The sequence below is a fragment of the Impatiens glandulifera genome, chromosome 7, assembly GCF_907164915.1.
Source record: "Impatiens glandulifera chromosome 7, dImpGla2.1, whole genome shotgun sequence".
NCBI lineage: Eukaryota > Viridiplantae > Streptophyta > Magnoliopsida > Ericales > Balsaminaceae > Impatiens > Impatiens glandulifera.
Window position 1 is genome coordinate 37694924 of NC_061868.1, and position 72089 is coordinate 37767012.

A 72089-nucleotide genomic window follows, 5' to 3' on the forward strand; every position below is an offset into this window, starting at 1 on the left:
TTGGGTTGGAGTGTTATTCACGGCAGAATTTTCACTAACGATAAATGTATAAAACAAACATGATTATTGTGAGTCGTTGTCGTATGTGTTATAAAAAGGTGGAGACAACTTCTCATCTACTTTTACATTGTCACGTTGTTGCAAGTATATGGAGTCTTTTGTGGAATTTGAATACAATGGGTTATGCCGAAAATTGTTAGTGACTATTGGGAGGCATTGATTAGGGCGACTAAAAATGCGAGACTTAGAAGAGGTGTATTTATCCCTATAAATTTCTAGTGGATTATCTAGTTAGAAAAACATCGGAAAACTTTTAACAACGAAAGTAGGCCGTTAAAGATTATTCACAATGTCATTAATTATCATGATGATGTCGGAAATTAAATCTGGAAAACATGTGGATTCGTGTGGAGGTCTTATTGCTCTTTTTAAAAAATTTCGAATCAATTAATTATTCTAATGTAATTAATTTGTACCTAAAAAAAATAATTTTAAAATCTTTTATTTTTTATCATTTAAAAAATTATAATTTATATTTACACTATGAAAATATGTATTTTATTAGTTGGGGACATCTCATCCTAATAATTTGATTGAGAGAATGTACCCGAATTTATTATAAAAGATTCATATGAATTAATTAAGAAAATCAAGAAAATTAACATAAAATTAAAAACACATACTACTTACTATATATGATTAGACAAGAGAGAAAATTCCGTGAGGATATTAATTATGGGGGAAATTGGACGAAATGACCCTACAAATAAGGGAAATTGCCTCCGTGGTCACCAGATAATTGAAATTGATCTGATGACCACTTATTTTTTTTTTGACGAATTTACCCTTTTCGCGTAACGCGAAGGGACTTCGCGTTTCGCGAAGTGAGACGCTGTGAAAAGTCCAGAATACCCTTAATATATAATAAAATTCGGCCATCTTTTTTTCATTTCTTTTCTTCTTCTTCTCTCTCTTCTCCCCTCTTCTCCTCCTTCTCTCTATAGGAGGCGGCTTCTGCGGCGACGATGAGCACCACGACGAGCACCACGACGAGCACGAGCATCCCACTTGGTACGTTTATTCTCTTCAAGTTTCATATCTTCATGTTTTTGTTGTTCGTTTATCATCTTCACATCTGCATTTTCGAATCACTGTTTTTGTTTTTGAATCTGCATCTGCACCACGATGAGACTTAGCGTTTCGCTAAGCCTTAGCGTTTCGCTAAGCCTTAGCGTTTCGCTAAGCCTTAGCGTTTCGCTAAGACCTTCTCGTTTCTTTCTTAATCATCAATCACATCTATTTACCCCGATCTGCAGTTTTAGCTAAATTTTATGCTGACTTTTATGGCCAAAAGCAGAGTCTGGATTGAAATATTGTTTATTCAATTAATGTGTCAGTTGAAACCTGAGGAAGGTCCAGATTATGAAATAAATGTGGTTCCTTTAATTGTTTCTTCAACTAATACCTTACCAGTTTTTTTTCTTATGCTTTAGATGATGTCTTACTTTCCTCTTTAGAGAGATGGAAAGCTTCAAGTGGTATGTTTTATAGGGAAATCTTGTGCTTTCTTGCATGATTGAATTGTATCTTTGTTCAGATTGTTATATGTACTAAACCATTTTGAGATCTTATATGTCACTCTCTTTGTTTTCTATGGGGTCTTATATCTAGAGTGCTCTTCAAGCCTCGATAAATGGCAAATAATGAGGTGGAATCGAACGCACTTCGTGGAGTAGAATGGGAAGTTGTTTCACCTACAACATCGGCTGCTGCTGCTGCTGCTGCTCCTAGTACACATGCTAAAGACACAAATGCATTTTGGTCATTATTGGACAGCAATGGCAGAAGGAAATGTGGCAGGTTTTATCATTAAGATGGTGAAGGGACATCAATATTGCTAGTAATTTAAAGGGTGGAACTAACTATTGCACTTGTTAATATAAATTGTAGTAATTGGTTGTGAATTGTGATACAATTACTTTGATCATATGCAATGTTTCAAGTTAAAAGTTTTTTCTTTGCATACTTTCATTACAATCATAATGATGTTTTAAACCAAACTTTATTCATAGTGTTCCTAATGATGTTTTAAACCAAACTTTTAAATATATGTTATATTACTAAACAAAACTTTCAATTTTCTTGTTGCTATTTTACTAGCATCTTGTCTTGGTGTAGCATTCTGGATTGGAATTCAGTATTTTTTTCAGATTAACAAATAACAACTCTAGATATAGTCGATGTAATCTTTGTGTTTAGCATTGTTTTTATGAAAAAATCTTTTTAAAAAGAAGCATATTTGGACACCGTTGGACACAAAATTACAGAGGTTATATAACTACCTATATAAGTATATATAATGAGAACATGTTCTAAGAGTTACATCAGCCTAGTAGTAGTATTCTCATTCGTGGTTAGGAATGATCTTTATTGAGAGGTTTCAAGTTGATGGTGTGGGCAAGGCCTCTCCGGTTCTCCTCTAGTCCACATGATTATGAGATCTCCTCGTTTTCTTTCCAATGTGAACAAAGTGCCTGCATAGACAACAACAACCCATGAATTATGAGGTATCAAATGAAGTAAAAAAGGAAAAACTATAATTTAGATCTTGATAAGAGAAAATAATTGGTAATTTTCCAATAAGATCTTGATTATGAAAGTACAAATAAGCTGAATGAGTATAACCAAATGAAGTAACCAAAACTACACTATCTGGATCATAACCAAAGGAAGAAAAATCACTTTTAATTTTATGTTTGGTAATTTTCCAACAAGATTGTGAATTTGTGAGTATGATGATAGAGATAGTGACAAATACCTAATCCATATGCAATCATTGCCCATAAGAAATATCCTGCTCTGAGATTCTTCTTTGATAACCAGTCAAACCTCTTCATATGCGCGCCTTAGCGTTACGCTAAGTGCTTAACGAAACGTTAAGTGCTTTGCGTAACGCTAAGTGCTTAACGAATCGCTAAGTGCTTAGCGAGACGGGAGACGCGAATCTTCCCTGAAACGGAACTCTAATGAGCTGCAAATATCATCATGAACAATAATGAACCAAAATATCAACCAATATGAAGAATAATGAACCAAATATCAACAAATACCAACAAATATCAACCAAATATAAACAAATATTAACCAATATGAATAGATTAAACGATTTAGGGTTAGAGTTTGGGTTTGAAACATGGATGTGTATGATGAAAATCGATTCAGGTTAGGTTAAGTTTACTTATCTTTCATTTGATGTTGTTTTCCGTAGGCGCCCTCGCCGTCGCTTCGCCGCCACTGTCGAAGTTTCGCCGCCGCCGCCGACGAACAAGAACAGAGAGAGAAGAGAGAGGAGAGAGAGGAGAGAGAGAAGAGAGAGAAACAAAATGAAGAAAATGAAAAAATTTTAGTATATATATTCACACTGTTTCACTTCGCGTTTCGCGAAGTCCCTTCGCGTTACGCGAAAAGGGTAATTTCGTCTAAAAAAAATAAAGTGGTCACCAGATCAAATTTATTATTGGGTGACCACGGAGGCAAATAACCCAATTTTTAGGGTCATTTCGTCCAATTTCCCAATTATGGGCTGTTATACATTAATTATTTAAAACAAATGAAAGGCATCCCACTTTTATTCCATTTTTTTATGCCTTTGTATTGATGCATATTATTTTTCCATATAGACCTTGTTGTAAACCATGAAGGCATCAAGCCTAACAAATGACGACTTTGTGGGCATAGTCTTAATGAATTACTTTTTTATTTTAGAAAGTAACTAAAATTATTTTTTTTTTAAAAAAAAAGAAGAGTAATTGTAATCCGTTTTAGAAGATTTGGTGATGTTGATGCAGAAAGTTTCAAGAATGTGATTTGTTGGGGAATTAAATTTTGTTAGGTAATTGATATTTCTTTTCTTGAACTTTATATAAATTTTTAAATTGCTCTTTAAAATAGATAATGTCTTATTTTATTTTATGCACTATATATAAAATACATTTTTCATTAATTTTAAAAATTAACTAAGTTAGGTTAATATAAATTTTATTTTCTTTAAATTTAAATATTTTATTTTTAACTTTTTAATTTATTTGTGTTGAAATTTTTTTAATAATAATATATTTTTTCAAAAATATTAAATTTTGTTTGATAAACAATAATTTTAATTATTATTTTTATTTAACAATAATAACTTAATCTTTTATATAAAAAATATACAACTACAATAACATTATAAGTTGAGATATTTTAAATAGTTGATACATATTTTTTATTTTAATAATTAATATTATTATTTTAAAATAATAATTATATTATTTTAAAAAATCTATATTATTAAATAAATAAGATGTTAAAAAAAATATATTCAATAAAAATATTTAAAAATTAAAAAAAGTTAAAACTAAAATAATAAAAATATTTAAATTACTGTATATTTAACTAAGTAATCAAACTTTTAAAGTAAAATCGATATAAGAGTATGGAATATACAATATATTTAAACATTAATCCGAGAATTCGTGCAAGTTTGAAATACTCCTAACATTTTGTGTGTAGAAACTCGTTTTAATTGCTAGTGGAATGAAATTGACGTTCTTAAATAATGGATTCGAGTTAGTCAATGTTCAAATAAAAAATGGGATGTCATAGTTAGATTGGTTAAGTTATGCTTCTCTAGTCCTGTCAAGAGGAGTGGATGAAAATATGGAACCCTTTGACTCCACAAAGGGTTATTTCTTGGAGTTCCATGATTATGGAGATTAAACTCAAGCAAAAAGGGATTTTCATGGCTAGTTAGTGCTGGTTTTACCAATGTAATTAATGATGACACCCCACGTTCTACTCCACATGTCATGTAATGAAGAAGATCTACGAAATCATAATTGAAAAGTTGAAAATATGTATATCATGCATCTTTCCTTAGAACTCGAGAATTCTCTTTGTGGGTTGGAAGGTAAAGGAGAGTAAGGAGGTTTAGAAATTACACAATAAAATTAATATAAAATAGGTAGGGGCATAAAGAGATGAATACTTTTTCGTGTCATATTTTGCGTTGACAAAATATTGAAAATTTTCAAAGGTTGGTTATTAATACTTTAATTGCGAAAAATGCGCGCTCTTTTGACATCATATGAGAAAAGTTGTGAGACTCTAAGTTTTAATCAAAAATCTCATTCTTGAATGGAGTGTCGATCGTGCGTTGAGGAATTTTAATCAATGATAAATGTATGAAAATTGGTGTATTATGGCTTGTCGTTGCATAATGTGCTACAAAGAGACGGACTCGGTGCCTCACTTGCTCTTATTTTGTGATGGAGTTGTTGCAATTTGGAGCTTAATATGGAAAATGACGGGTATTCAGTGGGTTATGCCGGAGTCTATCGTTAACTGTTGGGAAGTGTGAATAGAGACGGTGAGTTTAATTAGTCTGAACCATTGAGCCACTATCCTCGCTTATCTTTAGGTGGACCATTTGACTTGAAATGAAACGTAAGACGTCAGTGAACATTGTTGTCTAATGCGTCTAATCTATAATCCTCTTATTATAAGAATCAGAAGGTTTCATTAGGTAAACTGGTTGAAAATGTCGAAAAAATCATTATCTTCTCAAGTACCTTTGGGCTATTTAAAATTTATTATATTTTTATTTATTCTTTGTCATTGTGAACATCTTTGTGTTCAACTGATTTATAATGATTTTTTTTCATTCTTTATAATGTTTTTGTCGTTAGATTTAAACCACTCAAATTTATATCATTTTACATAAATTATTTACAAAAATGTTAATATAAAATAATAGAGATATTATAAAATAATAAATAAATTAATTAACGAGATTAGATTAGACTATATTTATTTCCATATTTATTTTTAGAAGAAAAAAATAATATGATTAGATTAGTTTTTCCTATTTCCTATTTTAACCTTTTACTATTATTATTAGGTATGTCCCTTTCTTCTTTTTCATTTGTTTTAAGAAAATGAGATGCAAACGAAATCTCAATTTAGTCAAAAAAAAAAAAAAAAAAAAAAAAAAAATTGTGATAGAATGTATTGGAGTACAAACAGAATGGATTCCATATAAACAAATTTGATTTTTTTTCTTACAATTTAATTTATTGCATGAATTACAATATTTATATTATGAGATTGAGAAGATGATGATAGATTATGGAAATAATTTTTATATTAAGAATATAAAATAATATATGTGAATAGATTATGAAAATAATTTTATATTAGGCATGTCAAATAATATCGTTATTATATTATTAGTTTCCTTATTAATCTTTTATAATATATATATATTGGATATTTCCCTGATGTAAAGATTAAGAAGATTAAATAAGATTTTCCTATTCTTTCAAATGGTTCAACTATTACCTGTATATACAGCATATTTATCTCATAATATTCACTTGATCTGCAAAAAATGAGTAATAGAGCCTCACACTATAATAATTTGTGTCCCTCCATCTAAGATGTCTTGAGTATGTGATTTATCAGCTTACCATCGACACAATCCTAGAATGTGACAAGTTCCCAATGGAAGAGAGCTCACTTCCATTGAGAACTCTCGTCTCTCGCATCTACAAACATTCTATGATCAAACGTTTTCACAACATTAACTTCCTTATATATGAGAATAGTTTCCAATTCGATAAATTCTCAATCTAGACTAGACCTAACTAATTATTCACCCTAAATCTCAACTATGAGTCATCCACAACCTGAAATTTGGATTGGGAACAAAATTTCTTCTGAAGCACAAATATATTGTCCCATATATCGAATATTTTGATTAATAATTGATAGTACAAAGATGGATAAATGAATAAGAACTATTTGATTGAGTAGTTAAAAATAAATATTAAACTGATATGTTTTATTGAATGAATTTATTAGTTATATTGGATGATTAGTCTACTTATTTATATTACTAGCTGTTGAGCTAAATAAAAATAAATAAATTGAAAAGATAACTATTTGCTAAATAATTCATTCTTTATCTTTTCTTTTACACCTTTCGACTGAAATGGCGAGGCACAGGCATGTGGTTAGGCAAATCTATAAGATTTTTGAATGATTTAGTGAGAATGTCAGCTAGTTAATATTCGGTTTGTTTGAATTTATTGAATGAGCAGTTGTTTATGGAAAAGAGAAGTACAAACAAAATAAAAATCGACAATAATATTGTCACATTATAGGACTCATGGAAAGGAAAGAGAACTCCAATTTCAAAATTCAGCAAAGGTTGAAAGTTCTATATACAAGAGCACCTCCATAATGGAGCAATCAACAACTATAGGTTGCTTTTTAGAATTCCAAGAGACAAGATTATTACCTAAAACAATTGCGGTAAAATCATTTGTTGAAGGATAATCATAAGGACATCCAGCTAAAATGTTAAATCAACGTTTGGGTGGGGCGGATCTATATTAGACTACCAGAAAAAAAAAATATATAAATTTTCTTTTTAGATAGAAATGTGGCTTAACACCTTAATTTCTAATATTTTTCAATTTATTTTATTATTTGATTCTCTAATTTTCAAAATAATGATAAAATTTACATTTATTCACTTGTTTTATAAATAATTTTTGTTTTATTTTCTTAAATTTTAGCTCAGTGAGAAACTGGAGAAGGAATAACTCGTCATTGGGCAAAATAGCTATAGTTTTTTTTAATTAAAAATGATCTCAAGACTTGTTGAAAATTTCCTCTATCCTTTAATTTTGGGCACCCTTGTATAAATTTTGAATAATTCATTTTAGTTGTCTTCCCTTCGTTAGTTGAGATTATAAGTTTTATGTTTTAGTTATTTGTTAGGATTTGTATCTCCTAAATTCGATATACTTGAAACAATCTGTAAAAACACAAGAAAGAAGAACACAAGAAGATACAGATTCACAGTGGTTCACTTAAATTGAGCTACGTCCACTTCATTCGCCACCAGATTTCACTACGAAGAAAAAGAAAGAATAAAGAGTTTTTTCCTCACACTTTATCTATTTAGAATTATGTCTTAACCATATAAACCCCTTTTAATAATCACATATGTAAACATTCAGATAATAAACATAAATAACTATTTGTCAGGTTAAACCTAAAACCAAATACAAACTCAATAAACTCTAATTAATAATTATATAGTTTATTATAAGCGTAGGCTCCATAACTCAACATTATTGTCGGTATAATAGATTGAAGCATTTTCTCGAAAATTTACTTTTGTAACCCAATTTTATGTCTGGTTAGAGATATTTCACTGAAATAACCTACATATTAATAACTCAAAAGTAGGAAATACCTTTTTTCAACCTCCTTTCTGAAAAAGGAGGAGATTTATGTAATTTTAAAAGACATGAGTTGTGAATAATTGGATTGTGTAGTCTTGTATTTTGATTTGTATTTAGAAAATGATTCATCCATCCAAATATTGTAAAATTTGTTGGAATAAAAGACTGCAACTACGTAATGTTTTTGTCTTCCTTTGTCCTTTTGTAAACACTAACCCCATATACAGTCTGCTTCTCGTGTCTTCCTCACCTATAAAGAGACCCCCCTTCTCTTTTACCCTTCTTCTCTACATCTGCATGTGATCTCTCTATTATCTCTTCTCTCTCAATTCTCCCCATCACCAAATGGCGCCGCCTAATTCCCATTCAACAATATCATCACCCATCCAACCCAACCACCATCCGACCGACAATATTGGAACCTGCTTCATCCATGCAAACCCAATATCCCCTTTACCAAAAACAACCAATCTCAATTTAGATCATCCAATTCTAAAAGCATCACTTCGCCCAATCACCCTAAAGGTACCATCTTTACTTTACTATTTCTCTAATTCAAACATTTTCAAAACTAATTTACAATTTCTCGACAGTTTCAAGATGTGGCCTACACAATTAACCTCTCTGCTTCACCGAAATCCACCAAAACCGTACTCAACGGGGTCACCGGAATGGTCAAACCAGGCGAACTCATGGCTATGCTTGGCCCATCCGGCAGCGGCAAAACAACACTCCTCACTGCCCTTTCCGGTCGTTACCTCGCCGGGAAAATCTCCGGTACTATTACATACAACGAACGCCCTTTCACCGGATCAATGAAACGAAAGATCGGATTCGTTTCGCAGGACGATGTTCTCTATCCCCATCTTACAGTTCTAGAAACATTAACATATTCCGCCTTACTCCGCCTTCCTGGGAAATTAACAAATAATGAGAAAATGGAGCAAGTTGATTTTGTGATCAATGAACTTGGTTTGGGTCGGTGTAGAAACGGCGTCGTTGGGGGTCCACTTTTGCGTGGGATTTCGGGTGGGGAGAGAAAGAGGGTTAGTATTGGTCAGGAAATGTTGATTAACCCGAGTTTGTTGTTTTTGGATGAACCCACTTCGGGTTTGGATTCAACTACTGCGGGTCGGATTGTGGCGACTTTGAAAGGGTTGGCTAGAGGTGGACGAACGGTGGTGATGACGGTTCATCAGCCGTCTGGAAGGATTTATAGGACGTTGGATAAAGTGGTGGTTTTATCGGAGGGTTCGCCGATCTATACTGGCCCGGCTAGGGGAGTGGTGGATTATTTTCGGTCAATCGGGTATTGTCCCGGGTTTGAATTTATAAACCCGGCTGAGTTCTTGCTTGATCTTGCTAATGGTAAGTAAGGATTTCATAATCCCAAATTCCCTTGAACCCTTTGTCTAATTTGTTTTGTTTTCCTTTAAAATGTTTTAAGAATAAAAAAAAAATTGTTTACATATTTTATTAAAAAAGTATAAAAAAAATATTTTTTTTCTTTTTTTAAAGAAGACAATAATTTGGTTAAAAAAAATATTTTTGTTTTATAAAATAAATAATTATTTCTTTTTGAGAATTATTTGAGTTAAATTATTTATATTTAATATTTGATTGTTATAGCAAGTAAATATTTAATTAATAATTAATTTAAATTATTTGATTGAATGAAATAATATAAGACAAATTTAAATAACTTTTTATGTGATAGAGATATAAATTTTTTTTTTGTTTTAATAATTAGACCTTATTTGATTTTTATATTTGGATTTGATATATATTTTCTTATGTGAATCACATTATTTAAATTAATAAAAAAAATCTTTTATATTTTTTTTATCATTAATTTATTTTTGCCAAATAATCAAAACTTTTAACTTATTATCTAATAATACTATTTTTATAATGATCTTATAGCCGCCATAAACTTAAATTCAACTTCAAGTTAAAGTTAAGTTGTTTAATCTCTTAAGACCCACTCTTTTATTTGTTATATATAAAAAAAAAAAAACATTCTAAATAATTTATACATATCATTAATATAAGTTGTTAACATATAAACATGATAATAGTAACTTAAGGGGAAAAAAAGCTAGTCAAAAGTTATATTAATATGGGTTTTTTTATTTATTTGGCTTTGTCTATTATTAGGTATAGTCCCTGATGTGAGACAAGAAGAATATGAGCATGAAGAAATTGATATATTAGAAAATCAACATGATCACCATCATCAAGACCACACCAACTCAGTCAAACAATTTCTACTTTCCTCATACAAGAAATCCATCTACCCTTCTTTAAAGGAAGAAATCCGCCGCAGCTCCCTTCTCCCCTCCACCAGACCACCACCAACAAGAACCGGATCAAACGAAGAAGACAATCAATTTTCCACAAGTTGGTGGACACAATTCAAAGTTCTATCAAAAAGGGGATTAAAGGAAAGAAAACACGAATCATACTCGGGTCTAAGAATCTTCCAAGTCATGTCGGTCTCCATCCTCTCCGGCCTCCTATGGTGGCACTCAGACACATCTCATATACAAGATCAAGTAGGACTCCTCTTCTTCTTCTCCATCTTTTGGGGTTTCTTTCCTCTTTTCAATGCCATCTTTGCATTCCCATCTGAACGTCCCATTCTCTCCAAAGAACGAGCCTCTCGCATGTATTACCTTTCCTCCTATTACTTTGCTCGAACCGTAGGTGACCTCCCCATGGAGCTCATCCTCCCAACCATATTCGTCGCAGTGACGTATTGGATGGGAGGTCTCAAACCTTCCTTATCCGCATTCATCATGACTCTCCTAGTAGTCCTCTTCAATGTCCTAGTCTCACAGGTATTATTCTATGTCCATATTATAGTGATAATAAAAGAATTAAACCATTTTATTGTGTACCATTTAATAATATTGAATATAAGACAATTATTTATATGTGGATATATATGATAATAACAGGGACTAGGTTTGGCATTGGGAGCGGTTCTAATGGACATGAAACCGGCTTCGACATTGGCTTCGGTGACCATGTTAGTGTTCTTATTAGCGGGCGGTTATTACATTCAAAGGATTCCTAAGTTTATGAGCTGGTTGAAGTTTGTATCATTTAGCCATTATTGTTATAAGTTGCTGGTTGGAGTGCAATACTCTGGAAATGAAGTTTATGAATGTGCTGGACCAGATGGATTGATGAAATGGTGTAGGGTTTGGGATTTTCCAGCTATTAAATATTTGGGGATTGAAAATATGATGTGGGATGTGGCTGCTTTGGCTGTTATGCTCTTTGGATATAGGCTTTTGGCTTATTTGGCACTAAGGTTTGGACCAACTCATTAGAGGGCACTTATATATTGATTATTAACATTTAAGGTGTTGATTAATGTTGGATTAATTAGAAAAATAACATGGTTGGTTGGAGTTTAGTTATATTATATTATTAAATTAATATTTAAGTTGTGTTCAAAGTTTGATTTTTTTTTAATATATATGTTATTAATGTTTTCTTTGTGTAAAATAATTAATATATCATGTTTTGATTTTGATTTGGTTATTTTTATTCATTTATTGATACTATATTTATTTATTCTAATAATTGATAAGAAATATAACTATTTTAAATGGGATGTAAGTTAAAAACGTTAATATTATATTTATTTTTAATAACACAACGATTCAAAACTAATGCGCAAAATTACTATGATTAGACACTAAAACAGGTCGTCGAGAATTTCAAATTATAAAATATTTTGTTCTTAAAATATCAAATGTCACGGGTTTGATTCTCACTTAGAACACTTTAAGTTGAAGTGTCCGATGGAAAGAATCGACTTAAAAGACAATAAAAGGTCACGAATTCGATTCAATCGAAAACCTTTTGAATAAAAACGGAGTACCACGAATTGTGGGATGGTCAGGCTAATTTTTTAATAAATAAAATATTTTAAGTTAGAGTATATTTCATAGATATAATAATAAAAACATAAAAAAATATAGTACTTATCAAATACATAAAGTATTAAAATACACTAGCTTAACAAAAAAAAAATCCATTACAAAATCCACATTATCTTTAACAAATATGAAAAGTACTTATAAATATTTTATTTTAATTGAGAAACAACTTTTAATATTGTTATGTATTAAATTTGTATTTAAAAATCAACTTAGCAATTTTGTAGTATTTCCAAACAAGAACAAGGGCTTGTTTGATCTAGGAAGCTTGTTTGATGAAAATTAAAATTTGAGTTAGTTGATTAAAAATATATTTAATATTAATATTTTAAAATCTTATAAAAATAAATATAATTTAATCAATGATAAGATCACAATTTATTTGAATTAGATCTACATAAAAAAAAAGCCCCAAATGTTCATAAAAAATTTGGTATAAGATTAAGTAGTTTTGATGTGATGGAAATATGAATATATGCATTTGGAATAAGCTCCTAAATAATAGAGGTATATATGTCAGTAAACAATTGGTGTATAGAGAAAGGGCATCATTCAATGGGGCTTCAATTTTGAGTTTTATTCGATCCCTCCATGCTTGGAAAATTGTCTTTATTTTGATGCTTTCTTCTATATTATTTATTCCTCATCCCAACTATGCCCTATAAATCAAGCCCATATGCTATTTCAAGTTCATTGAATTGTATTGAAGTCTACCTAACACAAGTTCTAAACACTCAAGTAAAGGACTTTTACTTGCAAAACAGAGATCTAAGATGGCTTCTTTGAAGGCTGAGAAACCCCTTGCCTCTGCCACAGTCAAAAAAGAGCCTTCCAAAGCTCCTACTCCCAAGAAGGTCGAGCCGAAGTCTCTAGAGCCCAAAAAGAAGGTAAATCCGCTTCATTCCAAAACACGTTTTGTGTCAAATTTATCATCATCCCTTAACTTATCCGACATTAGTCTGAACTTATCAAACAATCAATGACTTTGTTACGCAGGCACCGAGTACTAGGTCAGCAGCCGCAAAGAAGAAATGAGAGAATTGATTAATTTGATGTAAAAGTGGTTTTTATCTGAGCCATGATACTTGTTATGTGGCCTATCTATCCAATATGTAAACAACCCTTCTAGGGTTAGTGCATTTCAATAAAAGTATGTATCCAAACTTGACATCTAATCAGATTGTCATTATCTATATACAATTACTACAAGACTACCAAAAAAGCTATTCAAGCTTTAAAATGGGCTGATAGTACGAGCGAGATTCAACATAAATTCAGGCACGAGGCGTTTCCTCGGTGGCATTGTCGAGTCCTTCACAAGGGCTTCCTCGTCCCCATTATGGATGAAGGCAACCAAATCCCTCACCATTTCGTTGTCCCCGCCCCTCATTGGATCCTAACAATTACATAAAGATTAAAAATTGATATAAAAAATGACTTGAAATATATGATCCATGCATGCTTGTACCTGAACAAAAACATCAGTGTGTGTCTTTCCTTCGTACATAACTGCTTCGGCTTTCACTCCCAAACTTTGAAGAGTCTCCGCAAAAGACTTACTGCCATACAAAAGTTTCATACCATATTAACTTTCAAATTGTTACCATCCATTGCTACTTTTTATTTTTAATAGAAGATATGAAGGAAAGGCAAACCTGGAATCACATGGAATCGAGTAATCTTCTGTTCCGTGGAAAAGGACGGTAGGTGGAAGGAGGGATGCTGCATTTCTATTAGCCGGATCTTGCAACAATACTTCAGGAGAGAAGCGTCGTAATGATTTTTCCCCTTCCATCATTCTGTACAACGCGTTTAAAGATCTTAAAAGAAAATGCAAACTAGTTTATACAAAGGTGATGTCTATAGACATAAGATGAATAGGAAATTTGCCTCAAAAAGACTGAACGGTATAGCCCTCGCGTATGAAAGTGGTCGAGGAGGTTAAACAGATTGTACCTGTTGATCATAATTCGAGAAACCAGTTAGAACAATAGTACAGTCTTAAGAACATAACATCTCAAACTCCAATAAATTACCCTCCAGATAAACCAAAATAAGCCTTTATTCGAGACACGCTCCAAGATGTGTTATCTCCATTTGCTTCTTTTATTGCCTGTTCTACAAGAGCACAAGCAGCAATGTGTGCACCAGCAGACTGTCCCATTAAATAAATCCTATCAGTAGAATGTAGCACCAAAGAAATCAGTAAAAAAAAACAAATTAAAAATATGAAACCGCATATAGTTCTTCCTTTTTTATTTCAAAAAATGAAATGGGGTGGAAGACATTAGAGTTAGACCATAGCATGTGCACTGACCTGTTGGGATCGCCTCCATACTCAGCAATATGGTTAAACACAAACGAGATACCTTGAGAAGCATCATTCACCATATCACCTATGGTGACCTTAGGGAAATTTCTGCATTAAGAGAGTAAAGTAAATTTTAGCATCTCAAATCGAGCTGTTTTGGATGTTTTTCTTATGGATACATATAGGGGATGTTTAGTTATTCAATTTTGTCAAGCTAACAGATTATTTCAAAATAACCTTGTTTGATGTAGGTTACAAAAGAAAAAATAAGTTCAGTTGAGGTTAGTTGGGTACCTATATAAGGAACAGAAGGTCCTTTGCTAACATCATCAGTTCTATTTTCATGATCGTAGCCATAAAGAAGAGATTATAATTTTGAAATAAAGAAATTCTGTGTACTCTATTTAATTTAATTTTGAAATAAAGAAGTTTTTCATAAAGCTATACAAATGAATTTGATGCATATTCCAAATACTGTTTGATTGCATAATCTAGTTCTAGCTATAAAGCAAGGTCAATCTAAAGAGAATCATTTTACCTGTAATCTATACATGCCACTATGATATCCCTTTCACATAGTTGTTGCCCTAAGAGAGAACCCCATGCTTTATAGCTGCACTTAGGAAAGACCTTTTAGAGTAGAAAAATGCATACAATTGATCTTATCCACAAAATGTTAGAAATTTCGACATAGTTTGTATAAAAAATATGGATTTACCGCTTACCCGATAATCCAAGCTCCTCCGGTTATAAATGCAACAACTGGTTTGGGGCCATCAGGATTTTTTGGTAAATAAAGATCAAGCCTGCATAAGAAATTCTTAGTAACTGGTTTAATCATTGAGATTATAACTGTTTACACCAAGTTATGAACTACCATACTTATTTCTGGGTTGATTGCCATAGACTATATCTCTACGGACCTGTCTTGAGGAATAATAATAATATGCAACTGCAAAACCAGAAAGATTATGTCACATGCTAATATGAAAAGAAAAGAAAAACTACAAAATGGCCTTTGAAGCATCTAGAAGCAAGAAAATTCTTCAATATGTAGTTTTGTGCTACAAATATTGAATAAATTAGAGTTCAATCGATATCTAAAGGACACGAACCTCGTATGAAGCCAGGGAAAATTAAGAAACTATAAAAAGTAATGGCAACAAGCCTTGTGATGAATTTGTAGCCCAACCTGAAAAATAAGGATGGTTAGAATGCAAATAGAAATTTTCAAATTTGTCTCTAATTTACTAAATTTAGATTGTAAACATAATCTCATATATTTCTAGATTTAGAATTTTTGTATCCATTCCAAATGGGGTCTGTTTAATGGGTACTTCTTGGCTGTCAGTATTGTTATGATCAAATTAGAGGTTATAATGAGATCCTTTTGTAAATAACTTAATCTCTATAAGAACAAACAATACCTAGATTTTTCTGTAAGGATTTATATCCATGGCATCTCAATTCAAGCTTGTGTTTAAGTTTTCATTGCCTATGAAGGCAATACTCATCTTATAGCTTCACCAAGAAACAACCTAGGCTCCTTTTAGTTACAGTTGTTTCAGAAGCATAAACTAACCAAAGACCAAATACATGAAGGAACTTAGACAAATTTGGTGTTTCCTCAAACTGAACAAACATAACACCACCCTTTTTCCTCTTACCAATAATACGTAGTTATAACCAAATTGCAATGTCAAGTTTCTATTCAGAAATAGTCATCATATCGAGCCTATTTGGAAACTGGTATATTATCACAGTCTCTAACACAATCAAGATTCCATGGAAAATCGTCAATGGAATAAGATTGTATTTTGGATCATGAACAGAATCTTAGTGTATTTTTAGCTTCATTTGGTCACACCATTATAAAATGTGATAAAAAAAAACAGGTCAATCATCATTCTCTACCAAATTCAAGTAGCATATCAGTTTAAACAATGTTTACACAATTTACAATCTTCTGATCAACAATCAATCCACACAGCATTATCACTATTTTCCTTTCAGAAACTTAAAAATGGGAAAATTGTTAAATTAACAAAGAGTGGAGAAAAAAGTATACCCAATATAGCGACAGAGCTTTAATCTCATTAAGTACGTTTCAGATAGAGCATGTCCAATGCGATCTTCAGAAGAACGGGCTTCAAAATCATCGGAGAGAGAAGAACTGCTGGCGGTCCTCCGTCGCCGTTTCTGATAGAACTTTGGAGCAGCAGCCGCTGTTCCATTAGTGCTGGTAGAATCGGCAGAAGTGGACAACAGGGGTTTGACTTGATCTACTTTCTCATCCTCTGATTGCTGAGAAATTAGAAGACAGGTAGAAGCTAACTCATTCTCAGATCTCAATGGAACAGTTCCAGCCGCCTCCGAGGTTACAATTGACGGCAAGGATTTCAACGACGGATTGGATATAGGTAGAATAGGACGCTGCATTTTGATAGAGAAAGAGAAACCCGTGGAAAATTGAAGGTTTCTGGGTCTGTAAGTAAAGCAGTCGAGTAACCAATCGTTTCTATATTCTGAAAAGATTGAATTTTTCTGGGTTTTGAGCTGCGGATGAAGATGAAGTCAAGATGGGTGAAAGAATACGATCGAACCCTGAAGCATCTCGTGTGAGACGTGGCGGAAGATGATTGGAACAATTTCCTTTCTTTTGGGGGATTGAAATCTTAACCCAGTTACCACAGTAGTATATACTTTTTACTTGTTTTTATCTGTCAATCCAAAAAAACATAATGATACTATTTTTACTAAGTAAAAATTAATGAAACATAACTCTTTTCTTTTGTCAAACAAAATTATATATATATATATATAATAATGTTTAATTTGAATTTGTCGAATCAAAAATTATAGTTAATTTGGATATATATATATATGAAATTAAATGTAGTCTGCTTTCATTTGTTTAAAATATAACTTTATCCTGTCAAGGCGGAAGCTGCGGGTTCGAGCCTCATCAGTTCCGACCTGAAAGATTTGCACTTGAGTCGGATCGTGGGTTGACCCGCCCATAAACTTGAAACGGTTAAAAATAAAATTAAAAATGATATATGTATGTTTCAAACTTGAAACTTAACCAAACAAGTAAAACCATTTAACCAACTACACTAATAAGACTTTATATTTTAAATTCTACACAAATTTGATAAACGTGCGACATTCATAACAATATAATATATATAATAATGCTTAATTTGAATTTGTCGGGTCGAGAGTTGTAGTTAATTTAGATATACATGTTAGAGTAAATAAATATTTGTGTCGGATAGTAAATTGATTCGCTAATAAACTTGAAACGGTTAAAAATAAAATAAAAAAGTTATATTTATATAATATATTGAGAAAAATTAGGATATAATAATAATGTTATATGTATATCATAATTATTTTTATTTAATATTAAGATAAGAGATATAATTATTTTTATTATATTTTTTTATGAGTATAAAAAAATTATATAATATATAAGTATTCAAAATATAACTTACAAAATATATATATATACATACACAAAATTATTGAATTATTTCAACAATCATAAGTGGTCTAACGGTTAAAATGTTAAAATTTTATACTTAAAACTAGGGTTTAAATCTCTCTAAAAGTAATTATTATATGTGGGTGTGTGTACACACTTTAGATTTGTCGGGGTCGGGAACTGTGCTTAATTTGGATATATATGTGAAAGTAAATGGATCGTGGGTTGAACCGCACATAAATTTGAAACGATTAAAAATGTTATATGTATGTTTAAACTTGCAACCTAACAAATAAGTAAAACTTTTAACTAACTAAACTAATAAGACAAATGGATTGTGTGTTGACTCGTCCATAAATTTAAAACGGTTAAAAATAAAATTGTTATATTTATATAATATATTGAGAAAAATTAGGACATAATAATATTATATATATATATATATTATTTTTATTTAATATTAGAATAAGAAATATTTTGTATTAGAAAAATTTTTATGTAATATATATAAGTATTCAAAATGTAACTTAAAATATATATATATATATATATATATATATATATATATATATATATATATATATATATATATATATATAATTTTGAATTATTTCAATAATCATAAATGATCTAACTATTAAAGTATTAACAGTTCATACATAAGATTAGAGTTTGAATCTCTCTAAAAGTAATTATTATATGTAGGTCCACGAATATTGATAGTTGAAGCGGAAACAAGAATGTATGTCGAAATGTGTAATCGAATGTTGGAATGTTGGAAATGTCGGTTTGAATAATGCAAACATTGGTGAAAAAATTTTAAAGTTCGTCCACGGAGGGTGATTCAGGGCCTAAGATCATGCCGAAAAGTGTAATCGAATGTTGGGAATATCGGCTTGAGTTAAGCAATATAATAAATACGGGTAAATTCACGTGGGATGCACACGTAAAACAAAAAAAAAAGTATAATAATTTTAAAATATGTACTCATATCTTATAATTAATAAATAAAATTAGGATAAAATTTTTAATTAATTTTATTATATATAATGTTATATATATATATAATTATTAACAAAAATTATTTTTATTTAATATTAGTACCAGAGATATAACTATTTATTGTATAAATATGGAAAATTGATATAATATAATAGTTATTTAAAATATAATTTAGGCCTCCATCACTCATTAGTAAAAATAAGAATGAACATTTTTAATATTTAAAGCATTAGATACTAAGTTTTTCCATGCTTATCTTATCATTTAATATATATTTTTTAAAACTTTTTAGACCACAATTTTTTTTATGGGGTCTCTACTTCTCGGCCCAGTTTAGTATGGGTCTCTAATTCTCGGCCCAGTTTAGTATCCCAAGGTGATAATTGAGTTTATTTGCATAATATAATATTTTTTGGATGTATAATTATAAAAAGTTGAGATAGTTAAAATATATTAATTTTTTTTTTAATATTTTGATTAATAATTTGATTATGTGCTTAACAAGAAGACTAAGTTAAAAAGATAATAAGTTATTTAAAAATAATTTAATTTAGGTCAAATGGCTTTAAGTAAATGTTCAATGTTAATTACTTATTCATAAATCATAAATTAAAATAGGGTTTATAACTGTTTAAGGAAAACTTTCATGAAGCAGACCAGTTTCAGTAAGCACCAGTCTACCAATAAAAAAATAAAAAAAATATCAACAACAAAAAAAATCTATAATAATACCCAATATATATATATATAAACAAAACTCTTGAATAGCTTTAATATATATTTTTTAAAAGAAAAACACAACTACAATGTCTTGTTTTATTCTAGATTGATTAGAATAGATAAATAATTAAGATTTGCTAATTATGATAGGCTGTAAAAAAAATTGATAGTTGACGTAAGAATATTGGTTGGTTATACACTCGTAAAATTTAATTTTTATTTGAAATTTAAGAGTTTAATTTGAAAAATATTAATTATATATTATTATTATTTTTATATATAATTAAATATTTTATACTTAATATTTTAAAAATCTATATATTTAAATATAAAATTAATTTTAAAAAAATAATAAATAAATAACACTATAAACAATTTATATTACAAAATCAATTATATTAATTAATTTATTGGAATAAATAATAACTTTATTTTATAATTTCTAAATATAAATTTATTTTTTTAACGTAAAATCGTATAATAGTGTATTTACCTAAAAATTTAGGTAAAATCAGACTTGTTAACCTTATATGAATTCGTAAAATCGTAGGAGTTAACTCGATATTTTAACCGTGTTCATTATGATATCATTTATATTATCTTGTTTTTAATTTGAGTTTGTTTTTTTTAGCTTGTTTATATTATCTTGTTTCTATTTTTTTTTAAACTAATTTAATCGTTAGAATCGAACTCGTGACATTGTAGTCTTTTAAGTCAATTCTTATCACTGTGCTACTTTGGTGAAATCATTTTGTGCTCCATCAAAATAAAAATTATAGCCCAACAATTAATTCATACCTCCATTTTATTTTTAACCAAAATTGATGGCAAAACTTATGCTAGTTTAAGAAGAGGGGTGATTTTTTTTATATATATAAGAAAATAGCACTTTAAAGGCATGTATCAAATAAAAGAAATAATGTAGAAACATATTATGGGTTTCTTTTGAAATATATTGATTTAAATGTTCATAAAGACTCAATTAAGAGTATTTTGCTCAACCACCAAATATGATTTAGTTTTTAGAAAGACGTGCACATCTAATTTTCATTATTTTTTTACAAAATTCAAACTAAAGTTTATATAAAATAATAATTTAGTCACGTGTAACATTGGAAGCCTCCAAGCAAGTCTTAAAAATTCAGATGCTCAGTTTATTTTTCATCCTTTTCTCCACTTATAGCAGGTTTTTGTATGGCAAAAAGATTCCGAGTTTCGGGTTTGTATTAAAAATAACAAATTTATTATTTATAAAAAGAAGAGAAAGTGTACATAATATGATTATGGATCTAATTATATCCAAAATTATATACTGTATTCTAGAATTGTAATGGATGATCAAACTATTCACTAAGTTATTATGGACACTTATTTTAATTAATATTCCATTGAGAATATGATTATTTAGGATATGCTGTGTAGATTATCTACAGCAATAATGTCATATATTCTGCCTCTCCCTTCCTTTTTAGGTGGAAAATTCCTTTCTAAATAGGCTTTTAAAATTCAAAGATCTTGATTAAGTTAAATTACCATTGAATGAATTTACTAGCGATGAAAAGTTTACACACGACACAAAGAACTCGAACCCTAGCAAAATCTACTAAGTATTGTTTTGAATTATACATATATTATCTAGGAATCTTGGCCTTTATTTCACTATTATGGATCAGTTAGGGTTTTAGGGAGGATCATTCTATGGAAGGTGCTAGATTGATGATTAGAAATATGCATGGAGAGAATACAAGAGAAAAGAAGTGACAAAAGAAGACTAGAAATAACATGATTTTCTCATAGATCTTGATTCTAAAGCGAAGAGCATCGATCAAGTATATTTGGTAAAACCTCATTAGATAATAATATTGCTTTCTACCGAGATCGTGATTCTTTTAACGGGAAATGGGAATCATAACTCGAACTACTAGCAATAATTTTAATTGTAAAGCTAGAGCATATACTTATATATTTTACATTTACTTTAATTAATTTATTCGAGAACCTAGGTCAATTCGAGTGTACGCAAATGACCGACCTATTATAATTTGAATTCGGCTATTTGAGGAGCGACTCATTTTATTAATATAGATATAATTTTTTAAATTGGAAAAATGTATTTACCCTAAAATAATCAACAATATTTGCTACAAAAATTTTACAAGGTAGGAAAATATCAACTTTAAAGGAGTTACAAGTATGGTATAATTATATATATATTCTCCTCACTTGTATGCATTTAATTTCCCTAGTTTTATAAGGCTGTTTGTATTTGGAATCAAAATCCATGAGTATCATATGCTTCAAGAATCATCTTAAGTACTTTTTATTTTATTTCAAGTACATGTATTTTGAAGGATTAAATAGCTCACTCGATAATGAGCCTATTTAATACCTCAATTTATTTTATATTTTTTTGGTGTGAAAAGATCATTATATAAAATGCTGCCAAGAAAACAAAAAATGGAAACAACATATATAGAGGTAGCAAGAGAGCTACTGTTCTATATTTTTTAACATAAAAATATACTTATTATTATTTTGACATATAGTGTATTTACTAAAGAAGGTCGGCAGGAAATTCACATTTAAGGACGTTATAACTCAGTTTATTTACTAAAGAAGGTCGGCAGGAAATCTACATTTATGGACATTATAACTCACTTAAATTTGTGATATTTTAGGTGAGAATCGAAGTTAGTTTTTTTACTTTTTCAATAAAGTTCTTTTCACTCTCGTAACCTAATTTGTTCATATAGAAAATAGTGAATATATATATGCTCACTAACTTTTATACGCGTGGATATCTTCTATTTTTATGTGAAAATTTCTTAAGAAGAGTGGAATCTGGTATAAGAGAATATGTTATGTGTGAGGTAGGCATGAATTATAGCTTTAGCATGGAATAGATTTTGATCAAGTGCTATATTATAATTTAAATGTAGGATATACAAATTTAAATTTCAAACAAATAATTGAACTACAGGAATAGGATAATACTCATAATGGGAATCATGATTTTTAAACCAAATAACTTTTATATATTTAAAAAAATACTAATACTTTAAAGTCCTTTGGTATTAAAAAAACATATTTCTAAAAAGTCCGTTTTATAAAATTTTCGAGAAATAAAAAAAGTACTAGGTAAGAATCAGTTTAAGAGACCAAGATGATACGAGTTTAATTTCATTTGGATGTACTTTGAATAAAAGCGGGGGTCATGACTCGGTCATGACTGTGGGTGTCATGCTAGTGTTAATTTAAAAAAAATACTACACAGTTTTCACGTTAGTTCTTTTAATTATGTTTTAGTCTTTTACAACTATATATTGTTTAGATAAAAAAAAAAAAATTGATATTTAATTCTTACTAAATACGTCTTGTAACTTATAAATTAAAAAAAAAAAGACACTTTATTTTAAAAAAAAAATCTTTAATTATCTTTGGCTTGATTATTGACTGCAGCTGCAGGAGGCACCTGAAAATGTAATCTGAGTCGGACCATTATGAATTAATATGCACTCTTATTCAATTCCATGGGCTCACATTGATCAGATTTTATGTCTACTTTTGCTTTTCACTATAAAAAAGATGTACAAATAAAATCGCAATCTAAGATATATTTATATAATTATATAGATGAAAAAATCACATCTGTTTCTTTTGCTCCAAGAATCAAACAAATTAAAAAATAGAACACTCTTTACATATATATTTTTAAAAAATGGTAGGTGAATAATATGAGTGTTCTAGGATCATTTGGTGCAAGACTCATCAGGAAAAAGGAAAGAAAAAATTGAGTGATGATATCATATTCTCAATAAGCTCGATCCTATAGCACATTTTAATTTCATATTTGTTAAAATAAACTATGTAACATGTGGGGCGCCCATAATTAATACGTTTTTGATCATTTTACTTTTCACCCTTTCTGACTTCTCAAACCATAAATCTAAAATTACTTCCGATCTTGAAAACGTACTATTTTAATTCTTTAGATTGTATTAGAGCATGTTGAAGATTCTATTGAAAGCGAAGAACACTATGATAACTCTTCTAATATGGAAGAAGAAACATTGAAAGCAAGATTTGAAGAAGAAAATGAAGAAAAGTTGTCTACTAAAGTTTAATAAAGGATGACACAAATCAAAAATAATTCTTTATATATGTCCCTTCATACTATAATCTTGGGGATGACCATAGTTGCTACAATTTTCAATAGAAACAACAATATAAGTTGGAGTCGAAAACATTCACTGCAAAATCCAAGTAGGGGTTTATCCATGTATTGTTTTCTTGTTCAAGCTAGTCAAGTTTGAAAGCTCAAAAGAAATTCACTCGTCAAGTCTTGAATTTTGAATTTATTTATGGAAGAAAATTATTTTTTATTCATACCCAACTAACTTTGAACTATAGCAATGAACTAAGAAAATATATAAAGTCAAGAATGAATCGTTACTATTTCAACTTAAAAAAGAATCAATTCTATAAAACAAGAAGTTTGAGAACTGAAAATATAATTCTCTAAAATGAATAATTATGGTACGAGTTTCGAGCTCTTAATTCACTTCCAAGATGCGATGTAATTGTTTAATTGTGTTTGATAATTCCGAATATGTTCAAATAAATATTTATGATTCTTCCAAACAAAATAAAAAAGTATTTGAAGTTCACTGCAAGAGTGAAATTAACAAATAAAAACATTTTGAAACATATTTTTCTTGTTCCAATATTTGATTAATTGATTTTTCCTTATACTTTTGAAATAAAACAAAATAAAATATTTTTTGATTTTTCGTATTACAAAACATAGGAACATGATTCTAGTGATATGTTAGCTCTTAATTAGTTCCAATTCAAGACCAATTTTTTTTTATGGTAATATTGATAAATTAAAGAAACAGTACTTATCCAAATATATATATTTGTTATTGATTTTTTTTTTAGAATTTCAACCCACTAACATACAAGTTGAAATACATTTTTTAAGAAACTAGTTTGTTTTTATCTAGATTTTCTCCAAACTCTCACACAAGATCGTTGTCATCGAGCTCGCGTGTTATATATGAAATGGTTACTTGTGTCAAAAAGAAATCTAGGGTTCCTTGAAACTTTTTAACATGAGAGCATCACTAGGCACTAGCATTTTGGTTAGAGAGAGGTCACGATCATAAAGATTTATCATGCCTATATCTTTGGTTTTATATGCAATCCCGTAAGATAATTTTATCAGCCACTAAGTATTAAATGGCAATAAGATCATTTATAGTAATGCTGCAACATTTTACATCATATATAGGAGATGATAAATTCACATTATTTTTTTTGGAAAGGTAAAGTGAAAATATTATGTAATCAACTTATACATATTTTCTAGTAACAGAAACTCATAACTTAATAGTAAAATATATGTTTAAATGATCATGGGTTCGAGTTTCTAAATCGGATATTTTCAAAAAAATATATATTTCCTAGTCCCTCACCACTCAATTAAAGATTGTTTGCTTTTGAGTTATTCAATTATTTTGAAAAATTAATATTATTATATTATCTATAATTTTAATCATCAAATCACTTTATTTATATATGAACTAAGATTTTGAAATTCTAATCCATATTTTCAACTCAACTCTCTTGGCTTTGCTTTCAACATTGTTAACATATAATATGTAATTCAATATATCATTCGATACGATCTTTTTTCTAACCAATATTGGACTCTCATCGACCGAAACAGAAATAAGAAGTTGAGACCTAAAATTTAGGGTTCCCGTACACATTTTTCACATCACATGAAATATGAACTTCCAATTGATGTGAGCAAATTAAGACCCCATTGATGATTAAGGGTGCATAATAATGTGCATGTAGAAGAACAATACTCAAAAGTGTTTGGGGGAACATGTTGAGAATTTTCAATACCTAGATGGCATTTATCAAGGAGTCTTATTGATTCTACCACCCGAGATGGGATTGATGGAGCCTTAATTTGTTAGTTCATTCTCCACCTTAAATTTACTTTTTTGTTCATTCTTCACCTCACTATATATTATAAACTAAAAATGGGTTGATAGTACATATAAGAAATTAGTAATTTAAATAATTAAAAGTGTATTAACTATTAACAAGGTTATCATAAAAATGATTTTAATAATATAATATCAAGTCTCTTAGAATATTAATGAATAAAACGTGGTTGCAAAATAAAAAATATTAAATTTAATTATTAGTTACGAAGTTGATCAAATTAAAATAGTCTTTACTTAATATATATGTATGTTGATCTCAAGTTCGATTCTCAATAAGAATATTGTTAGGGTTGTTAGGGTAATCTCTAGTTATAAACTTTAAACAAAACCAAAACCCTCAAATATTGCACACAAAAAAATCTAAAGTTGATCTCTTAAGGCCACTTGAAAATTATGCAATAAACAGTTCAATGATCTATGTGAATTGGTTAAAATTAGTAATATATATAACAATTCAAATTTTTTTTTTTTGAAGTTCATAAATAATTTCAACCTCAAAATTACTCTCTCCAAAAATATTTCATTTCAACATCTTAATTAGTAAATAAAAAGTTATATATATTTTTAAAAAGTACTCAATGAAAAAATTATAAATATAAGAAGTGAGATTAATGTTATTTGTATTTGATATAAAAAGAGTGTGATTAGAACCTATGAAACTTTTTTAAGTAAATATAGATAAATAGTAATTTTTGATAAATTTATAAATCATGCTACTAAATATTTTACCAAATAAAATTTTCTTGGTTTCTTTAGAAAGTGAACAAAATAATTACCAAATTTTTTTTTATTTAAGACCATATATAAATGCTTTATGCATGTTTTTTTACTTTATAAATCTAATAAACAATATTATAATACACAAGATATGGATGTGTTATGTCATGTTTTTCTTACTCTATATGCAATAATTAAGAGAAAAAAATAAGTTTGTACTAATAAGTTATTTATAACTTATTGTTAAAAATATTTTAAATTTTAAAGGTTAGGAAAATACATGTGACCTCAAATTTTAAGCCTTATTATTATTTTCGTCCAGTTTTTACTTCGGAATTTTTTTACTACAATCCCCGCCTTATTCAAGTTCGGGAAAATCCCGCGGGACACCGTTTATACCATATTCTTAAAAATAAATATTTTTTTATTTAATTAAATTATATAAACAAATTTTTTAATATAATATGTACTGTAATATATTAAAAATTTACATTATTATAAAAAAAAAACTTAAAACTTATAAAATATAATAAATAAATAAATATATTAATAATTTTATATATTTAATTGTGTTCTTAGTGTTCATGTATAATCGGGATGAAATTGGGGCGAGGGACACAAATATCATCTCCACCCCATCCCTAATCAACTACCGGTCAAACTGGGGAAAAACCGCCCCAAACAAGACAATTCAATTCAGTTACCGCGAGACGATTTCAAATTGTCATCTTTTAAGACATTGTTAATTTTAAATTTTGGTACCAACATAAAATTAATGATTTCCTAATGACAAACATGAAAGCATTTAAATGGCTTGCAAACCTATTTAATGAAACAAAACAAAATGTACATTAAAGTGTGTTTGAGTCAGCCATCCAATATTGGAGACGCTGTCAATTCTCCACATAAAATTGTTAGTACTGCTACCCTACACCTACACACAAAGAAGAAAGATTGAACCTTTTCCTTCACTTAAAAAAGAGAGCAAATATTTACGTAACTCAATTCATTTAAAATGTTTTAAGTAAAAACCCGAGTTCTAATTTGATAGAATTTGTGTGGGTTTTCGATAATATAAACGTTCAAACATGTCGAGAAACAACAATGGAACTTAAAGCCCACATGTTAGGTGAAAAGCCATCGGATAGGGGAAAATTGGCACATTTTTCCGGTGAGGGGAGGCGGGTAACCACTATAAACTCCAAGTGGGAAGAGCATAGGATAAATTTGTAAGTGACATAATAATAATAAGGTATATTACTGAATGTGCTGTCTAGAATCTATACCTCCCCTGCTTTTCATCCATCATAAATAGCTCCTTCATGTTTATCTAATTGAACACTCTCAAATTCTCTCTGATAAATTTTGAGCAACAGAGAGGATCACAGAGACGAAAATGGTGAAGTTCTCTAAGCAATTTGAGGCACAAATAGTCCCAGAATGGAAGGAAGCTTTTGTTGACTATTGGCAGCTCAAAAAAGACATTAACAACATCAATCTCCATAACAACACCAACAAAACCACTTCCATTGACAACTCTGTTTTCTCCTCCATTAGAAAACTATCTTTCTTTGGTCATTACCAAAGAGAGCATGGTGTCATTCAAGTAACCTTTCTTTCTATCTATTTCCATCTTGTCTCGATTTTTAAATACTACCCGTGTTTGAGAATCGTTTCCTTTTCTATTTTTTAAGGTTCATAAGAAACTCGCTTCGTCAGCCAGCACGGGGGATATGTACCAGACAGAGTTACTCGAGCATTTCGCTGATACTGATGCGGATGCAGAGTTCTTCGCCCGGTTGGACCTCCAGCTTAACAAGGTGAATCAATTTTATCGTAACAAGGAGAAGGAGTTTATCGAGAGAGGTGACTCGTTAAAGAGGCAAATGGAGATTCTCGTGGAGCTCAAGGAAGTTTTAAAGCAACAACAACGCGATAAATGCTCGAAAGAAGAAGTCTCTATTTCGGGCTTGATATCATGTGGTAAGCATGCATATAACATTTATTTTCTCAGTTGGGTTGTTATTAACATATCATTCTTTTGAAAATAATTTTACATAGAAAATGAGGAAGAGTCAAACAGGGGAAAAACAGAGCATGAACAGGGGATGGAGAATGGAGTAGAAAATGTGGAAACTCCAAAGTCAGATGATAATGGAAAGTCAATTAGGGTGCAAAGGGAAGATGGGAAAATGAGGGCAGGCCTTTCAGGCCAAGTTTTCACTTTTCAAGGTAGAAATTTAAAGATGAAGATTCCTTTGATCAACCCCTCTCGAGCATTCTCAGCCATCAGTTACCTCGTATGGGATGATCTCGTCAGCCAATCGTCGAAGAAAATCGGGGGAGAACGAGCCATGCTTCACATCAACAAACCAAAGCTTCACCATGCAGAGAAGATGATCAAGGGTGCTATGATTGAACTCTACAAAGGTTTAGGTTACCTTAAAACTTACAGGTACAAGTTTGTGAAACTCTTTTGATTTTTTTTTTTACTTTTTAGTATTTTGGCATATTTTTTGTTGTTGGGTATATGCTTATATTGTCAGTGACAAAAGTTGTACATAAAACAAATTTTCAGGAACTTGAATATGATGGCTTTTGTAAAGATTATGAAGAAATTTGACAAAGTAAGTGATGATGGGATTAACTTTTCTTAATCATTGATGATTCAATAACCACACTTTTATATATGAGGACTAATTTGCCTCTTCTTTTTCTTTCTTTCAGGCCACTAACAAGCAAGTCCTCCCAATTTACCTCAAAGTGGTTGAAACCTCTTACTTCAACAGCTCAGACAAGGTAAATAAAAATTTACTAATGTAAAAAAAAAACATTTTGATCCAAATATTTACAACATTGCATTTTTGGTGAATGGAAGATGATTGGATGTGGGTGGTAGATCTAACATCTAAAACATCAGATGCCTAGATTATGCACTCTTAGACAATGTCAAGTGGACTTAGTCCCATAAAGATTAAAAGTTTGCCCTTAGATATATATATGATCTGGCCTAGATATTCTTGTCTCTCACACACAATTTTACTTTCCTTAATATGATTACTAAACATTTTACTTTACTTGACTTATCAAAAATAAACTCTCAAATTGTGTCAATCATTTCATTTCGCATAGAATTGAAACATGTTTGTTAATATCAGGTCACGAAGTTGTCGGATGAGGTCGAGGAAATATTCATCAAATACTTTGCCCATGAAGACCGAAGGAAGGCCATGAAATACCTCAAACCGACTCAACGCCAAGAATCCCATGGAGTGACTTTCTTCATAGGTGATTTGTTTTAACTTTTCAAGTTTGGAGTAAATATTCAACTTCAATACTTATTTATGATTTTTGCCTTAAAAATATATATATTAAAGTTGTGCAAATTGGGAGACATATTCCATAATAAAATGACTTCCTTTTTGACCCATCTTCAAGAGGGCAATCAAGTGGGGCTCCATTTAGAATGACATATTTACTTCAAAAAAGAATTTTACTCAACTTGATGGATGTGTATTTTAAATGAGAGGGGATTTGAAATTGAATTCAGTTAGACAATTATTATAAAATTTATTGATTATTTCTCATTTCAATTCATATATAAAATTTAGATTAAAATAAACACAAGTGTTTTCAAATAAACTATAATGTGCACTTTTTGGTCATGTGTAGAGAATGATTAAGCATATATGCATGGTCATAGGCCAATAACATGGGAAAATGACATAATTGTCCCTAGTTAAGCTTGAAACTAGTAGTGATACAATCAATAATGAATAAATTCATTTAGCACTCATTAAACACCAATTCATAACTCACCATTTGTTTTTGTTTTGTTTCTGATTCTATTTATTTTTCATTAAAAAAAATTACCATATTAATCTTAAAAATAACTAACTTATGACAATGATTCTAATCCCATGGTTTCATTTTTGTTATTGACAGGGCTCTTTGCGGGAAGTTTTGTTGCGCTTCTAGTTGGATATGTGATCATGGCTCATATTATTGGAATGTATGGACCTCGGCCAGACACGATCTACATGGAAACCGTCTACCCTGTTTTTAGGCGAGTTGTTTGTTCTTCGTGATGAATTTTGTTTATATAAAAATTTCTAAAAATTCCAATCCTTAGAGAGTGATCTAACTTTAGTTATTATACTCTGTTTTTGCAGCATGTTCAGCCTGATGTTTCTGCACTTCTTCTTATACGGATGCAACACCTTCATGTGGAGAAAGGCGCGTATAAATTACAGCTTCATCTTTGAGTTTAAATCGACGAAAGAGCTGAAATATAGAGATGTTTTCCTCATATGCACCACATCGATGACTGTCGTAATGGGAGTTTTGTTTGTTCATTTGACCCTTGTGGCTAAAGGGTACTCCTACGCTCAAGTCCACGCAATCCCTGCCTTCTTGTTGTTGGTAATTCTCGTTTAGTGTAATTTTTCATTAATGGTTTTGTATCGGTTTAGTAATGTTAACTTAGTTTATTCCTTGCTTAGGCGTTATTGCTAGTGCTTGTGTGTCCATTCAACGTTGTTTACAAATCAAGCCGATACTGCTTACTTCGTGTTATAAGGAACATCGTCTTATCGCCTCTATACAAGGTAATCTTGCTACTATCGACGATAGATTAAAATTAAAGATTGTGTTTTGAATTTATAAATTTGTAACAGGTTGTCATGTTAGATTTTTTCATGGCTGATCAACTTTGTAGCCAGGTAATTAATTTTCTATTATTATAACATCAGAATTAATTTCATTTATGATAATTTACTCAAAATTTTAATCTTCAAAATAGGTGCACATGTTAAGGGACCTTGAGTATGTAGCATGTTACTATATGACAAGAAGCTACAAGAATCAGGATTGGGATTATTGTAGGAGGACTAAATATTATAGTGATCTTGCCTATGCAGTCTCATTCCTCCCATATTATTGGAGAGCCATGCAGGTTCCTAAAAGAAAAATTAGTCTCGATTTTTGGCGGGTTTTTCTCCATGCGTCTCATCATGAAACGGGTTATTTTTATATTTTATTTTCAGTGCGCTCGAAGGTGGTTTGACGAAGGCCAAACGAGCCACCTAGTGAATCTAGGAAAATACGTATCAGCAATGCTGGCAGCAGGTGCTAAATTGGCTTACGAGAAAGAAAAGAGTGGCGGTTGGTTCTTCATTGTAGTAGTCATCTCGAGTGGTGCAACTGTGTACCAATTGTATTGGGACTTTGTAAAGGATTGGGGTTTGCTTCAACCGCGGTCCAAGAACCCTTGGCTTAGAGACGAATTATTGCTTCGTCGAAAATTCATTTACTACATCTCCATGGTAAAATAGTGTTCTCGCGACTCAAGTTAATTTGACACGATTTATTTCACTACTTTATATAGGGGGTTTATGTCTTGTAGGGACTTAACCTAGTTCTGCGACTCGCTTGGATGCAAACGGTTCTCCATTACAAGTTCGGAAAAGTCGATCACAGAATAACCAATCTATTTTTAGCTGCCCTTGAAGTCATCAGGAGAGGACAATGGAACTTCTATAGGTGAAATTTTATTGAAGCATATTTACTATAGGTTAAAAAATGTCTAGATGTATGTTAAGTAAAAAGGACTAAAATACCCCAGAGCTAATAATAATAAACCATAATTTGTATGTGTCTATTAGTGATATATAACATTATCTAATGCATATATTCTTGGGATTTTATTCAGGTTGGAGAATGAGCACCTAAATAATGCTGGAAAGTTCAGAGCTGTAAAGACAGTGCCTCTCCCTTTCCATGAAGTGGATGAGGAAGACTGATGCCCCCATTATTGGGAAGAACATTAGTTTACAGAATTTTAGCATACTTATGGAAGCCATTGATCTACGAAAAAGTTTGTGGAATAGAAAAATCCAACGCTCTTCTGTCATGGTTTGGGATTAGATTCGCGGTTAAAGAAAATTATCAAATAATATTCTATCATGTGTTATCCTTATTTGAAATGTTTTGGTTGATTGTCATCAAAAGAAGACAACAGACAATAAGATAATGTTGACATGAAAAACTTGAAATTTTTTATAATAAGCTTGGACAGCTTCAAGTTCTCTATGTTTTGCTAATGCTTGCTCCAAATATATATGATTTCCCATATGCTAACTAACTAGGATTATGGGAAAAAAACTAAATCTGGATATACTCACAAAGACTATCATCCCTTTACAAGGAGAATGCACCGCGAATCTTGGTCAAGAACTTTGATGAACAACGATGTGAAACAGTCTCAGCTTCAACTTCCTCCTGCTTGGGTTTGTGTTCCTTCTTCTTTCTTCTAAGTTGGAAGAATTTTTGCATTGCTTCTGCACATTCCCCAGCCAATACGCCTCTTCTGATGCTCATTTTTGGGTGAAAAGGATGAACTGGAGCCGTCGCCTTATCATTTGCTCCCACCAGACCATTTTCATCTTCACCATTACTTGGAAAGAGCCTGCAAATGTTTCATTAATACATTTATATATATCTGTTACTAATTGTAATAACCCTTTGGAGAACTGCACCTTAAGAGCTAACTGTTAAACCCTTCGTGTTAAAACCCCATAATTCAAATTGGGTCATAACAGAACTTAATCAGACTAAGATCCAGAAATTTATCGACAATTTCTCAGATTCAGAAACAGAGTGTTTCCAAATGTCAACAAGAATGACATATTTACAAGTTTTCTCAGCTATGTTTTCAGAAATGTTGTTACAATATGAAAAGGAAGTAAATAGCAATTAGAATAAAATAAATAAATTATCAAAACATTTGTTTCATACCTAATCCAACTTCCATCAGCTCCTAGAAGCTTATTAGGAGCTCCCCATACAACAGTGCCAATTCTAGCTTGAAGTATTGCACCAGCACACATTGGACAAGGTTCAAGTGTCACATATAGTGTTGTTTCCTGAAGAAAAAAAAACACATTCATTTGAAAACCTAATCAATTGAAACAACAAAGAAAAAAAGTAACTTACAGCCAATCTCCATGTGCGAAGAAGATTTGAAGCTTCTCGTATGCAAATCATTTCTGCGTGTGCAGTTGAATCCCTCAACTCCTCCACTCTTAAGATACATATGAATAATGAAAAATAAGTATTGAAATGTTTAAACCAAAATAAATAAGAACAAGAAGTTTAAATTGTTTTAACTCACAAGTTGCAGCCACGAGCAATTATTTTTCCTTGTTGTACAAGCACTGCCCCGACAGGAACCTCCCACATGTCAGCCGCCTTCTTTGCCTCTAAGATTGCTTCCTTCATAAACATCTCATCAATCTTATGTTGCTCACTCTCAATATTATAGGCCACTTCCCATTTTTCGAATCTTTCTTGCTCGAATTCATTGGTTTTCAAACCAGGATTACTTTCTTTACTCGCGTGGCTTACCCGGTTCCCATTTACTAGAGAATTCATTTCACTAGAAAATGAAGAAACGGTTGAAATTGGAGCATTCTTGTCAACACCATTTTCCACCACAGTTTTGTCCACGGATACTTCTCCAGTTTGAATGGGATGTTTTGATGGATTTTGGACACTTTCTGGCTTCTTCTTCTTCACATTTTTATTTGGTTTCTTCATCAAGTTATGGTTTTCAGAATCTGACTCCAATTCATCAGCAGCTCCCATTTTCCTGGAAATCTGAGACGAGCTTCTTAATTCACCGTCACATTTTTCACCTTCATGAACTGACACCATTTCCACCACTTTCTCCTTTCTGATTTGGGAACTCGAAACTTGATCGATAAATTGCACGGATGACCTGTGTAATCGATTGACAGAACCAATTGAATTGTCTTGAGTTACAGAATTATCATTTCTCTCGAAATTATGTATTACTGAGGAAGCCATTATCTCTTCTGTTCTTAGCTTATCTTCCATCTCAGATAGTAAAGTCAAAGAATCTTGATGATTTGAGGCATGTTTTGAAGTTCCTTCACAAGAACTTTTTGTGGATTCGCTTAAATCAGTTCTTTCAGTCAAATGTTTCTCCTTTCTGTTGATATTATTAACTTGAACATGCCCTCTATAGAAGATGTCTGTCGATTTCAAATGCTTCTGTGATGATTTTTGGTCTTCTTGGACCGTAAGTTTCTTTTCAGACTTGTTTCTTCTCCCATCAGAAACCATGACATCTGATTGTGATCCCATGGTTGTTCTTTGTCTCCTCTGCAGCTCTTCTCCATTTTTTTCTGATTCCCTTTTGAATTCTGCAGATGATTCATTGACAGACCTTTCTTCTGTTGCCTGTTCAACATTGTTGTTCTTCCATTGGTTTGATTCAATGGATTTCATAATACCCGAATTTCTATTTACTCTCTTCTCCACCTTATCCACCCCTCCAGAATTTTTCGCTCTAGAATCAAAACACTCATCTTCTTCTTCTTCTTCTTCGGTTAACAAACTGAGAATCACATCGGCATCACAAGTATGGTGAGAAGATTTTCTTCTTCCTTTTCCATTAGAAACCATTCCCCTAACTCTTCTCTCACCTTTAAGACGACAAACAGAGCCACAGCACCGATCTAAACTACATAATGTCAGATTTCTTGAAGCTGACAAATGAATTAGATTAGATTGCCTCAACCCATTGTTAAAGTGGGGGTGAATTGGCCTTCTGTAGACAGAATTCAGACAACACGAACAGCATGACTGTATACATAGAGTGCATCTAACATAGCTATCGTTCAAAATGTAATCATCGAATTGAAAGGACATGGGTTTTCTTCTTCTGCAACTAAGGGATGAAATTGAAGAGAGCAGATACGAGTTTTGCATTTTTCTTTAGTCTATTGTAGATGTAGAGAGAAAGGTGGGAAATTCTTACCCTTGAAATGAATTTGAAGTGGAATTTGCAGAGTCCGTCAGATTAGTGAAGATGATGATAATCCTTCTATGGCGTCCATGAACAAATCCAGCAAGATTGCTATGATTTAGCAGACAAAATCAATCAAGTAAACAAAATCTTAAAAGAGAAGGCAAAGAAAAATTAACAACATTCTTGATACGATATTTTCTATGGTGATACTTTCTATGGACTAAAACTCCATATTACACTTTACATTTAATATAATTTTAGTCAACCTAAAATATTCTAATAAAATAATAATTTAATTTATCAATTTGTATAAAAGTTATAAAGTTACAAATTGATCCCTCAAAATGCACATCTTGCAATTAAAAAAGATGAATTTTGGATAGTCTTTTGTAAAAATATCTGTAATCTATAATTTAGTGGATATGTGTTTTAATTTTATAAAACCAGATAAAAAATGATTTCGGACTATATGACATTGACAATTGAATTGATGTCTATATGTTTTGTCTGCTAATAAAATACATGATTTTTCGTAATATGAATGATTGTCGGATTATCACAATGTAATGTAATGGGTAATTGAAAAACAATTCAGAATCAATAATAAGATATGAAAGCAATTTAATCTCGCAAACTGTCACAGAAATTACGATACTCAGCCTCACCTAAAGAACGAGATATAGTGGGTTGTTTTTTTTTGTTTTCTAAGAGATAACCGAATTTCTAAAAATGATACAATAACCTAATATTGATTTTTTCTTTTTGTTTCTAAACATGAGCCTTAAGAAGAATTAGAGAATATTTCAATATGCAGTGAATTATCATAGAAAAAATAGTCCCAAAAAGATTGAACTTTTAAATATTTAACTAAATTTTAAGATTTTTGCGGAAGATTAAACAAAGTTTATTCCAAGATCGATCACAAACGAATATAAAGTTAAGACTTAAAGAGATAATGGAAAGAAAAAAAACAAAAGGATAGTTTATGTTATTATTTATATTTGTTGATGGGAATTAGTGACCCAATCTATATATATATACATAAATTTATGCGACGTTCTTAATTAGCAAAATATAAAACTATAATAATATTTTATACTTTAAATAAAATATTTCTTAAATATATAATAACTCAATATCTATCAAAATATTCTATAATTTAAATAAAGTATTTCTTAAATATATAATATCTCAATATCAAATGTAAAGTTGCTTCCTAATGATAATTCATTAGTTGATTAACAAATTAAGACAATGGGTGTACAACAAATGTAATATCTAGTCTAGTATAATTAAGATATAATAGTTCACATTAAGCCTCATATATGGATCTTTCATTATGTTCTCATGACCATTAGAAAATTTAATGCCTTTGATCATAGATATTTTAGTTGGTTTAGAACCCATAAGACCAACATCACCAATAAGACCGAGAATGTACTTTCTTTTAGTTACCAAACAACCATTCTTAGTTTGTGCAATTTCAAGACCGAAAAATAACTTGACTTTCCCAAGGTCTTTTATGATAAATTTAGAATCAATAGAATTCTTTACCAAAGAAATTTGGTAAAGAAACTATTTCCATCAATAAGAAAATCATCAACATATATTAACAAAACAATTATAGTAGATTTAGAATGTTTAATATAAAAACAATGATCATATTTTGATTTAATTAATCATATTGTAGTTAGATTTAAAGAAATTTCAGCATTCCATTGTCTTGAAACTTGTTTTAAACCATATCAACTTTTATTAAGTTTACAAACATGATTTTTTTAAATTAGAATGTACACTTTCATGAAGTTTCATATAAATTTCCTCATCAAGACTGACATGAAGAAAATCATTATTGATATCAATGTGATGTAAATGTCATCGTTTTGAGGCAACAAGAGCAATTAAAAAATGAACTGTAACTGTTTTAGCAACATGTGCAAAACATTAATGAAAATCAATTCCATCTTTATAATTAAAACCTTTAGCCACTAAACGTGCCTTACATTTATTTAAACTGCCATCAGAATTTAATTTTGTTTTGAAAATACAGTGACAACCAATAGTTTTTTTCCTTTTGGTAAAGCTATAATTTTCCAAGTATGATTATGTTTTAGAGCTTCAAGCTCATGTGTCATGGCTTTAATCCAATCAGGATTTTGTGAAGTTTCTAAAAATGACTCTAGTATGTAAGTATGATCAACATTAGAAAGAAAATTAATATATTCACAGTCTAATAGAAAATTTATAAAAGGATGAGTGTTAGGGGTGTATTTACTGAAATTTGTGGATTTAATCTTAACATGATTTACTTCAAAATCTTTCATCCAGGAAGGCGAATGCTTTTTTTCCTAGTACTTCTTCTATTTTGATGAATATGATGAGAATCAATTGAATTAGGTAAAGAAATAATATGATTAGTTGATAAAAAAAGGTTGGTGAACAAATAATTATAACTCAGGCTGAGAAGAATGTTCAAGCAAATCAAGTGAAATGCCATAAATAACTTCATGTGTTTTATCGTCATCAAAATATATTTCATTATAAAAAATAATAGATGATTCACAACTATATGGGGCAGATATTGTGTCATGTGAACTGTCAGTTATATTTTGATATGGAAAAAATATCTCTAGTAATAACATCGTTATTAATTTCTGATAGATTATGAGAATAATCTTTATATTAGGAATATAAAATAATATATGTGAATAGATTATGAAAATAATTTTATATTAGGCATATAAAATAATATCGTTATTATATTATTAGTTTCCTTATTAATCTTTTGTAATGTATATATTGGAGATTTCCCTGATGTAAAGGGCAAGAAGATTAAACAAAATTCTCCCTATTCTTTCATGGTATCAGAGCCCTAGGTTCTCTTTTCTTTCTTTTCTAAACCCAGCTTCCGCTTCTTTTCTCTAAACCTAACTTCCGTTTCTTTTCTTTCTCTCTTCTTCATCTATGGCCGAAAACAAGGTTCATCCAGCCACCATTGTTTCCAACATCAAGGCGTGCATCCCTATCACCCTTGATTATGAAGGAAAACAATACAACAGCTGGTCCACCCTTTTTCAACTTCATTGTCGTGCTAATATGGTGATCAACCATATTCAACCTCTAACAGTTAATCCTTCGGTCGCGGTTCCCGCTCCGACGGAATCCGAAAAGGCTTTAACACAGAGACTTGATGACATTGTTCGTCAATGGATTTACGGGACCATTTCTAATGATCTCCTAAATTCCATCCTCGATCCTGATGACTCGGCAGTTGATGCTTGGAACAGATTGCAGCAATTTTTTCTTAACAACAAATCTGCAAGAGCTTTGCTTTACAAACACCAAGCTCGCTCATTTTGATGGTGTTAAGTCTTATTGCGCTAAGCTAAAAACTCTAGCTGATAATTTGAGGAATGTTGGAGATAAAGTCTCTGACAATCGAATGGCTCTACAACTTTTGAAAGGCCTCTCAGAGGAATATAAGTCCTTTCGAATGTCCGTTCGTCATCTTAACCCGTTGCCCTCTTTTGATACTCTTCGTTCAATGCTTGAATTAGAAGAACATGAGAATGCTGTTGATCTCTCTATTGAGTCTCATGTAGAGGCTCACATCACGCAATCACATTTATCGTCCCAAAATAATGTTGATAATTCCCATTATTCTTCTCGGGGTAATAATCAACGTAATGGTGGCAATGGCCGGAAAACCACCAAGGGAAAGGGCAGCTCCGGTAAGGGTAAGGGTGCCTCTGGCAATCAACAGCGTAATGGTGGTGCCTCGCAGCAGCAGCAAAACCCGCAGCGTGGTCCTACCGCCTCGCACCAGCAGAAGACCCAAGCAGGATGGATGTATCCTCCACCTTGGGCATATTGGCAGCAAGGCCCTTGGGCTCTTCCTCCTTGCCCATATCCATCACAGGCACTAGGCCCATCTCCTTGGTCCGCCACGAAGCCCAGTCAGCCTGCATATCAGACCGGTATCCTCGGGCCACAACCACCTCAGGCTTACTATACGTCAGGCCCATCGTCTCAAGATTACATGTCAACCAATATTGATCAAGCAATGCACACAATGACATTGTCTAATCCAAACTACTATATGGATACGGGTGCTACCTCTCACATGACAAATTCTCAAGGTAATTTATCGTCATATTCTCCCTTGATCAATAATCATAATAATTCAATTATTGTTGGTGATGGTAGCAAAATTCCAATTCATGGTTATGGTCACAAATCTCTACACCAAAACACACTTCAATTAAAAAATGTCCTTCATGTTCCAAAACTAGTCAAAAATCTCATCTCCGTTAGGAAATTCTCTATTGATAATAATGTTTCCATTGAGTTTGATCCTTTTGGGTTTACTGTGAAGGACTTGCAGACGGGGAGCAAACGAGTGAGATGTAATAGTAGTGGCAATCTCTACCCTTTTCTCACAGATCGTCAAGTCTTCTCTTCTTTCACACCGTCAGCTTTTTCAGTTATTTCTCCAAATATATGGCATTCCCGTCTCGGTCATCCGGGAAATGCAATTTTAAATTCATTGCGTATTAGTAATTTCATTCAATGTCCTAAGGCTAAACATGTTTGTCATTCTTGTCCTTTGGGTAAATTAATAAAATCGCCTTTTCCCGATTCTATGTTTCATACTACTATGCCATTTGACATTATACACAGTGATTTGTGGACATCCCCTATTCCTAGTTCTCTCGGCCATAAGTATTATGTTCTCTTTCTTGATAATTACACGAATTTTTTATGGACTTTTCCGATCTCTTCTAAGTCTCAAGTCTATAAGTTATTTATTCATGTTCGAACATATATTCGTACTCAATTTGAGAGAGAAATTAAGGCATTCCAATGTGACAATGGTACTGAATTTAAAAATGTTCGTTTTGAAAAATTCGGTCACCAACATGGTATGACTTTCCGTCTTTCTTGTTCTTATACCTCTCCTCAAAATGGCAAGGCCGAAAGAAAAATAAAAACAATCAATAATATTGTTCGCACTATTCTCTGTCATGCATCCATGCCACCATCTTTTTGGCATCATGCTCTCGAAATGGCTACCTACCTTCACAACATCTTACCTACAAAGCTTCTTGGTTATAATTCTCCAACTCATATTTTGTATCAAAAGCATCCTAACTACTCTCATCTTCGAGTTTTTGGTTGTTTGTGTTATCCTCTTTTTCCACCATCCAAAATACACAAGCTTGAACCTCGGTCTTCTCCTTGTGTTTTTCTTGGCTATCCGCCCAATCATAGGGGGTATAAATGTTTTGATATGGCATCTCGAAAAATTATAATAGCCAAACATGTATGGTTCGATGAGTCAGCATTTCCTTTTTCCAAAATTCATACTCCGAAATCTCACACATACGATTTTTTGAGTCATGATTCAGGTGCCCTTAACACCCATCTCTTGCATCAAATTCTCACCACACCCGAGCACCAACACCAACCCACAACCACCCCCCACTATTCTCCTTCTCCCATAACATCCCACACTCACCCTGCGAACGAGTCTTCAAACTCTCCCACTCCTCCTTCTCCCGTAGCATCCCACCCTCACCCTATGGCCACTCGTAGTCGTCATGGAATTGTCAAACCCAATAAAAAATACCAAGACCACTCTCTTCACACTTCTACCTTTGTATCACCCATTCCAAAAAATCCCGTACATGCTCTACGTGACCATAATTGGAAAATTGCTATGCAGGAAGAATATGATGCGCTTATTGACAATGGTACTTGGGCCTTAGTTCCGCGTCCGTCTAATGTAAATATTATTCGTTCGCTTTGGATTTTTCGGCATAAAACGAAATCTGATGGTTCTTTTGAGAGACATAAGGCTCGTCTTGTTGGTGATGGGAAAACTCAAAGAAAAGGGATTGACTGTGATGAAACTTTCAGTCCGGTTGTGAAACCGGCAACTATACGGATGGTTCTTAGCATTGCTTTATCCAAGTCTTGGTCTATTCATCAATTGGATGTGAAGAATGCCTTCTTACATGGCAACTTGAATGAAACAGTATACATGTATCAACCTTTGGGGTTTAAAGATCCGGCTCGTCCTAATCATGTATGTCTTTTGAGAAAGTCTCTTTATGGTTTGAAACAGACACCCCGCGCTTGGTATCAACGTTTTGCTGATTTTGCTGCATCAATTGGCTTTAATCACAGCAAATTGGATACTTCTTTATTCATTTATCGCCATGATCAGGACACTGCTTACATTCTTCTTTATGTTGATGACATTGTGCTCACTACTTCTTCAGAGTCCCTTCGGAAATATGTCATTTCTCAACTTAGCACTGAATTTGCAATGAAAGATTTGGGTCCTTTGAGTTATTTCTTAGGCATTGCTGTTACCCGACACAAGAATTGTTTGTTCTTGTCTCAAACGAAATATGCTCATGACATTATTAAGAAAGCAGGTATGACAGATTGTAATCCAGCTTCCACTCCTGTTGATTCTAAAGGAAAGATGAGCACTCAATCTGGCATTTCTTATGGAGATTCTACCTCTCATCGTTCTTTATGTGGGGCGTTACAGTACTTGACATTCACTCGTTCGGACATTTCTTATGCTGTACAACAAGTTTGCTTGTTTATGCATGCTCCTCAAGTTGCTCACATGAATGCCTTAAAACGAATCATCCGTTATATTCAAGGCACTGCTGATTATGGTTTGCAGTTATACAAATCATCTATTACTTCCCTTATTTCTTATACGGATGCTGATTGGGGCGGGTGTCCTGATACTCGTCGATCTACATCAGGTTATTGTGTCTTTCTTGGAGATAATTTGATTTCTTGGTCTTCTAAAAGGCAACCTACTTTGTCAAAGTCTAGTGCTGAAGCAGAGTATAGAGGGGTTGCAAATGTCGTCTCGGAATCATGTTGGGTCCGAAACTTATTATTAGAACTCAGATGTTCGGTTACACAGGCAACCTTAGTTTATTGCGATAATGTTAGTGCTATTTACCTCTCTAGTAATCCGGTACAACATCAGCGCACTAAACATATTGAAATGGACATTCACTTCGTTCGTGAGAAAGTCCAACGGGGTGAAGTTCGTGTATTGCATGTGCCATCCCGATACCAGATTGCAGATATTTTTACTAAAGGTCTGCCTAAGATTTTATTTGATGATTTTCGGGCCAGTCTCAGCGTTTGCAAAGCTCCTGTTTCGACTGCGGAGGTGTGATAGATTATGAGAATAATCTTTATATTAGGAATATAAAATAATATATGTGAATAGATTATGAAAATAATTTTATATTAGGCATATAAAATAATATCGTTATTATATTATTAGTTTCCTTATTAATCTTTTGTAATGTATATATTGGAGATTTCCCTGATGTAAAGGGTAAGAAGATTAAACAAGATTCTCCCTATTCTTTCAATTTCATAAACCAAATAGAATTTTTGATTAGATGGATAACCAAGAAAAATAAATTTAATACCACAATCTTCAAATTTTGTTTTATGAGGCAAAATATTTACAATGTAACATAAACATTCAAAAAATTTAAGATAATTATATGAACATTTTTTCTTGATGTAACATAAAATATGGTGTTTTAAAATCCAAAATTGAAGATGACATTTTATTAATCATAGAAGTTGTAGTAAAAAGAGAGAAATGTCAGAATTTAATATGAAGTTTGGATTGATTCATCAATGATTTTGGCACATTAATCAAATGCCTATATTTTCTCTCTACAACACCATTTTGTGGTGGGGAATATTATGCACAAGTTTTTTTTTATGAATGCTACCTAAAGAATTAAAAAAATATTGAATTTTGAATTTATAGAGGAAGTGTCATTATCTTCTTATTGTTTTAGCTAAAGATTCATATTGATTTTTCACCAAAATAATAAAAAAATTCATGTTTTCAAATACATATATTTTATCTTTGAGAAAAAAATCCAAGTGCATCTACTATAATTAATATATAAAAAACTTGAATTATTGAATGTTCCTTATAAAGCCCCAAAATATCAACACTAATAAATTTAAAACATTTTTTTTTGAAACAGAACAACTATCAGAAAAAAAAACAATCATGACATTTTTAAAATGAAACAAACTTCATAATGGTGTATCTTATTTTTCAAATCAGAATAGATATTATTAATGATTTTAGGAGATGAATTACCAAGTCTTTTATAAATTCTAATACAATCAATAACAAGAGATAAAAATTCAGTAGAACTATTATTAGAAATGTCTTTAGAACAATAACGAAGAGAAAAAAAAAATCAAATTTCCAAGTTTCTTTCCAAGCTGAAATTTGTAGACAAATTTACGGTCTTGTAAAATACATTCATCTTCATCAAATATGCACACCATATTCTCATCTTTAATCAATTTTTCTACTGATATTAGATTGTATTTGGAGTATCATCTTTTATCACTAATTTTTCCTTTAGTTTCCTATTTCCTAATTCAACTATTTTGTAATTGATTCATCCGCTAGATATAGAATCATTACTTTCTCAATTTTTTAATATTAATGAGCAATTTTCTAGTATTACGAACATGACTACTTGTCTCTGAATCTATCAACCACATTATGTCATTGTTATCATCATGATATTTTCACATGTTGTGTTCAAATATAAATGTATAACAAAAATTATAATAGTATGGAATTTTAGTGTATTTAATGCATTGTAATATGAAGTTCCTAATGCTATCTTCTCTTTTTCTTTTGAATTTTCTTTGCATCATTCTTTGAAAAGTTTATATTATCTTCCCGTAATCTCTACATATATGTTCTTCAATGTCATCCAATGGAGAATTTGTCATATTTGTTGTGTTGATACCAGCCTGTTTTTCTTTTCTTGATTGTTTGAATCATTTCGGATATCCAACCAATTTAAAAAAACTTTTTTTTATGTGATTTTTTAATCCACAATGGGTGCGGATAGAGTTCTTGTAAGGTTTGTATTTTTCAGTAGGTAATTTTGAACTCCCTTCAATATTTTGATTCTTGTTGTTCAGTTTTGTCTTCTCCTTGACCATCATTATAGTATATTCTCCCTTAGTTATACTAATATTCTTTTTAGTTTCAAATGGTAAGAGTTTAATTTGAAAAATTATTAGTTAAATGTTATTGTAATTCTTCTTTAAAATTATAAGAGTTTAATTTGAAAAATTATTAGTTATATATTATTATTATTATTTATATATAATTAAGTATTTTATATATTTAATCAATTTTAAAATTTTAATTTAAATATAAATTTAATTAAAAATAATAATAAATAACAATATAAAAAATTACATTTACAAAATTTATTTATTTAAATAAATAATAACTTTTTAAATTTATAAATATAAATTTATTTTTTAATTTAAAATAATATAAAATTGTAAAATTAAAATATTTATAAACTAATAAAATCTTTATTATTAGTGACTCAAGATTTTATTCTTTCTACTACAAAATACAAAAAGTGCCCATTTAGTATTGGGCCTCTTATGTCTGCAATCCAATTTGGATTTACACTGAAGCCCATATACTTGATATAATCCAATTAATTAAAATATATTAATCTAGTTAAAATTAAAATTTTATTTGAATTCATTGTTATTTATAACTTTGTAAAATTGAAAATTAAAATTATTATAACTCCTAAAAATTTATTTAATAAATATTAGTTATATATTAATATTATTTTTATATATAATTAATTTTAAAAATAATAATAAATAAAATGATACTAAAATAAGTTATAATTACAAAATTAATTACATTAATTAATTTATTTGAATAATATTTTTTAATTTATAAATATAAATTTATTTTATCAATGTAAAATCGAGAAATCAAAATATATATATATATATATATATAGTTTGTTAAATCTTAATAAAAGATGAAAAGTTGTGGGAGGGAGTAAAAATGGCAAACCTAATAAAGAAGCAAAAAAAGGAAAAAAAAAAAACTTTATGCTTCATTTTGTATCATCATGAGTTTATTTTATTATTATTATTTAAATTTAAAAAATCACATCTCTACAATTATTGAGGATGGTCCCCTGCCCTCTTTAAGTTATATGGACACAATTCTTACAACTTAAATTATTATGTGTTCCATGTTCATAAATTTACTGTTAAGATTTGAAAAGAAAAAAATCTTTGAGAAGATAAAAAAGAAAAAAAAAACTCATCTTCTATCTTTCTTTCCTTTTTATTGGAAAGTTAAGAATATTCATAATAAAGTTGTTATTAAAGCAGTTTTTAACAATAAAAAGTAATATTTATATGAGAAATAACATTATTTTTTATTTATATATAAAGTCTTTATATTTGAGCTACTTTATAAATTTAAACCAGCATTATTCATAAAATTATTGTTCAATATATAAAGTTAAAGTGGTATAATTTCCAAAATAAATTATCAATGATGGTTCTTCAGCTAGAAATACAAATGTTGTAAAACATTTATGAGATCAAATCTGTTAAGTTTAGTTCAGTTGGTATTATTTAATAATTTAAACCACTAAACATAATTTTATTTTAATTCTTATTTATCACATTAATAAATTCATTAATTAAAATATTAAAATATTATTTATTTTATTTATATATTAATATCTGTAAGTCTTTTTATCAAATTAAAAAAGTATCACCAATCTCTTCGGTTATTTAAATAGTTTCGATCCGAATCAGCTCTAACCCTAAATTTGACTTAGATAAGTAATTAAGTTGAAAGGAATATGTATAACAATTGTGTGGTGCTAGTTTTTTTTTTTTTTTAAATTCTGATTTAAAAAATTATATATGCTTTAACTATTTTCTTCCTTTAATCTATACATAAAAAAAAAAGTTTTTTTTTAAATGAAAAAATTTGATCGATCCCGGCTGTCATCAAAGGTAAAATTAAGATAAGATTTTCTTCACTTTTTGTAACGTGTCTCTTTCGTACTTGGTCACAAATCGTATCCTAAACGGAACATGGAATCTTACAAAAAGTATAAAAATAAACATAATTTTTTTTTTAAAAATATAAATAAATTAAAAACATATATTTGATCTTTTGGTTTGACATGTAGTCATGTTTTCCAACTATTTCCATTTCTATTTCTCCAACCAATCATTCATTCATTCAACCATAGCCATCCGCCCATCCGTTGTCTCTGACCAGTCTAATTAGTATAATATTATTAATTTCATATATTTAAAAAATAAAAATAAAATCAATTTTTTATTTTTTTTAAATGAAATTGTTGACAATTCCGACGCCAGCTTAATATGTAAAATGATTATGTTTTTCTGAGAAAAATCTTGCCATTATGTTAATTGCACGTAATATATATACATTGACTAATTAAGATGTTTGGGACCGTTCAACTATAATCAAACATAAAGAAAGTCATTGTAGCATCTTCTTCAAAGGTTTGACATGGAAGAAATAACTTGTGTAATAAGACTTGGTCATTGTAGCATCTTCTTCAAGGGTTTGACATGCAAGATGCGTTTTTTTTTCTCAATTATTTTTTTAGCCTCGAATTTGGGTCGTTTTCACTAAACGAGGCTCGAATTTTGAATTGTGTCATATTAAGCTTAACTATCAAAATTTTAGTTATTCGAGGATTTTTTCTAGGTGAACATATATTATTTTTGTTTTTCTAATTAATTTGTCACGTTTTTAAATAAAATGATATTTAGAGACGTTTTGGAAGGATTTCTTAAAGATTGATTCAGTATTAGTTTTGGTATTTACACATTTTAGTTTGTAGGAATAATTTTTTTTATTTAATTTTCAAATAACTTTATAACGATATAACTTTGTGTGCAGTCTACCAATTTGGACGTATTTGTGTTTTAAATTGAGTATTTTTTTTATATACACTTTCAAAACTGTCAAATACAGTTTGATGTGTAAAAATAATTAAAAATAAAAAGAGAATTGCTATTTTGTTTTACAAATACAATAAATTAATTTAATAAAATGAAAATAAGAAGACAAGACAAGGCAGGACGGGGCCTTCATTCGTTTGTGTTAAACTTTAAATGATTAAAATTGTGATATTTGGAATCTCATATGATACAATTCAAAGTTCGAATCCTATTTTATAAAACAATTCAAATTCAAGACCCAAATAGAAATTAGGCCATTTGTACTTATCTAAAAGATTGTTTGGGCGTTGAAAGCCAAATGAAGAATAATTTGTTATATGGAAAAAAACCTAAAAGAGGTAGTTATTGTTTTTATTTTATTTTTTAAAATGAGGTAACCAACAATATTATTAGGTAATTGTTCCTTATGAGACAAAAGGAACAATATAAGACTTGATGTGTGGCTCTCCAAAGATGGATGTTTGGTTGATATCGGGTTTTGTTTCTTTGTGAACCAAGTCATCATGTCAAACACCCAACAATCAAACGATACCAAGCAATTCTTTTAAAAAAAAGAAAAAAAATGTTAGACGATGATATAGGTATTCAATATTCTAATGGGTCCCAAAGGATAATTCGAAAATTCAATTATATACTAGACCTAAACCTAAAACTAGACTTAGGATTCTAGAGAAAAATCTACTTAGAACTATCACATGGAATTGCAATGAGTTAGTCAAGATCATTATAGTTTTTGATTAAACAAACACTGTGATTATTCACTGGTTCATAATAATTTTGTGTCTAATAATTTCATCTATTTGTATGATGGATTACGACAATAATTTTTTTTATCGATTTCTTTTTTCGTATACACGTATATATTAATTTAGAAAGTTAACACCATAATTCAGTCATCTCATATTTGGAAACCATTTTTTTTTATATAAAATTCATGGGTTAGCTTTTGGTTAAGATGAAGTTGTTAAATTAGCACTCCAATTTCAGAAAAGTCTATACTTATGAAATAAAATGCTTAAAACAATCATGCCAAGTGCTCCTTTGAGCAGTTTTTCTTTAGAAAAAAAATGTGGTTTGATTTGTTTTTCTATGAAACCTAATTTTTTAAGTTTTTTTTCAATTCACGTGATATGAGATAAAAATTCAAACAATAACAACTAATTAGGAAATGTTGTATTTTATTATATTTTGTGTTCAGTTGAAAAATCATAACTAATTGTGTTCTCAATTTCAATACAATTCAATTTTTACTTTGTCTTAAAGTTTGAAAAGAAAATGGACGAAAGAAAAAAAGAATGATTTTAATATGGAAATTTTATAGTTTATGAATTAGGGAGATTTAACTCATTAGTTCAATTGATTCTCGAAGCACACATCTCTATTTGCTTATAAAAAGAGTTAGATTATGAAAACTTAGTAGCGTTTCCGATAACATCTTCCGTATTATCAACTTTTTTATGGGTAAATGATCTTTGAACTTTGATGTGGACAGAAACGTTTGGTCTAGTTATTGACACTTAATTCATGAAATTATACCCTATACTTTTTGTTCTATTTATGAGAACACTTTCGTAAAAAAGATGTTTGAATTTGAAAAATGAAAGTTTCATGTCCGATTTTAAAAAAAATCGTTAAAAAAATAGTGATATAGAGATGAATAATTATAGAATTTTATATAACAAAGTCATGTCCTATCCATCTTGATGAATTTGGACGAAATTCAGTGTCACTTAGATATTGTATTTACTTATTATGTATTATTTTATAATTATTTTGACATCAATTTGTTCATGTAATTGTGTTTTTTAACACTTTTGAAAATGTCCATTTTAATAAAATAAAGTTTTGCTTCAAATGAAAGAAGGTTATGGTTGAATTATGGACTGGATAAAGTATTTGAAACACTAAATAAATTCTAAAATATGTTAAAAAGTTGAACAAGAATATGCCAAGAGACTAAATCTCTATACTAGAAACATAGGATATTGTCATTGATTATCATGAACTAACACATATAATTATTCTTAATCCTTTTATTGTCTCTTTCATTAGAAAAAGGATAATCAATATTCTTAATTCCTAATTTTAAATATTGTATGAGCAAATAAAAGGGCCGGGTGATGTCACACGAGAAGAAATCTTCTCTATCCAAGATGAATCATTTTATTTAATAATGAGATTTCATTTTCAAACATTGATTTAATATCTTTAAATAGATCATAATTTTACCTAATCCATGAGACATATAGCCATATCTCATTGGTCTTGATTAAGTGTCTTACGCCCGTCACACTAACTAAATTACTAGATTAGTGCTATAACATTAAAGTTCTGACTTTTATTATTTTATTTTAATTAGTTTAAATGTTTAAAATTTTAATTTAATTTTTTTATTATTTAAAAAATTATGACAAATTGAAATTTTAAATACATAAAAATGACTAAGTAACCTAACTAAAAAATGCACTAATCATATTTAAATAACTTAATTATATTACTTTTGTTAATTATAATTCAAAATTTAAGACTGATGTTGAGGTGCTATTGGGATTACCAGTTTTGTATGTGAGTTATCATCTATCTATTCAAGAGCTTTTCACAATCGTGATCTTAACACAAAGTTTTTTTCTTTCTAGATTTAGTTTAAAAAATTAATAAAAAAAATTGTTTTTTCATTGAGATATTTAACTCATAACTAAATAAAATTTCGATTTTTTTAAACAACTCTGCTACAACTTTTTATATTTAAAAAAAATAACTTAATTATTAAATATATTATATTTTATTAAGAGCATTGATAAACTCAGCGAAAGGCCATAGAAAGCAAGACCGCGATTTCGACGTGACCTGTTACATTGTCCCACGTCAGAATTTAGAAATAAAATAAAAATAAATAAAAATTGACATTTTGGGTATATTTTGGGACCCGAAATGTGACATTTCAGGACTCGAAACGTGACATTTCAGGACATTTTTAATTTTTATCTCTTATACCCGCATAGCATGTTGCGTCGGATTTCTGAACTTTACTTTCGTTACACTTTCGCTGAGTTCTTTTATTAAATGGACTTTGCATAACGACTAAGTATTACGTGAAATCTCTTATACCCGCATAGCATGCCGCGTCGAATTCTTGAACTTTACTTTTGTTACACCTTCGCTGAATTTATCATTTTTCTTTTATTAAATAGACTTTACATAACCACTAAGTATTACGTGAAAAACATAATAATAATAATAATAATAATAATAATAATAATAATAATAATAATAATAATAATAATAATAACCATTACATGCTTTTGTTTTCCTAGTTCTTTTGTTTTTTTTTCAACAAAAACATTGATTTAATTAATAATATATTTTTTCTTTTTGTCAATTTTTTATTTTTAAGTTGAAAGATACACTAATTTCATGATCTTAATTGGAAAAAAAATGGTTAATTAATGTATTGTGTCTAGAAATGAGAAAGTGGGATAGAGAAAATTGAGTTGAAATTTTGTGTGAGTTGATTAATTAATTAAGCTGGTAAGCAATGACGTACGCTAGCTCTTGTTATACCTTTCTGTAACATTGAATTATTTATTAATTTATTAAATTAATTGGCCACATTATCCATATACATACATCATCATACACCAACCCCTTTCATATTTAAATTCGTATATTTATTTTATAGCATCAATTAGCATGTACGGGTATTTTATTTCCACTATGGTACCTTTTTGGGAAAATATAAATAATATACTATGTAATTATATATCTCAAACGATAATAAGATATAAAATAGATTAATATATACATATTTTAGAGAGTATGGAGAGGAAGTTAATTTGCATTGTCTCTTTCTTATTGGTCTTTCTAATAATTGTTAAAGTATTTTATTTAGTTGGATTTGATTTTTGATTTTGAATTTTTAAAATCTAAATAATATTTGGATTGTTAACTGATCATATATTCGGATGGTTTTGATAATCATTTCTTAGTATGTGTTCGTCCCTTAACTACAAAAATATAGAGTTATCGAATCTGAAATTGTTTTATATTTGTAATAAAAAGTTTAAAAAAAGTTTATGTATATTAAAAATGAAAAAAAATTGTTTAAGCAAAACGATAAAATTTAAAAGAAAAAAAATAAAAAATAAAAAAACGGTACTCAATAAGTTATTGAGCTCGTAAATTCTCGAGAATAAGATTGACTCCCGACAGACTCTATTGGATTTCCTGAACGAATATCAGAAAACATCATAATAATAGTATTATGAATGATACGCATCGGACGACTACGATTATTAAAAGTTCGGCGATTTCTCTCCAACCAAATAATCCACCAAAAAATAATTTAGATGCTAACTCAAATATGTAGGTTTGTCACATCAGGTACATCAATCCAAACTTTTCAGCAACTATCTAAAAACTCGGACATCATTTAATGAATCTCAATAATACTCTATCAATTCTTTCAGTTGAAAGCTCTCTTACATGTATCATCTTATTATTTTTATAGATTTCTTATTTTTTTTACAATATATATAAATTGTTAGCTACCAAATGATGAAACATTTTTTGGCGTTGCTTACCAATTCTCAATCAAGTACAATTTTCATTACCGATCAAATTTGATAGGGATTTTTTCGACACCGTTCAATTGGTTTATTCAGTTTTCTCTACTTTATCACTTATCTTTATCGATACTTGAAGTCACCTTGAAAAAATTATAAGAATGTTTGATTTTTTATTAAAATTTTAATTATTAAAATTATATAATATTATTTAACACCCAATTTATTTATTTAGTTGTTTTGAATGTTTTTTTTTATATTATTTTGCAATTTAAATTTTGATATGTAACTTATTATTTTAAATAATGAAAATTAATTTATAAAATAATAAAATTTGCATTGTCATTTTTAAGGAAGATGGAGTAATTTTTTCATTTATTTCTCAAAATTAATTATATGCTAATTTCTGTAATTTTCTCCTAAATCATTTAGTTTGAGAAGAATTAACATCCTTCACACTACCATATCCTTAAGTCCCGTTGTGCGTTGGTCGAATTAAGGAGATGTCAACATAAGGGACCTAATTCTGTTTTAGAATATGTGTTCTATAGTTTAGACATTTTTTTTCCTTACTTTATTCATTGAACATAATATAAGTTCTTTTGAATCTTGTCATATTTAATATAGTTTCTTATATGACTAATCATATATCATATTGTATGAATTATCTAAAAATAAAAATGCACATATAAGAACAAGATGTTAAAACAAAACTTATAAATAGCAACAATAATTTATATAAATGCAATATTGCATATTCATCGTGATATATTTTTATAGAATTTGTTTGTGAAATTGAAATATAAAAGTATATTTTTTTTGGGGGGGGGGAAATTTGGCCACAAAAGTTTAAACATATAGTCCTCAAACACACTTAATTTTTTAACTAGGCGCAGAACTTACCGTTTAACGGGCTCGAACCCATAAAATCTTAAGGAAACTGGAATAACCATATAAAAGTATATTAGTTTAATTAGATAAGTGTATAAAAGTATATTAGTTTAATTAGATAAGTGTTTTACTTATAGTGAATATGCTGAAGTTGAATACTTATATATTATTTTTTTAAATTTATCTATTCCAAATTGTATGAAAGGATCAATTCGTGAATTAACAACTCAACTCATTTACTCTCAAAACGAGTTGTGGGTTGTGGTACGAGGATCCGACGACTTATCATTAAACATTATATATATATATATATATATATATATATATATATATATATATATATATATATATATATTTATATATATATATTTATTTATTCGTGGGAGTGCAGATTATCGGGACGACGACGGCTCATTGATTAGCTTCTGAAACAAATTTTGATACAGTGTTAGAAGTCATTTATCATTCATGACCCTCACTTCGATCGCAATATGTAGAAATATTTCGGTCAAGGACATTTTATATCAACGTTCGAATAGTTTCAGGAGTACAATTAGATACAAGATGAGACTTAATACTAAAAAGTTAACCTTACGGGAAAATATGTTGTTTAGTGAAGCGCAAGGTGATGATTCTTTTTTCGCGTGATATCTTATGTTGAGAATATATGAATTATTTTAAGGTTGATCATTACGGAAATTGCCCTATATGAGTTTCTATGGAAGAAGGTGTAGAATTCTAAATTCTCTATAAATATCTTGTTTTATGGATAAAGTGTAATGCACAAATTGTTCTTGATAAATGATAGAGGTATGAAAAATAAGTAAAAATATGTTGCTAGAAAGGTGAAGACAACATCTTACTTGTTTTTCCATTACAAATGAGTGGTTGTTATTTGAAGCTTATTTTAAAATATGATTGGTATTGAGTGATTGTTAGTTGTTGGGAAATTTGAATAGAAACGTCGAACTTGATTGGATTGAGTTGATGAATCCTTATCTTGGTTATCTTTCGGTGAACTATTTGGTCCGAAAGCAAATCATAGGATGTTTAGTGATCGTAGTTAACCGATGCGTTTACTTCGCAACACTATTTTTATAACGATAGGAGGAATCTATTCAGGAAAACCGGTGAATGCGGTCAATGTATTTATTGATTTTTTTAGTATTTTTAAACTCCTTAACGCTAGTTTTTTTATATTTTTTTGTTAGTAAATATTTTAATTTATTTTTTTATTATTGTTATTCAAATAATTAATCTTCTTGTGTTTCGGTGTGTTGGGTTACATTATAAAATATAAAATAATTTTTTATTAAGATTAAAAATTAACACTCGATTAGTTAAATATTCTGTATTATCTTTTAATTTAAATATATTTTCCTGTTTAATTTATTGATTTCTTTTTTATTTAATAATAAATAATTTAAACAATATAACTATTATTTTTAAAACATTTCAAAATATTATGTATCAATAATTTTAAACATGTCAAAAAATTATTATGTATCAATAATTATTTATTTATGTTGATGTGTTTGAGTTTCTACTTTTCTTTTTTTTTCACGTTTATGATTAATTTTTGATTGGGTGATATTTTAGTGGGTCATGCACAACTTATTAATATATATACATAAAAAATTAATTAATAATATTATATTTTTTTATATATTTATTATTTTAATTTATAATACTATGTATAAAAAGACATTTAAATTAATCTTTTGTAATTTTTTTAAAAAAATTAAAAATGATTTTTTTATTCAAAATATTATATCTTAATAAATACAAATAAAGTTATTCTTATTTTTTATTTTAATTATTTTTAAAAGTAATTGAAATTTTAATTATTAGTATAAAATTTCATCCAAATCTAACTAAATAATAAGTAATAAGGTTGTTACATGACAGATACCGACCAAAGAAAAATGCAAGTTTGCAAACCGCAACCTTAAATACGTGTAATAATATTAATGGGTCCATTGTAATATATATCTTAAATATATTTGTAGTTATATACAGGTTAGTGTCATTAATTCAACCACGGTAGGTAACAATTTAGTACAACATTTATGACTTGTGAATTGATATTATTATTCTTTCTTCACTTGTATAATTAAACATTTCAAACTTATCATTACCAAAAACAATATCGATATAAAAAAACCACACCATCTCTTAGTTTTTCTTATAGATAATTTAATTTTAATTTTTTTTTGTATAATCAAGAATGATAACTCGATAGATAAAATGTTTGTGTCTTAAATAGAGGTTAAGAGTTCGATAATGAATTTGGTTGCTAAAAACTAGTATTTATGATATTATTAAGAGTAATTTTTTTTGAAAGTGACATGAATTAAGATAAGTTAAAGTGTGATAAGTCCAATCATACTCGTGGTGATGTATCTATTAAGAGAGTTAGATCTCTAAAATATTGATCATTAACTCTTTTGACTTTGTGATTTTTATGTTTATTTTTTCAGATATTTTCTATTAATTTAATGACAAATGATGTCAAGACTTGTTTTTGTTAAAACATAAGTTGTGTTTGATGCTAATGACTCGTGAAATCTTAGATTATTTATAAAAATACTAGTTTATGACTTAAAATTTTGTTAGATGTAAATTTCAATGGAGCTGTTTATTTGGATTTTTATTACTATTATCAAATTACTTGCTAATATTTAAATTTTGAAAACATTATAAAATATTTTTGATTTGTTTTATAATTTGAATAATTTAATAAATCAATTCATTAATGATTGTACTGATTTAATTGAAAAAAAATCAATTTCAAATTAAGCACGTCAAATAATCCGTTTGATATTTGATATTTTTTTCTTTGTTTTATTTTTGTAGTAAAAATATTTATTTATCACATTACTATTATTATAACCACTAAATAACTTAGTTTATCAATAAAAATAATAATATATTTTTACTTTACTTTTATTACATTTAAATTTTAAATATAAAAAATATTTTAATAATTTATTTTAAAAAAATCTAAAATAATATATTTTTTATAATATATATATATATATATATATATATATATATATATATATATATATATATATATTTTAAATTCTTAAAATTATAAGATCAAACTAGCCCTAAGATCTTGTTTGATGTTGTGCTATATGAGTTAAAAAAAAGATTATTTGTTGAAAAATATTTATTATTTGAGTTTTTAATGGATTGTATTACTATAATATTCTTTTATATTTATAATTTAAATTAAAAAAAATAAAAATAAAAGTATTTAAATAGATTAGTTAAGTGATTAGATTATTAAAAAAATATATGATATGATAAAAAAATTCTAAAATCCAACAACAAAATAATTAAAATAATTAAAAACTCAATTAGTCTGAATATTTTTTCTTACTTCAAAAAAAAAATACTAAATTAACCATCATGAAACAACATATATAAGCTCATTTGATAGAGTTTTAAGGGATTTTTTTATAGATTTTATCTATAATTTTAGAAATTCTTTTTTTTATAACATCAATATTATTATAAGAATTTAATCATCAAATCAATAATTTTATCAATTAAATAATAAAATACTCTTATTTTATTTTTATTAAATTTAAAATAAAAAAATAAAATATAATAATTAAACCAATTAAAAACTCAATTAACTTACATTTTTTTATCAAATAAATTATTTTTGAACAAAACCCAAAAAAATACCTTTAAATAACCCAAATATCAAACAAGCTCTAAGTAGAAGTTCATGTAACCAACTCTTATCTTGCCTTTTTTATTTTATCATCACTTGCCAAAATTGAAAATGACTTATCTCGGTTAGCTAAACCATCCCTCATTGTCTTTGAGTTATGTTTGGTAATTACTTCCTGCAATTATTTGATATTCAAAATGTACCTAGTCCGGATTTTGGGGGATCAATTTCTGCCTAGAAAGTTAATGTTTGTCCACCTATAATGTTATTCAATCAACACATTAATTAAATGGTTAGGCAGATTTAATTGACAAATAACTTTGTGACATATTTACATCAACATAATAAAAACCTAACCCCCTAGCTAATACAACAAGAAAAATTAAAGGACCTAAAACCTAAAATATTATAATAGTTGAAGTGATGAGTAAAATCCCAACTTATCCATTAATCATTAAATATTTGATACTTTTTTTCTTAATTGATTTGATAATAAATTTTAATAAATAAATTACTTCATTTTTAAGTAGACCAGAAAAAGTAATTGATACATAATTTGTATATGTTTTTTTTTTGTATTTAATCCATGAAAAATGTCAATACAAATATCACAATTTGTTTGATGTTTGATTTGTGATTTTTGTGTTAAAACAAAAACTCGAGGTTGGTAACCAAAAGTCCATCGGATTTTGACATTGACTTGTGGTATGGTGTGGCGACAAGAACTTTGCAATTTATTTCCTGATCCTATATGATATCGTCATTAGTAGAGACTCGTCGTGCATAAAATGTTCGACTCCACGAGTCTATGCACGAAACCACAGTTTTGAGCTACATTCGCTTTTGAAGGAGATTTGTCCATGCTCGACTCCACGAGTCTATGCACGAAACCACAGTTTTGAGCTACATTCGCTTTTGAAGGAAATTTGTCCATGACAAATCTATAATGTTAAGGTCACCTCTATAACATCTTCAAATAAAAGGAGTAATCAACGAGATTGATGATTCTATAGTATGTAATAACTAGGATAACTCTAGTATGAAAAAATGTTAGTCGCCATCTTTGTGATTTCAAATGCGAGATGAAAACTCAGGGTTGTTGGATAGTTCAGTTGTTTGATTTTTTTTTTTTATTGTTGTACTCATGTTCATTTATTCTGTGTGAGATTTCTGTTTTTGTTAAAGGCAAAATTTTGTTTTTACCTTAATACTAAACTCGTTTAGATTTTTTCCTTTAATTTTTTTTAATGAAATGACGTAGGTCGTTTTCTAAAATAAATAAATGTTAGTCTCCTTGACTTGCGAGATTGAGGTGAATTTTCAATAGGAAACATTGTGGATCTTGTAAACACCATCTAAGTTGTCCGTCTAAAATCTTTTAATGGTATGTCATATGTAAAAATACATTTTCTCAGTCAATCAATGTCAATTGTATTTCAAGTGTGAAGATAATGCGCCTCACATTATGCTTCGAAACTTTCATATTCCTTTCAGAATTCATTTGTTACCACCTTGACGGAAATACATAGCGAGAATTTTATTGTCTTGCATTCCAAATCTTCTTGATGAACTCAATTGGAGATAGCCGCGTTATAGTGCTCAACTTAGTGTGAGTCTCATGACCTTCAATTATTTTTTATTTATTTTTTGTGTCTTGTGGTTGAACTTATAATTTATTTTTTACTTACACTTGTTTGGTTGTACACTTTTTTTTATTTTCTTTTGTCTGAATTATGTTTTATCATTTTGTTCAAATTACTTGTATGAATGAATTGAAACTAAAAAAAACAAATTAAAGCATAAAAATGAGTTAATCCAGATACTACTAAATGAGCTAATCAGTACTTATCCAAAATAACGTTCATTACAAATCCAGACATTTTAAAAAATGTGAGTTAATTCCTATGAACATAGCTAATAAAATACATTATTTTAACATACCTGGTCAGTTAATTCTTATGATCATTAGCTAATAAAAGGGCATTATTTTAATATATTTTGTACTCAAAGTCATATTTATATTTTATAACAATGGAATCCAGTTCAACTAATTACAATTTACGCACAACTAAAACATACATTTTTAATTAAACTTAAACATCAATTCATTATCATAACACAAAGTCGTAGACTAGTCTCATTGACTGCTTTTTTTGAATTCTTTAATCAAATTTATTTTCAATGCTAATCAAAATCATTTTTTTTTATAAATAAGAGTGTTGTCAGTTAAAATCTTTGTCATTTAAACATTATTTTATATATATATATATATATATATATAATCAGGCCATTTGGGTTGATGTTAACTTCGCCTCCATTAATTATAAGCTTTGTAATTAATGTCAGGAATTAAATATATCATGGTTTCCCTCTGTTCACTTTGTAATTAATGTCGGCAACAATATAATTTTTTTTTCTTTAATGTGGGTTTGGTTTTTCTTTAAAATTGTACTAATTTTCATGGGTTAAATACACCTGGACGGATTCATGATTTAGAGTTTGGGATAGGTTTGAAAAGAATAATTAAAATGAACTTAAAAAAAAAATTAGATAAACAAGTGAATAAAGGTAATATTTAAAAAAAATTAATACTTAAATAAACAAATAATAAAGTATATTTGAATTTTTTTAATAAAATATAATGTCACATTTTTATCGTTTTTTTTTTACACATAATCCACCAACACTTAACTATTTAACTTGGACCATAACTTATCGCCCAAAAAGCTCGAACCCAAGACTTTAAAAAGACGGGAGATATATTTTCTTGTTACCGCAATTCAACATTAGAAAATGATAAACCATGAAATTTCTTCCTTTCTAAATAATGATGTACTTCGTAATTAGTGACGAAATTATAGTATAATTATATATTTATATACATAATCACACACTCTCTCTCAAACTCTCCGTTAGCCGTCACGGTAGGCAGGTAACGGAAATCATGACGGTAACTTCTTATTGGTTGGTGTGTACAACGTGACAATTTTCTCTAATTAATGTTTTTCATAATTATTAATTTTCTTCAGATTAATTATTCCCTTTTGACTGCTACTCATGCCTCCTTGTTTGACAAGATTTATTTTTTAAGATTATTTATTATAAATATATAAAAATGTGTACTTTCTTTATTAATGAAATTCCTAGTTGTGAAGAATAAATAAAATAGTTAATATGATTGCAAATTATAATCTCGCTAGCTACTGCATTAACAACTTATTCTCTAAATTATAATTTTTAATTAATTTTCTAATTAGTCAAACTCAAACTATTCCTACAAATTAAACAAGGAATCTTAAGAGAGAGAAATTTGTGTATTATATTATTAAAATAATAATAATAGTACAAAATTGCATTCTTGGACTTATTTCATGTGACCTTATCTTTATTTTTATTTAGGAAAGACAACATCATTTTTTTTAAAACTATTTTCACCACTTAAATTATTTTAATAAATATAATTTATTATTGACAAAAAATAAATAATATAATATAATTTTATTTTTATAATAGTTTAATTTTATTAAATTTTTTATATTTAGTTTAATCAAAAGAAACATATGATTCACTCTATGCTATATGGGTTAGTTGGGAGTTCTTTTATATTTTATTTTTCTTTTTCGAAAGTGATGAAAGCGTGTCGCTAAAGACCAAATACTTTAAGAGCATCTTATGTTACGACATTGAATTATCGTTTTTTTCTTTTTAAAGATTTACTGAAAAGTTGAAAAGAATATCTTGAGCAATGAAGAAATACTTTTAATTTATTTATATAGTTAAAACATTTAAATTAAAGTTGTATAAACATTCCAAAATTAATTAGAATAATTTAAACATAATATTTTAAAAGTAAATAATTATATTAAAACAATAAACTTAGATTTTGTTGACCTTATACACATGTATTGAGTTTATAATTTATGTACCAGCTCATGTTACGTTCTTTTATTTATTTTTATTTTTATAGATAATACTTCATATTAAAAAAAAACAATAACTTCTAGATACCAATTTTACCATTTCAATTTTCAAAGAAGAAAAATGAATATTCCCTAACATAAATTTTAAAAAAAAAGATAAAAGGAGAAGATGAGGCAATTGAATGCAACAGCTACGTCTCATAGATTTGTTGCTTTTAAATTTGAAAAAAGAAGATCCATTCTTGAACATGAAGAAATTAAAGTTATTTATTATTTACCATTATTTTCTTTATGTCATTTTTATAGCTGAACTTTATTAATGTGATTAGATATGCAACAAGTACTAAATCAAGAAATTTAGTGTTAATTAATATCAAAATCAAGCAATTTTGTGTTAATTGTTATCAATTTTTTTTAAAAAAAAATTGGTGAGATTCGTTTTAAAAACATTATCAAACCCTTTTAAGATTTTCTACTAAAAAAACTTTCACCTCCTTAAAAACATAATTAATCACTTTTAAAATAACAAGATTTAAAAAAAATTCCAACAAAAACTTAGGATTAGTTTTCAAATTGTATTTGAATTATTTTTATAAAATGAGTGATAACTAACCCTTTTTTAATTAATAAGAACTAGAATAACACTCACGTTTCACCGTCATAGCACCATGCTTCAACTCAAAACGCTTTCAGATGTAATCGAACCGGTAATCTTTTAGTCTCACCTTTACCGCTTTATTATCCTAGTGAGATTTAACATGTTTATGATAGAACTTTCAATTAAAATGAAAATAGTTCTACATTTTTTTTTATGAATTTTGAAAAAATCGGTTTCCTATTTAAAAGAGACAATGCCATTTAAACAATGAGACATATGTTACACTTTATCACTTCAAGTGTAATATTAAAATTATGTTTGTGTTAATTTCCGATTAAGGTTGTAACAAATTTGTGATAACTAAAGTGCAAAATCAACCAATTTAGGTCAAGAAAATACTCCCTTTGGCTTAGATCATCTTGCTATTTCATTTTAGTTTCCTATTTTTTGGAGGGTTTAGACATAAGATTCATAAATTAGGAAGCGAATTAGAAGCTTCTCTTTAATCTGTCAAAGTCAACCATGAAAATAAAAGGACCCACAAACCAGTCTGCGTTCAAAGCTCTCAGGCCGCCAGAAAAATCAAAATAACCAATACTTTACATCTTCAATATATGTTCATATCCGCCATTGTTAACCAACTCTCTCTCTCTCTAAATATTTCAAAGTGGGTATATCTAATTCTTGAAGATTTTCATTTCTTAATTCTTTCTGGGTTTTGACAAAAAAGTGTTCTTGATTGAACTTCCATAACCATTTCCAGAATCTGGAATGAAAGCTGGTCGAAGAAGAAAGCTTCATTTCAGTAAGATCTACACATTTACATGTGGAAAAGCATCATTACTAGATGACCATTCACAAATCGGTGGACCTGGTTTCTCAAGAGTTGTCCATTGTAATGAACCAAACGAATCCGATCTCAGAAACTACACTGACAATTATGTCAGAACCACCAAATACACAGCCGCAACGTTCTTACCTAAATCCTTATTCGAACAGTTCAGAAGAGTTGCAAATTTCTTTTTTCTCGTTACTGGAATCCTAGCCTTCACTCCCCTTTCTCCTTACAGAGCCGTCACCGCGATTCTTCCTCTTATCGTTGTAATTGGAGCTACGATGTTGAAAGAAGGGATTGAAGATTGGAGAAGAAATCAACAGGTATTAAGATCTGGGTTTTGACAAAACTGAAATCTTGAATCTGAAATTTGTTGTTTTTTTGACTTTTTGTTTTTTTTCAGGATATTGAAGTTAACAATAGGAAAGTTAAAATTCATAGTGGAAATGGTTTATTTGAGCAAACTGAATGGAAAGAACTTAGAGTTGGTGATATTGTTAAAGTTGAAAAAGATGAATTCTTTCCAGCGGATCTTCTTTTACTTTCTTCCAGTTACGAAGACGCGATCTGTTACGTTGAAACCATGAATCTTGATGGAGAAACGAATCTGAAACTTAAACAAGCATTGGATGTTACTTCTTCATTAAGTGAACAATCAAATTTCAGTGATTTCAACGCAATTGTTAAATGTGAAGATCCAAATGCAAATCTGTATGCATTCGTTGGAACTATGCATTTTGAAGAACAGCAAAACGCTCTAACGCCACAACAACTTCTTCTTAGAGATTCAAAGCTGAGGAACACTGAATATGTTTACGGCGCAGTCATCTTCACCGGACACGACACTAAGGTTATGCAAAACGCGACCGAACCGCCGTCTAAACGAAGTAGAATCGAGAGAAAAATGGACAAGATCATTTATTTCTTATTTGGGATCTTGTTCATGCTTGCATTCATTGGATCGGTTTACTTTGGGGTGGAAACGAAAGATGATTTAAATGGAGGTGAAATGAAAAGATGGTATTTAAAACCGGATGATTCTGAAATCTACTTTGATCCTAAAAGAGCTCCTGCAGCTGCAATTTTGCATTTCCTTACCGCCATTATGCTTTACAGTTACTTAATTCCGATATCTTTATATGTTTCCATTGAAATCGTTAAAGTTCTACAGAGCATCTTCATCAATCGTGATATCAACATGTATTACGAAGAAACCGATAAGCCTGCGAATGCTCGAACCACGAATTTGAACGAAGAACTCGGCCAAGTGGATACGATTCTCTCGGATAAAACTGGAACTTTAACTTGCAATTCGATGGAATTCATTAAGTTTTCGGTTGCTGGGACTGCATATGGAAGTGGTTTTACTGAAGTTGAGAAGGCCATGGCTAGAAGAAAAGGATCGCCATTGCCAGAGAACAAAAATGCAGTGGTTGCTGATCAAACGAAGAAGATAAACGTAAAAGGGTTTAATTTTCAGGATGAAAGGATTATGAATGGAGAATGGGTTCAAGAGCCCAATGCCAATATTATTCAGAAATTCTTCCGGTTATTAGCTATCTGTCATACTGCAATTCCAGAGGTTGATGATGAAACGGGGAAGGTCACTTATGAAGCAGAGTCGCCTGATGAGGCTGCGTTTGTTATTGCAGCCAGAGAGTTTGGTTTCGAGTTTTATAAACGCGCACAGACTAGTGTTTCGTTGCACGAATACGACCCTTTCTCTGGTGTAAACGTCGAAAGGTATGTTCTTGGTCTGGATCAGGATCATAATTCAAATAAGTTTGAGTTGATAAAGATATGATGTACCAATATTGCAGGGAGTATAAGATCTTGAATGTTCTAGAATTCAACAGTACGAGGAAGCGAATGTCGGTTATTGTAATTGACAAGAATGAAAAGATTTTGCTACTCTCGAAAGGGGCAGACAAGTAAGTTGTTATTTCGGTTTTCTGTTCATTATATAAAAACAATCTCCACATAGAAACACATGCTTAATTCTATTATGGAACATTTTCAGTGTTATGTTCGAGAGGCTGGCTAAGAATGGAAGGAAATTTGAGAAGGAAACCAGAGAACATGTTAACGAATATGCTGATGCCGGTTTGAGGACTTTAATACTTGCATATCGAGAACTCAACAAGGAAGAATACGAAGAATTCAACAAGAAATTTGTCGTGGCCAAGAACTCTGTTAGTGCTGATCGTGAAACACTGATCGATAATGTTGTTGACAAGATGGAACGAGATTTGATTCTTCTTGGCGCGACTGCTGTCGAAGATAAACTCCAACCAGGGGTGAGTTTAAGCACAATATATAACTTTTATTCCTTGTCAAAAATAAAATTTGTGTTTTGATTTCATAGTTTTGGTTTTTTCCAATTTTTTCAGGTTCCCGAGTGCATTGACAAACTTGCTCAAGCAGGAATAAAGATTTGGGTTTTGACAGGCGATAAGATGGAGACGGCTATCAATATCGGGTAAGAAACTATATATATTGTAGATTTTATGATTATTTTTGTGGTGGAAATCATTATTGAGACTGGAGTCGAAAATTGCGGTTATTGCAGTTATTCATGTAGTCTTCTTAGACAAGGAATGAAGCAAATAGTAGTAAACTTAGAGACACCGGAAATCAAAATGTTGGAGAAAACAGGAGAAAAAGATGCAATTGCAAAGGTAGAAAGAACGGTTTCTTCTGTTACATAAACCTGTTGTGTTTCTGTCTTCTAACAAATAAAAAAAAATCTTTGTTTTAGGCGTCGAAGGACAGTGTTGTTAGTCAGTTAATAGAAGGAAGGACTCGAGTAAAGACTTGTACTGAATTTGAGGCGTTTGCTTTGATCATTGACGGAAAATCGCTCACTTATGCTTTAGAGGATGACGTGAAGAGCATGTTTCTAGAACTTGCTGTCAGTTGCGCGTCGGTTATCTGTTGTCGCTCTTCCCCGAAACAAAAGGCATTGGTGAGTAGAATTCTTTTTGTCGAATAAATTTGATCAGGTTTTTTAAACATGTATTAACCATAAAAAGTCTTGAATTTGAAGGTTACAAGACTAGTGAAAACAGGAACCGGGAAGACTACTTTAGCAATTGGCGATGGGGCCAACGACGTGGGAATGCTTCAGGAAGCCGATATCGGAATTGGAATTAGTGGCGTAGAAGGAATGCAGGTGATCTTCGTCAACTGTTGATCACATTTATTGATTTTTTTTCTTCTTTTTTCAAATTCTGATTATATTTGATTTCTCGAATTATTAGGCTGTCATGTCTAGCGATGTCGCGATCGCCCAATTCAGATTTTTGGAGCGTTTACTCCTTGTGCACGGACATTGGTGTTACGGAAGAATATCAAATATGGTAAGAATAATGATTTGGATACACTAATGTTAATTACATTTCTTTCTAAACAAACCTACTAAACATGCAATTTTTCTTTGACAGATATGCTACTTCTTTTACAAAAACGTCGCGTTTGGTATCACTGTATTTCTATACGAGGCACATGCTTCGTTCTCTGGCCAGACGGGTTACAATGACTGGTTCTTATCGCTATATAATGTCTTCTTCACGTCTCTTCCTGTCATCGCGTTAGGAGTCTTCGATCAGGATGTATCTGCCCGGTTTTGCCTTAAGGTAAGCTTTTTCAAATCTTAACAAAGTAACTTAATACAGAGTTTTGATATAACAAAATAAATTAAGATAGTATATATGATTAATTAAAATAACCATACTTATTTGTATAAATATAACCATTTAACTTAGTGGTAGAGCACATTAATCATAACTTACTTTGTAACAATAACAAATTATTAAATTGGTTTGGCAGTTCCCCTTACTATATCAAGAAGGCGTTCAAAACGTGCTCTTTAGCTGGCGGCGAGTCCTGGGGTGGATGTTCAACGGTCTAGTATCAGCAGTCATCGTGTTCTACCTCTGCACGAGAGTCCTCGATCCACAATCATTCGACGGCAATGGAAAAGTCGCGGGAATAGAAATTGTGGGTGCAACTATGTACACTTGCATAGTTTGGGTTGTAAATTGCCAAATGGCCCTTGCCATTGGCTACTTCACATTAATCCAACATCTATTCATATGGGGAGGAATCGCTCTATGGTACATTTTTCTACTCATATATGGAGCCTTACCTGCAGATTACTCGGGCAACGCATACGAAGTTTTCATCGAGTGTTTGGCGCCTTCGCCTATGTTCTGGATCGTTGTTTTCATGACCGTTGTTTCGGCTCTAGTTCCATACTACTTGTATGCAACTATCCAGGTTAGATTCTTCCCATTGTATCATCAAATGATCCAATGGATTAGATTGGAGGGTTGGGCAGATGATCCCGAGTATTGTAACATGGTGAGACAGAGGTCTTTGAGGACTACAACAGTCGGTTATACAGCCCGTTTAGCTGCGAGTCAGAAACACGAATAAAAGGTTTTTCCAACAAGATGTACAGAAAATGAAGCATGTTTTTTTTTTATTTGTCAATTGTCATTTAAAAAGTTTTAGAATCACATAAAGAAAAAAAGAGCCCCGGAATCCAAATTTTGCGGATGTACTGGTTGTTTAATCTGTTTATTCGTTCTATATCTCTGTAAAATCATTACAGCTTAGATATGAATAATGTGAGATCTTGTGATTTTTCATGTAATTGTTTATAATTATTCAACCTGGAAAGCTTTTTTTATTTATGAGATTAATAGTTTCGTGATGAAAGTTAAGAAGAACAAAAAGGTATTAAGAAATTGAAGGTGGGATGAAGAAGAATGAGTGTTTGTAAGAGGAATCAAGCTATATTTTTTTTTTTCATATTTAGACAATTTGGGGGATATTCTTGACAATATGATAGATCCTTGCATCCCCTTAAACAAAAGAATGACCTTGTTTTAAAGAACAAATCATTTGTAAAAATGTTTACTATTTGTAAGGTGCCATATCAGAAAGAAAAAATGGTTTTCCTTAATATTACTGTGTGGTGTATTATTGAGAAAGAGTGAAATGGAGGATTTTGACCGATAAATACGAATCTAATCAATACTAATAGAATATAAAAGATCTGTCTTTTCTTTATAACTTCTGTTCGATATTTTTAATATTGACTCAAAAGCGGGACACCATGTTCCTTGATTGGAGAGTTGATTGACACGTTAGACCTAAGTGCAAAATGAGCGATGTCTCGACCGAGTCAATTTCAGAAATGGTTGCAATGTTGGAGCGATGTTGTGGAAGTCTAGGTTATTATGAATTGTTTTAGAGGTATATTTAGTATTTATCAACAGGTTCACTGTTACTCTTCAATTATGAAGTACTTTAACCACATATGTATTCTTTTTGTAAATTGTGAATGATTTCTGCATTTTTATATAGAATGTATTGTTTTTTTTTTGTGTGTTTTGATTAGTATTTTGTGTGTTTGATAGTTGGTAATTTTGTTTTTGACTCTAATTTATGGGTGTTTTTTTTTCTTATCTTATTTGGATTTAATTATTTGTAAAATTCTGGATGAGATTTTTTATAGTTTTTGATTTAGTTTTTTTTTTTCATTGTTAATATTTTTGTAGTTATACCTACAACATATTTATTTTTTACTTTTTAACACGTAAGTAATTACTAAGCTATAAATTAGAAATAATTTGTTTATTTAATAAGATAGAACATGTGTAAAATAAAATGAATAATGCATAAGATGGTAATTGAAGACTTGGAACTCAAAGTTTGAATAGAAGAGAAAAGCCTATATTGGACATACTAAATCCAGCAATTTCTATAAAGAAATGTTCTTTTAATTTATTGATAAAGTTATTTTCTTAATTATTTTTAAATATTTCATGTATATTAAAAATAATAAAATCGTTTAAGCACAACCGTAAAGAATGACATAAAAATAATTACCCATTTTTTTTCAACAAAGATGTGAATTAGGCAGGATTGGTCGACAAAATATGAACCGAAGACTAGTTATCGAGCTCGTAGGTTCTCGAGAAAAAAAGATTAATTCTCAGACTGACTCCACCGGTTTTTCGGAACGAATCTCATAAAACGTCGTAATAATAACATCATAAATGATACACATCGGACGACTACAATCATTAAAATTCGACGATTTCTCTCAAACTAGATAGTCCACCATAAAATAACTGGATGATAACCCAAATATGTAGACATTTCATATCAGGCACATCAATCTAAACTTCTCAGCAACTATCCAAAGACTCGGACATCACTTAGTGAATCCCAATATACTAGTCACCTCTCGACAATGTAAAAGTGAGTGAGTTGTCGATTCAACTTTCTCGTGACACATACGACACCGACTTACCATAACACACCATTTCTTCATACACATATCATTTGTAAAAATTTTACCTTAAATAACGTTCTATCCAAAAACGAGATATTGGATGAAATTTATGACTCCCAAAGTTTCTATAAAAAAAATCATATGAAATCATCTTAACGAACCAATTGTAATAATGTCCCACATAAAAACTATTCATGTCTTCCTAACGCATAACGTCTTGTTCAGATAGGGACACTTGCTTGTGTCCTACCAAAAGTAAAATTTTATTGTGAAAAGAACTCTCCTTAATGCTGAATCTCATTCTATATCTAATTCGACTAGAGAAACCATTAGACCGATGATCAAACATATCCTTAATTGTAATATTTTTATTCATATCAATGCAAAGAAACTCATTATACGTTGCAACTTTTGACACTACACCAATTATCATCCCCAAAGCTTATAGAAGATTCATCCCTCATAATGAATTTGGACTACTCGCGCAAACTTTTTATATAAAATAAATTCCTTCAAAATGCTACACCCCTCTAGATAATTAGACATTTTTGGTAAACTAGCTAGATCAATCTTGACCATACTTCATCTAATCATCGATGCTAAAAAATTATTTGGCTTCATTGTAAATCTACTACACAATTTTGATAGGCGAGCCTTATTAAAGGAAACAATATCTTGAATATCTAGAACTCCTTAATTTTTAAAACATTTTAACCTTATCCCAACTAACTAGATGACAAAATGATAAATTAAAAAATCACCAAAAAATTTACACATTATTCTCTCCATTTTTACCGACACACTCTTGGAGAAAATTTATAAAGACATAATATATGTGATAATAGATGACTCTTAATGTGGATTAGTCAATTCCTTTTCGAGATTATTTTACATTTTTATCTAAATATCTTACATTATATTTTAGTGATAATCGGATCTCAAAAGACTTTTGATTATAATTTAACACCCAATGACATACCAAGATAGGTTGACGGAAAAATACAAATTATGAACCTCAAAACATTTGTGAACCTCATCCTTCTCATATTCTAAACAAAATTTGAAAAAAAAAGTATCCGACTTATTAAGATTAATTCGAAAACCGGAATATGCGCCGGATAACCATAAAACATATTTAAGATGCTTAAAATTCTATAGGTGGCTTGAACGAAGTAGAACATGTCATCAACAGAAACAAATGTGATATGACAAATATACATTTTTGTCTCACAACTCACTCCACTTATGAGTTTTGAGTATTTTGCAAAGACCATCAATTTTTTAGCGGGCTTCATAATAATGATGAATAAAAATAGAGAGTGGATCACCATGTATGATCCCTCGGGAGCTATCGAAATTTTTTTGAGACTCCCATATACAATGAAAAAACTCTCAATTGACGTGATCATAAGCTTTTTCGATGTGTAGTTTGACAAAAATACATTAATCGCCCCGTGAATTAGCTAGGTCAATGCACTCATTGACTATTAATGCTGCATCATATCTTTGCGACCTTTGATTAATGTTATTTGATTACTATATATGACCGTCTCTACACCCTTCGCAATCTGTTGACCAAACATTTTTAGACAATCTTATAGAAAGATGAAATGAGACTGATAAACTTAAAGTTCTTCACGTCAATAATCACTTAAGCTTTACAATGAGACATATCAAGGTAGAGTTTCAACTTTTGTCAAATGATAAGAAACGATAAAAAATAATCAATTGCTTCCATAATTTCAGTATTAAAAAATATAACACTTTCTTAAAAAGTGGTAAAGTAAACCTGTCATATCCCGGTTATTTTATCACTTTTACACCCCTCGATTGACTCATCAACTCCCTCCATCGAAAAATGAGCCTACAATATATCTTTTTGCACTGTATTAATTGAATAAAAAATAATACCTTTTAATTTATGTATAACCTTAAATGACTTCATAAACAAACCATTATAGAATTTGATAATACTCGTAAAGATTTCTAATTCACTATCATTAACTTCTCTTCTCAATTGAGATTAAATTAATCACATTATTTTTTTTAATTGTCAATAAAAAGATAAATGAGTTCTCCGACCGTCTCAATCGATTTATCCAACAAAATCTCATAAACAACTAAAACGGTATCAAAATAATTTATATCAAATAATTTGAGAAGTGGTGCAAATTAATCATAGCCAAAGATTGGTAAGTAATGAAAAAAAATGTGCTCTCAAATAATAAAATACCATTAACATATGTGACTCGAGATAATATTTGTAATACGTTTTTTTTTGTTTTTTTTTTCTCTTCTCCTTTTTTTTCTGTTCTCCTGTATACTCGGAAATTTTACATTCTGCTTCTTTTCTTACTCTTTCCAAAATAGAATTTTTTTAAAAAAGTTTCATTAGTTCGGATAGATCAAAAAAAAAAGGGAGGGAATCCCGTCTAGTAACCAATTTTTAGGAAATTCCGTTTCGGATAATTGAATACCATTATAGGTACATTTAACATACATTTACTCCATATAAAATATCAATTTTAATAATTATTTATTAAAAATATAAAAAAACAATTTTCAAATTTTATAATTTAATCTAAAAAATGAGATGAACACGAGCATAATAATACAATTGGAGTGTATTGTATGAACATTATGTCATAAATCCTGTCATAACAGAGCATTTTTAGGTGGAAGGTATATAAGACAAATATTGTGAAGAAAATTTGTGAATATAATATTTTTTTAAGAAAAGTAAAAAAGATATTGGATTGAAGTGAAGATTGGACAGAGTGGCTAAACTGGTTTAGTAACTAAATCATGATTAAAAAGAAAAGAAAAGAGAGATTGAAGTTCAATTCCATTAGGCATTAGGCAATGATTAATAATTACAATGGATTGATGATAATTAATAAACAATTATCATTTCCCAATTTAGTGTCAATTAATCCTCTATTATATCAGATCTGCCCACAATCATCTCTGTTTAATTCATCACAAACACAACATTATAATCATCACCACCATGCACCTTAATTAAGCGACGGCGGCTAGGCCAAGAAAATCAGAAGCAGATCTACCCATAATAATAGCGAATTCATTGAAACTTATCACACCATCGCCGTTCGTATCAGCTTCCATCATCATTTCCGAAAGTTCTCTATAAGTCAAAGGATGACCCATCTTCGACATCTGTCCTGCTAGCTCAGCCGCCGTAATATATCCGTTTCCGTCGCGATCAAAGGACCGGAAAACCTCCATTAACTGTTCTTGATTGATCAGAACTTCTTCGTTCATGTCAGGAAGGATCGCTTTGACGAGTTCTTCGAACTCGATTGACCCGTTTCCGTTTGAATCCATGTTTGCTAAGAGGCCGTGGATTTGGTCTCCGGTGGGTTTCAGGCCGAGAGAACGGAGGAGAGCGGCGAGTTCGAGGTGGGTTAAGCTACCGTCGGAATCCATGTCGAATCGAGCGAAAATGTCTTTCAATTGCTTGATTTGATCCGATTGGAGCTTGTCCATTGTGGTGAAAATGGAAATTGGAGGAGAGAGAAAAAGGGGAATTCGCCGGCCGGAGACGGCGTTGGACGCGGTTTAGGGTTTTATTTGTTAGAGAGAGAGAAAGAGTTTTTCTTTGAACAGAACAATTGAAAACTTTGACATGCAGTTTATTGCAGTAGGATCCCATTAATTAGACTTCTTCTTTCTATATATATTAATTTATTTATATATTTTTTTCTATATATGTACTGCAATCTAAAAATAGCTCATTTTTATTTATTTGTACTATATCGATGTTACAGGGGAATTTGAGGAAAGGACCCCAATAATAGGCCTAAATGGGAAAAGTGTCGGTGCATAAATTAAATAGCGTTGGTGATTTTTTTTTTCTGACGAAAATGCCCCTATTACGTCACGCACGCAACCTGAGGTTGCGTGACGTAATTTTTTATTTTTCAAAAATTTATAATTATAATTTTTTTTTTAAGAAAATGGCCTAGTTACGTCACGCAACCCCAGTTGTGTCACGTAATCGCGTCACGCAACCCCAATTGCGAGACGAAAAAAAAATCT

General features: G+C 29.8%; 7 protein-coding genes and 3 long non-coding RNA genes across 10 annotated transcripts; 6 read left to right on the forward strand and 4 right to left on the reverse strand.

The window, feature by feature from the left end:
• Positions 1-1016: 1016 nt before the first annotated feature.
• LOC124944478 lies at positions 1017-2025 on the forward strand. Its single transcript, XR_007099897.1, has 3 exons — positions 1017-1071; positions 1494-1538; positions 1672-2025. It is a non-coding gene; the product is annotated as an uncharacterized LOC124944478 (long non-coding RNA).
• Positions 2026-2183: 158 nt separating this feature from the next.
• LOC124944538 lies at positions 2184-3041 on the reverse strand. The gene is made up of 2 exons (XR_007099928.1): positions 2819-3041; positions 2184-2534 (listed from the first exon to the last, which is right to left on the reverse strand). It is a non-coding gene; the product is annotated as an uncharacterized LOC124944538 (long non-coding RNA).
• Positions 3042-8574: 5533 nt separating this feature from the next.
• On the forward strand, positions 8575-11752 carry LOC124945571 (ABC transporter G family member 21). The gene is made up of 4 exons (XM_047486027.1): positions 8575-8819; positions 8888-9662; positions 10452-11134; positions 11255-11752. Exons 1-4 carry the CDS (start codon positions 8640-8642, stop codon positions 11630-11632), a joined length of 2016 nt encoding a protein of 671 aa, XP_047341983.1. The 5' UTR covers positions 8575-8639; the 3' UTR covers positions 11633-11752.
• An 866-nt stretch (positions 11753-12618) lies between these two features.
• On the forward strand, positions 12619-13422 carry LOC124945609. Its single transcript, XR_007099991.1, has 2 exons — positions 12619-13134; positions 13244-13422. It is a non-coding gene; the product is annotated as an uncharacterized LOC124945609 (long non-coding RNA).
• Positions 13357-17160, reverse strand: LOC124945608 (isoprenylcysteine alpha-carbonyl methylesterase ICME-like). The gene is made up of 11 exons (XM_047486070.1): positions 16627-17160; positions 15674-15750; positions 15441-15510; positions 15284-15364; positions 15097-15171; positions 14565-14666; positions 14284-14421; positions 14138-14203; positions 13903-14046; positions 13716-13806; positions 13357-13643 (listed from the first exon to the last, which is right to left on the reverse strand). The coding sequence occupies exons 1-11, from the start codon at positions 16995-16997 to the stop codon at positions 13482-13484; spliced, it is 1377 nt and encodes a 458-aa protein (XP_047342026.1). The 5' UTR covers positions 16998-17160; the 3' UTR covers positions 13357-13481.
• A 10696-nt stretch (positions 17161-27856) lies between these two features.
• Positions 27857-32661, forward strand: LOC124944640 (phosphate transporter PHO1 homolog 1). The gene is made up of 14 exons (XM_047484950.1): positions 27857-28113; positions 28202-28490; positions 28569-28962; positions 29086-29134; positions 29235-29306; positions 29666-29795; positions 30453-30573; positions 30680-30929; positions 31010-31114; positions 31184-31228; positions 31309-31461; positions 31553-31831; positions 31912-32048; positions 32218-32661. Exons 1-14 carry the CDS (start codon positions 27904-27906, stop codon positions 32306-32308), a joined length of 2325 nt encoding a protein of 774 aa, XP_047340906.1. The 5' UTR covers positions 27857-27903; the 3' UTR covers positions 32309-32661.
• Positions 32541-35548, reverse strand: LOC124944642. Its single transcript, XM_047484951.1, has 4 exons — positions 33679-35548; positions 33501-33588; positions 33303-33430; positions 32541-32973 (listed from the first exon to the last, which is right to left on the reverse strand). The coding sequence occupies exons 1-4, from the start codon at positions 35298-35300 to the stop codon at positions 32706-32708; spliced, it is 2106 nt and encodes a 701-aa protein (XP_047340907.1). The 5' UTR covers positions 35301-35548; the 3' UTR covers positions 32541-32705.
• Positions 35549-38304: 2756 nt separating this feature from the next.
• Positions 38305-38700, forward strand: LOC124909835. Its single transcript, XM_047450468.1, has one exon. The coding sequence runs from the start codon at positions 38305-38307 to the stop codon at positions 38698-38700; it is 396 nt and encodes a 131-aa protein (XP_047306424.1).
• A 22821-nt stretch (positions 38701-61521) lies between these two features.
• On the forward strand, positions 61522-66316 carry LOC124944830 (putative phospholipid-transporting ATPase 9). Its single transcript, XM_047485177.1, has 11 exons — positions 61522-62046; positions 62127-63466; positions 63544-63654; positions 63744-64020; positions 64114-64202; positions 64293-64401; positions 64482-64688; positions 64770-64895; positions 64984-65082; positions 65167-65358; positions 65552-66316. Exons 1-11 carry the CDS (start codon positions 61660-61662, stop codon positions 66158-66160), a joined length of 3546 nt encoding a protein of 1181 aa, XP_047341133.1. The 5' UTR covers positions 61522-61659; the 3' UTR covers positions 66161-66316.
• Positions 66317-70941: 4625 nt separating this feature from the next.
• LOC124909644 (probable calcium-binding protein CML16) lies at positions 70942-71672 on the reverse strand. Its single transcript, XM_047450304.1, has one exon. It carries the CDS (start codon positions 71535-71537, stop codon positions 71052-71054), a length of 486 nt encoding a protein of 161 aa, XP_047306260.1. The 5' UTR covers positions 71538-71672; the 3' UTR covers positions 70942-71051.
• Positions 71673-72089: the final 417 nt, after the last annotated feature.

Bases quoted from the DNA above. Each gene is read 5' to 3' on its own strand.
- LOC124945571 (XM_047486027.1), top strand. From the start codon at position 8,640: ATGGCGCCGCCTAATTCCCATTCAACAATATCATCACCCATCCAACCC. The intron at 9,663-10,451 runs GTAAGTAAGGAT...GTCTATTATTAG, and splicing joins CTTGCTTGATCTTGCTAATG to GTATAGTCCCTGATGTGAGA. The intron at 11,135-11,254 runs GTATTATTCTAT...TGATAATAACAG, and splicing joins TCAATGTCCTAGTCTCACAG to GGACTAGGTTTGGCATTGGG.
- LOC124945608 (XM_047486070.1), bottom strand. From the start codon at position 16,997: ATGCAGCGTCCTATTCTACCTATATCCAATCCGTCGTTGAAATCCTTG. The intron at 14,667-15,096 runs GTAAAATGATTC...CTCTTAATGCAG, and splicing joins GTGGCATGTATAGATTACAG to AAATTTCCCTAAGGTCACCA. The intron at 14,204-14,283 runs GTAATTTATTGG...TATGATCAACAG, and splicing joins TATTTTGGTTTATCTGGAGG to GTACAATCTGTTTAACCTCC.
- LOC124944640 (XM_047484950.1), top strand. From the start codon at position 27,904: ATGGTGAAGTTCTCTAAGCAATTTGAGGCACAAATAGTCCCAGAATGG. The intron at 29,796-30,452 runs GTGATTTGTTTT...TGTTATTGACAG, and splicing joins TGGAGTGACTTTCTTCATAG to GGCTCTTTGCGGGAAGTTTT. The intron at 31,115-31,183 runs GTAATCTTGCTA...AATTTGTAACAG, and splicing joins TCTTATCGCCTCTATACAAG to GTTGTCATGTTAGATTTTTT.
- LOC124944642 (XM_047484951.1), bottom strand. From the start codon at position 35,300: ATGCAAAACTCGTATCTGCTCTCTTCAATTTCATCCCTTAGTTGCAGA. The intron at 33,589-33,678 runs GTGAGTTAAAAC...ATGTATCTTAAG, and splicing joins ATTGCTCGTGGCTGCAACTT to AGTGGAGGAGTTGAGGGATT. The intron at 33,431-33,500 runs GTAAGTTACTTT...TTTTTTCTTCAG, and splicing joins TTCGCACATGGAGATTGGCT to GAAACAACACTATATGTGAC.
- LOC124909835 (XM_047450468.1), top strand. From the start codon at position 38,305: ATGGCCGAAAACAAGGTTCATCCAGCCACCATTGTTTCCAACATCAAG.
- LOC124944830 (XM_047485177.1), top strand. From the start codon at position 61,660: ATGAAAGCTGGTCGAAGAAGAAAGCTTCATTTCAGTAAGATCTACACA. The intron at 63,467-63,543 runs GTATGTTCTTGG...CCAATATTGCAG, and splicing joins TCTGGTGTAAACGTCGAAAG to GGAGTATAAGATCTTGAATG. The intron at 63,655-63,743 runs GTAAGTTGTTAT...GAACATTTTCAG, and splicing joins CTCTCGAAAGGGGCAGACAA to TGTTATGTTCGAGAGGCTGG.
- LOC124909644 (XM_047450304.1), bottom strand. From the start codon at position 71,537: ATGGACAAGCTCCAATCGGATCAAATCAAGCAATTGAAAGACATTTTC.